The following is a 68,335-nucleotide window of genomic DNA, read 5'->3' on the forward strand; positions in this document are numbered from 1 at the left end:
CCTCACATTTGCGAACGAACTCTCTGGCATCCTTAGTGATGGTTGGCCAGTAGAACCCTGCCCGGATGATTTTTCGTATGAGATCCCTGAATCCCGTGTGTTTGCTACAACAACCTGCATGAATTTATTTTAAAGCAAAGTTAGCGTCCTCAGGAGATAAGCATTTTAGTAGAGAGTGGGTGAAAGAGCGTTTGTAGAGTTGATCATTAATCAAGCAATAATTCTCATAACGAGCCATCTGATTGGATTCTTTGTGCAACCGTTCCTCTGTCTTAAGAAAGTGTATGATTGGGGCCCGCTAGTCATCCCGAATTTCTACCGCGAAAACCTGCGAAGTCTCCATTTCTCTGGTGTCACAGAGCAGCGTAATCTCGTCGCTCCACGTCTGTTCCACTGCGCTGGCGACTCGCGCCAATAAATCTGCCTTGGTGTTTTCCTCCCGGGAAATCTGTTCGATTTTGAACTCCATGAATTTTTTCTTCATTTCATTGATCTTATTATGATATGCCCGCATCCAATCTTCTTTAATGTGATAGCCCCCTGAGGATTGTTGAGCCACCAACTGTGAATCAGTTCTGATGATGACACACTCAGCTCGCAGCTCTGACAAAATGTGCGCCGCTCTGACCACGACTTCATATTCAGCCTCGTTGTTGGATATTTTGCAAGTAAACTTGATGGCAAACTGATACACTTCTGATCTTGGAGAGACAACATACACTCCGATCCCACACCCCTCCTTCGTGACTGATCCGTCCACGAAGACTATTCAAAATTCTTGTACAGGACGGCGAGTAGTTTCCTGAATGAAGTCCGCAAGGGCCTGCGCCTTGATAGCCATCCTTGGCTCATATTCCACGTCATATTCCCCTAATTCCACAGCCCACTTCACCATCCTCCCTGACAAATCCGGCCGCCCCAACACTTGTCTGAAGGGTAATGCAGTTCGCACCACTACCCGATGTGATAAAAAATAAGGCCTCAATTTCCGAGCCGTGACCATGACTGCCAGAGTAGCCTTTTCAATTTCTGAATAATTTAGTTCGGGGCCTTGGATAACCCTACTGACGAAGTAAATTGGTCTCTGATGATTTCCCTCTTCTCTGATAAGTACTGAGCTGATCGATTCTTCCCCTACTGCTATGTATAGATATAATATTTCCCCGGGCACTGGCTTGGTCAGAGTTGGGAGCTCTGCTAAGTAAGCCTTGAGATCGTCAAAGGCTGTTCGGCATTCCGCTGTCCATTGAAACTTAGTCCCCTTCCTCAGAATCTTGAAAAATGGCAAGCTCCGTTCTGCTGATCGTGAGATGAACCTGCTCAGAGCAGTGATACGCCCGTTTAGAGTCTGTACCTCCTTGATCCCTCTGGGAGGTGTCATATCCATGATGGCTTTGACCTTATCCGTGTTAACTTCGATTCCTGCAGGAGTAACTTTATATCCCAAGAATTTGCCCGTAGTGACCCCAAAAGTGCATTTCGCCGGGTTAAGCATGAGCCGGTGATTTCTGATGACCGTAAAAACTTCCTCCAAGTCAGAGACATGATCCTCTGCTCTGACACTGCGCACTAGCATGTCGTCCACATAGACTGATATGTTCTTCGAAAGTTGTTCTTTGAATATTTTCTCCATCATCCTTTGATACGTGGCCCCCGTATTTTTCAGTCCGAATGGCATGCTCCTCCAGCCAAAAACCCCACAGCAGACGACGAAAGCTGTTTTAGCAATGTCCCCTTTGTGCATTTTAACCTGGTGATAACCCTGATATGCATCCATCATTGATAGCAGCGCACAACCGGAGGTAGAGTCCACGAGCTGATCAATCCTCGGCAAAGGATAATGGTCCTTTGGACAAGCAGCGTTCAAGTCCCTATAATCCACGCACATTCGCCAAGTATTTGTTTTCTTTGCCACCATTACGGCGTTCGAAATCCACTCCGGGTATTGTACTTCCGTGATATGGCCCGCGTCAAGGAGCCCATGTACTTGTTCTCTTATTGCGGCGTCTTTCTCGGCCCCAAAGTGTCTTGTTCTTTGTTTCACCGGTTTAACATTAGTATCCAGATTGAGGCAATGTTCTGCCAGCCCTCTGTCGATACCCTTTAAGTCGGCTGTGCTGAAGGCAAACACATCCGCATTTCTCTGAAGGCAGCAGATTAGCTCCTCTCTGATCTGTTCGTTCATAGAGGACCCGATTTTGGTCTGAAATCCCTCTCGCCCTGGAAATAATTCAATCATATTGCAAACATCACTGGTGGATATTAAGGCAGATTTCTCTGTGTTATCCCGATCATTTAGCAATTCTGTCAGCTCTCGCCGTTCCTCTGCCGGAGCAGCAACATCGCCCACCTTCCCTTTTTTCCGGGTGTCTGGTCCCTCTGCTGACCTTTCCCTTTTCTGCCCCGACGAATGTGTGAGCATCCGCACGTGACATTCTTTAGACATTTTCTGATCACCCCATACTTCTCCCACTCTTCCCCCTCCAATGGGGAATTTCATCTTCAAGTGGAACGTCGAGATAACTGCTCTGAATGCCGTCAAAGCAGGACGTCCGAGTATCACATTGTAGGATGGTTTCGGCATATCCACCACCAAGAATCGTATCCCCCTGGTTTTGCTGGCATCCGCCCAGCCAAGACTTAGCGACAACTCCACAAACCCTATTGGCATAACCATTTCTCCCCCAAATCCGAATAAAGGAGCGTTCGTTGGCTCGATGTTGGCTTCGATCCCCATGTTCTGGAGACACTCCAGATATAGAATATTCACTGCGCTGCCCGAATCTACGAAAACACGATGGACAATGCAACTGGCTATGTCGGCTGTGATTAACAGCGCATCGTCGTGGGGGTACATAAGCGTTCTTAGATCCTCTGATCCGAAGGTGATGGTTGACTCCTCTGCTACATCTGTAATCTCCATCACTTGCTTGGGATAATACCCTAATTTCACTGCGCGTACGACTTGTTTTTTGGCTCTATTGGGCGTTGGTATCCCATTTTCCCCAAAGATCATGTGTACTTCTCTTCGGAATGGGAAGGGGGTACCCGACCTCTACTGCTCCTCTGCGATTGTCACGATTTTCCTCTGGCCTACGATCCCTGTTATTCCCCTGATTCTGCCTCCGGTCATTTCCCTGCTCTGGACTTTGACCTTGGCCCTCGTTCCCTTTGGCTATAAACTGGTCTAGATTACCCTAACGCACCAAAAGCTCCAGTTGGTGTTTAAGATGCCCGCAATGCTTGGTATAATGCCCGTATGAATTGTGGTATTCACACAGTTTGTTGTTAGGCCCCTGTTGTGGCTGTCCATCTCTGTAAGTCTCGGGTGCTCTGAAGAATGGCTGATTCTTGATCAAGTGAAAAATCTCCTCCTGAGGTTTGTTTAGTGGGGTGTATTCGTCGAAACGATTTACTTCGTTTACAGTGCGTTGCTGGCGGGGTGGCGCCTCTTCCTGGGGAGGAGGTACCCTTAGAGGCAACCCTCTGAAAGGACCCTGGCTTCTGTTGTTCCGCTCCGGTGCATCTTCGGCCTTTTTAGCCTTGTTTTTATCATTTTCAGCCTTCCGCGCCATCCTAGCGTCCTCCAGTTGTAAGTACCCTGGCAACCTAGCCATGATATCATCGAAATCCCGGGCCGATCTGATTTGTAGTTTGTCGAAGAAGAGCCCCGGTTTTAACCCTCTGACGTAGGCACAGTTCTTTATCTACGACTCCGCCTCTGGCACCTCCAGAGCAGCGAGGTTGAACCGGGCAGTGTATTTCTGTAGTGTTTCATTTTGGTCTTGTTTTATGTCCATCAGGGAAAGAGCTGACTTTCCAACCCTTCGTGAACTCGCGAACTGTCTCAGAAAGCGTGTCTGCATATCTTCAAAAGAATTAATAGAATTTAGGGCGAGCATCCCAAACCACAACTGGGCAGGTCCAGTTAAGGTGGTAGAGAATATGCGGCACTTGATGCCTTCCGTATACATATGGAGTGTGACCAGTCCTTCAAACCGGTTAAGGTGCACCTCCGGATCAGTGGTTCCGTCATAATCCAATGAGATGGGCTTGTAACTCCTCGGCAGAGTATCCACCAGAATGTCAGCGGAGAAAGGGCTTCGGTTGTTAATGGTATGGACCCTTGATGTTCTGGCCCGCTTGTCGTCCTTATATCTCCCGTGCTCCATTTTCTCCTTTGGCGAATCATGGTCATGATGGCGCTTGTGGACCCTGTGTTCCTGTTTCCCAGAGGAGTACTCCTGCTCCTGTCCCTCTAACCTCCTGTTCTGATGTGATCTCTCTGACCGATGCGATATCTCTGATTGGTACGACTTCTCTGCCCTGTGAGACCTCTCTGACCTCTGCACCCTTTCAACCCTCTGAGACTTCTATCTCAGAGTATCCTCCAGATCTTTGAGCTGGTTTTTCAGTTGCGACACTTGATTCTTAAGTTTTGCGTTCTCCCTGGGTCTCTCCTCCTCGAACATGGGAGTGATGGAACGATTGTCAGACTCGTCGACCCCCTCCTTTTTGACAATGCTACTTAGCATGATGCGGCTCCCCTCTGGCCTTCTTTCCAGTTCCTTCTCAGCAGGGAACCTCTGTGTTTCCTTTGGTAGTGCGGCTTGTTTGTTAGCAAGCTGGTCATTCACCTCCAGAGCAGCGAGAGGAGGAATTTCGGTACCCTGTTGGTTGAGCATTCCCAACAAGAGAGTTGTGGCGGGGACAATTGATAGCAGCGGGGTCCCTAGTGCTTAGCGCACAGCGGCGTAGTTGAGCAGAGCCATCATCTGCTCTGCCAACACAAAGTTCAACGGGCTACCACCAGATGTGGGAACCAAGCTTTGTAGTTCAGATCGAGGGGCCACCAGAGCAGATCTCTGGGGAGTGATGTTCTGACCCGTCAGCGGGGTAGCGGAGACGTTGTGGAAACCCGGCGGTGTAGTGAAAACAGTGCTGGCTGGCAGACCATTGATCAGCGAAGTGGGGATCTCAGTAGTGCGGGCAGCAGAGCTGAGTCCGGTGTTATCGAAGTCCTTCTCAAGAGTGCGGCGAGCTTAAGAAGAATCCATAGTACCTAGTGGTGAAAAATGTGAGAAAACACTTCAAATAAAAAACAGATTGGACCGTCCGTTGTCAGAGGAATCCATAATATAAGACGTCCCGAACACTGGCGCGAAGGCCATTATGAGATCCTTTTAGAAATATCCTCGTGCACTAGGAAATAAACCCAGGACACGGATTTAAACATAAACAGAGAGAACGATGGAGATTTCCCCATAGATTCGGAGTCAAACTCGGAAGAGAGAACGTATTTCCCAATAAATCAACCATGAAAACCCAAAAACATAAAAAACAGAGCACCAATCAACAGATCGTTAGCGAAATACGTTAGATTCGTAAGAAAAACAAAAATTATGCGAGGAAACATAGTAATCGCACACAATTATCATGGCAACCCATAAAGTAATCACAGATCAACACCCAATTTTCAACCTCAACCACTTTACTAGCATGCGCATGCAAGGAACATCATAAAAACCACGGATCTCATGGGTTTGTAGACAGATCAGCACAAAAAATATGATTATCGGTCCAGATTCGCTTGGATATTCGGAATATCGGCTTAACTGGGGCCTGCGCACGCAAATTCGATCGTAATTACAGATCTGCATGCGCAGGTGGTCGAAACTCACGCCTTAACTCATATTTCCCACAGATGGCGCCAGATGGTGAATCGTGAATTAACAGGTGAAGGATTAATCGGTGAATTGTTATTAAATTATGAATTATACCTAGTGTTTGATCGAGAAAAGTGAGTGAAAGTAGTTGAATTGCTGAGAGCACGAGAATAAGTCACAGTAGTATTGAAAATAGAGAGAGCGTGTGTTACAGAGTGCGTGTGCATGACTATTTATAGATTACATGCTAGGGGCAAAATAGTAATTTCGCCTCTAAGATCATGCTCCCCGCGTGATCGAGGGCATAATGGTAAAATCATCCAAAGGCGATCGATTCCTCTGCTCTGGCGTATGGACAAATCACCCTTCTGTTCCTTGGTGACTTCTCTGGCGAGAGCCATTCCTCTGACAAGAACCATTCCTCTGACGAGGACCATTTCTCTGATGATGTTCGTTCCTCTGGCAAGGTCCGTTCCTCTGACCCTGGTGATTCCCTTGTTCGCATTCATTCCTCTGTTCCGCACATATTACTCTTCATCAAATAGTATGAACGAAAATATCCGAAAAAAATTATTTGTACTATTTTCATTATTGAATCCACCACTCATCTAAATTAATCAATTTAAAATACAATAAAAATGATATTATTATCACTAACACAATAAAATAAAATACTTGTTCCATCCACAACACACCAAACAATTTATTAATAAAATTCATGCCATTATGAAATGAGTGATGTTAAACAGTCACATAGTGGCCACCCACAATTTATCTAATAGAAAATAATTTAATTTACTTTTTTGCAATTTTTTGATATTTTTTTTTATTTTTATTAAAAAATAAATAAAAAATATAAAAGAATAAATACAATGTAGAGAATATAATAAAATAATTAAATTCTATTTTTATTTAAAAAAATAAATTAAACAAATTAAATTTTTTTTATTATACTAATTTGTGGATACCCACAATGTGACTGCATAGATTTATTATAATGAAACTGATATTTTTTTAGTGACGGGATGGAGCAATAAATTTTACCGGTGGAGTATAAAATATTTGCGAGTAAAGATTATTTATTACTGAAGTAATTATGCGGCACATGAGTCAAGAGTAATGATGTCGTAAATCGTAAAACCCCAGAGGCCAAAGGAAGCAGTGAGCTGAAGAAAAAGTTACTCCCTTCGTCCACCAATCAACTACCCATTTGGTGGTCGGCACGGAAACTAAGAAAGCTGAAAAAGGTGGTGTAAAAGACCAAAATGGTAGTGTTAATGTATTGTGATTACTTTTACTAATCTTTCTTTGATAAGTTGAAGCTATTTGACATTATTTTAATTCATTTACTTAAATTACTCCTTTTGTTTTTAACAAGCTATATTTGTTTCTTTAATGAAACATAATTTTCGGTACAATTAATGGTTTTACTTAGTGGATTTATTCATACTAAAAATTCTGCCACATGTGGAATTATTCATAACTAAAGGAAAACACTTAAATCAATTGGCACAATTTTCGGTACTCAAGAAGAATTGGATTTATTCATACTAAAAAATCTGGCAGATTACATTACTCCTAAATAATGGCGCCATTTTGTGCTAAAACCCTTCAAAATATTTGGTGGGAATATTTCAAATGTACCTACCTACTTAATGAGTCAATAAATACATGGGGAAGGTTGGTGAACTCATTAATTCAGCCAACTCCACAAAATGGCAGAACAAAGAGAGAGTGCTAAACTATCAAATGACAAAAGAAATCAAATTGCGTAGTGGTTGTTGCAACGCAGTTCGAACGGTAAATTGAAGTACGTCGCCAAGAAAGAAGCTGCCAACGTCTTCAATACAGGCTTGAAGACTATTTGGACAATCTGGAAAGAAGCAGCCGCGCAGCAAGCCCTCGGGATACCTATACAATTGAAGAATATGAAGAAAGGATCAATTCATAAAGACAAAAGAAAAATTGATGCAGAAAAGGTAAAAAACCTAAGTGTACTACAACGATCATCAGTTAGAGTGATGGCATGTTCTTTAGGAGTTAGTAAGTCACTTATTCATACGTGGGTGAAAGCCAAGGAACTTAGACCACATACCAATTCCATCAAGCCCTTCTTAACACCTCAAAAAAAAGTAAGAAGGCTGCAATGGAGCCTATCTCAGCTTAGTGCAGTAAGTGAGATGAGAATGAGGAAATTTCAAATAATGTTTAACACTATACACATAGACGAAAAGTGGTTTTACTTAACCAAAAATAAGGATAGGTGTTACCTTATGCCGGGTGAGAAAGAACCTTATAGAACTTGCAAATCTAAGAGGTTTATTTCCAAAATCATGTTTGTGAGTATTTCCAAAATCATGTTTGTGAGTGCAATTGCCCGCCCTATCATAGATGAACAGGGGAATGTGCTTTTTGATGAAAAATTGGGCATTTTTCCATTCACAAATGAAGAGGCAGCCAAAAGAAATTCCAAGAATAGAACAAAAGGCACTATGGAAACCAAACTAATACAAAACATCACACAGAACATCACGAGGGACTGCATGCTCACTAAGGTATGCATTTACTATGTTATGCTATCAGAATTTATTGATTCCATTCATCATTTAGCTTTTTAATTATTTCCACAGATGTTACTTGTTTTTAAGGCCAAGTGGCCTGCATTTGCAAGCAAAGACATATTCATACAGCAAGACAATGCTAAACCACACATCAAACCTGATGATTCGGAGTTTCTAGCAGTTGCAAGAGCAGATGGTTTTAATTTCCAACTGGTCTGCCAACCTGCAAACTCTCCGGACATCAATGTGAATGATCTTGGCTTCTTTAGAGCTATTCAAAGCTTGAAAGACCAGAAACCAGCCACGGATGTGGCTGAATTACTAAAAAATGTGCACGAAGTCGAAGCATACTTCGAGTATCCACCACATAAAATAAACCATGTATTCCTCACTCTACGGGGTTGTTACCATGAAATACTGAAAGCTAAAGGGGATACCAACTACACAATCCCTCATATGAACAAAAAGAGTTCGAAATAGCAGGGATTCTACCAGATGTTGTACAAGTTGAAGAAAGCCTAGTGCAAGAGTGTATGGAGTACCTAAAAGATCTAAAAGACGATGACATGAATGATGGAGGGTCTTATGCATGTGCAAATCATTTAAAATAAGGGCTGAAATTCTTTTTGGATGGGGTTTACAAAACCAGACATCATTCCCTTATTCATTTTGTATGTTTGGAACGTAAACTTACTCATTTTGTTATTGTTTAAATCCTAAAAAACCTCCAAAACTAAGTCATAAAGTTAGTGGTACTATAATTCTAGCAGCGGCAGTGCCCACGGTTTACTTTCCCCTTGGTCACGCTTCCCCATCATTTCCTCAACCTCAACCTTCATTATACTTGCAATAAACAGCATTAATTTAGTCGCTCTCAACTTTCACAAATTCCTCCGAAAATGTCCGACTCCGTTTTCGCCACCATCGTACAGGCTCCCGAAGATCCAATTCTAGGGGTAATCTCTTACTATTTTCAATCAATTGCCACGTAATTTTTTGGAATGATCCGAGTTAGATTGAATGAGTTTTCGTCCTTTTGTGATCCTTTGCTTCCAATATCATGCAGTTGATTTAGCGTGACAAGGTTATATGAAGCTCGATTTATTTTATACTACTATTTTTTTGTTTGTACGAGCCTGATATGTTTGGATCTCTGATCATGATTGAAACAGGTAACTGTTGCTTATAACAAAGATCAAAGCCCGGTTAAGTTGAATTTAGGCGTCGGAGCTTATCGAACCGAGGTCTGTACTTGTATTTCATCTATAGGATATCAAGCATTTTGTATATGGAAGAATTGATACAAATTTTATGCGGAGAATTACTGAAGAATATTCAGCTTTATAATTGGTAAATGGCAGGAAGGAAAACCTCTTGTTCTCAATGTAGTGAGGAAGGCGGAGCAAATGCTTGTGAATGATCAGTGAGTTTGTTGATGCTTCTATATTTTTTGATAGGCTGAGATAAGCATTTTAATGTTTCGTTTTCGCGTTATGCAGATCTCGTGTGAAAGAATATCTTCCAATTACTGGAATCGCAGATTTTAACAAATTGAGTGCCAAGCTCATTTTTGGAGCTGACAGGTATGGGGAACTGCAATTTAGTTGAGGTTGCGGGATTTTATTGAATAAAACAATTCTTCGGATTTTGTTGGGCCCTGATGAATTCTGAAAACTTTTCTTTCGAAGAGGAATTACGTATGTGTTGTCAAGATTCTATAAGATATTAGTTAAATACTTTTGATGTCGTTTTAGAATAGCATGCATAAATATACTAATTAGATTGATGATTTCTTTATTCAAATCTGTAATAACAAACGTATTGCACTTCTATTGATAGCTCGTGATAGATTTTGAACTCCTAAGTTTCAGTTTTAGGTTTTATTAAGTTCATCCCTTTCTGGAAGCATATACTCCAAAGTTCTGTGTAAATTTTCCTGTAAGAACGCATGGCTTGTCAAATTGCTTTCCTTTTTATAACTAAACATCTGCCAGGTTCAAGTAAATAGCTGAGGGAACTTATTAATGCAGAGTCCTCCTGAAGTAACCTTTCTAGCTTTAGATTGATTTGTTTTGTTGTCTTCGCAATTACGCAGTCCTGCCATTCAGGAGAATAGAGTGACTACTGTCCAGTGTTTGTCTGGAACTGGCTCATTAAGGGTTGGAGGAGAGTTTCTGGCCAAACATTATCATGAGGTAAGTGACATCCTTTTCACTTTATCTTTTCTGTCAGATGTTCCAAATATGACGCCATATTAATAAAATTGTCTAATTTGTTGTTTCCAGAAAACTATATACATTCCGTTGCCGACATGGGGAAATCATCCCAAGGTTTTCACTTTAGCAGGGTTGTCAGTGAAGACTTATCGATACTATGATCCAAGTACTCGGGGCCTGGACTTTTCAGGTTCTGACTCTTTTTATCACAGGGCCTATAATATTGTTTTAATGTAGATTATGAAATTCTAAATTTGAAAAGTCAAGATATTGATAATTTGTTTCTTGTACATTTTTTGAGATGGTAGTCATATAATTTATATACTGTATTTGTTTGACACCCACCTCTCTACACAGGACTGTTGGAAGACCTTCAGAATGCACCATCTGGAGCAATAGTTCTTCTTCATGCGTGCGCTCACAACCCAACAGGTGTTGATCCAACCTCTGATCAGTGGGAGCAAATCAGGCAGTTGATGCGATTAAAAGGATTATTACCTTTTTTCGACAGTGCTTATCAGGTGGGCATGGATGATGTAACCAGTTCTAGCTTCTGATAACCTGGAACTCCAAATAAATGATGTCTTCTGGATTATCATTTTAAATGTGCATGCCTTTGATGTACATTATTTCGTTATATAGGGCTTTGCTAGTGGGAGCCTTGATGCAGATGCAGCGTCTGTTCGGATGTTTGTTGCTGATGGGGGAGAATGCCTTGCAGCGCAGAGCTATGCTAAAAATATGGGGCTGTATGGTGAAAGAGTTGGTGCACTTAGTATTGTGAGTCCCACGCCAAAACTTGCGGGCACTAATATTATTATCATGCCTTTGGTTATAACTGCTACTAGACTACTTTGTTTACATAGATTAGCAACCTGATTAAACCTTGAAAAAATGTTATTATTTAAAGTTTGAAATTGATGCTTTACGAAATGGGGCTGCTCAATGCAGTGTCCTTGGGATGTTGATGAGTATGAGAGTTTGGAGTTTGTCAAGAAGTAGGAAAGGACAAGAGGAAGGACGAGTAATATTCTGCAAATCACTTTTGTGTTTCCTTATATCACCCAACCATTAAATTTGAATTGAAAACTAGTTTAAAGTTCTTAATAGATCTTTGAATATTATGTTCAATCCATCTCCACAGAACCAGACATTAAGGGTTATGAAGTAATTCAAATCCAACTCGTTTCACTTAGATTCTTTTCACTCATTAATCAATTGATGAAGAAGCCTCATTTTGGTCCACAGGTATGCAAAAGTGCAGATGTTGCATCTAGGGTTGAAAGCCAGTTGAAATTGGTCATCAGGCCCATGTATTCCAATCCTCCTATTCATGGTGCATCAATTGTGGCTGCTATACTTAAGGATGGGTATCTTTCTTGTTCATTCGTTCTATTAGAAGAAAATTGCTTTATTATCTTTATGAACTGACCAAATGATAACTTCAAGTCCTTTGCTTAATACTCACATCCTGATTTGAGTTCCTGATATCCTAAAGCTCATGAATATTCGTGCAGGGACATGTATACAGAATGGACAGTTGAGCTGAAAGCCATGGCTGATAGGATTATCAGCATGCGCCATCAGCTTTTTGAGGCTTTGCAAGCCAAAGGTAAGATGGCAAACATTTTTCTATCGTTGCTTGACCATGCAATACATTTATAGTTATTTGTACTTGTTATAAAGTTGGAGTCAGATAAACATGATATCTGTTGACTAATCTTGTACATATCTTATAAGGATTGATTCATTGCCTTCAAAACCAAGAAGATTAATACTCTTACTGACATGGAAAATGGAAAATTGTGAATGCACAAACTGTTTGTAAAGGTAGAAGTTGCAAGCACTTGTGGTAACCTATGAGAGCATGGACAGCCCATTTTTATTTTCCTTTTAGATGAGAGCACAAACTGTGCCCATGCTATCGTTCTTTTAAACTGATGATAGAAAAAGTTGATAGAAGTTTAAACTCAAGATACTTTTCCAGTGTCCTATGAAGGTCTTAAACCTTTCTATCTCATTCAATGAGAATATATAGAGTTGAGATCCAATGAGAATGACCCTTACAATTCCCTCATATTTACACATATTGCCACTAATGGATCCTCCACCTTTTATTTTAATTGAGCCATTAGTCATTAAAATAAAGCACCTAATCCCATTAATCCTTTAATAATCTATCATTACTTTTTTGAATTTGTGGGACCCCTTCTCCACTCACCAAATATACAACTAGCTTTTCTTAAAAACTCGTGTCCACTCCCATGAGAAAGATGTTTCGTGGACGGAGAGAGTATATGAATTTAGTTTCCATCCTTGAACCAGATGAAGATATCATATCAAACAAGCTGTTATGCTCGAGGATGCTTTGATATGTTTGTGAATCTTAGACTGTATATGATTATATGTTACACTTGCAGCCACATAATTCGGTATCCGTCCACCTTATGTCTGTGCATCTATCTCTTCTTTTCTTTTTATAGCAATTACAATCTCAAGTTTTCCATGTCCAAATGCTAGTAGGTTCTGATCGCATATATAGACATATAGTGTGATATTCAATAAGAACCTTGACTACTGTTAGCATTTTGTTGTAAATACTAAACAGTAGCGAAGTTGGCCGCTAATTTTATCATTATGTACAAGAGCCACATATATTTAAATCTAAATATTTATGCACCTTGGTTTTTTATTCTTTTTTTCTTTTCAATCCGATTGGTGGTTTCTAAGCTAATGCGAGTGGTGTTCTATTCTAATGGCAGGGACACCGGGTGACTGGAGCCATATCATCAAACAGATAGGGATGTTCACATTTACAGGATTGAACAGTGATCAAGTTGCCTTCATGAGAAAGGAGTTTCATATTTACATGACATCTGATGGGTAAGGAAGTCAAATTCTTCATCTACACCTGATAATTGGTCATTTTTAAATATTGGGGCTGGGGCTGGGTGGAGGTAATTTGTGTGAGAGAAACTAGTATGGTGCAAGCAGGAAGGTGTTATATTAAATGCAAAAGGTGATGTTAGCATCAGTAATTAGTTCAACACAAATATTATAGATTTAGCCTTTAGGTATTGATAGTAAAGAAAGAATTTTGAACGGTTTCACCACCCTAACTTGCATCAATTTACTCTGTGGAAACTGCAGTCACCATATTTGTGCATATCTAATACTTGAATTTTTTACTATTGAGTGCTGCAGCTGCATGGAAAATGAATCATGAATGGTGAAAGTTGTCTCTTTGTCTTTCTCTCACTATCTTTGTGCTTGCAGGAGAATTAGCATGGCAGGTCTCAGTTCAAGAACAGTTCCTCATCTTGCAGATGCTATACATGCTGCTGTTACCAAAGCTGCATAGAACAATCGGTTAAGGGGATCCTTTCGAGCGATTTTGAGCAGTGGATACGTGTTTTACTGTTGGTTGAATAAGCTGAAATGGGACTGGAATGACAATACCATGAAACTATTTTGAACGATTTCTCTCTACTTGAATTGAAAACCAGGGGCCCGTATGGTATGGTTTCCACCCTCAATGGTATTTCTCCCATTTCCATATTTGTTGGTATGAGTTTTAACATACTATATAAATATTAGTAGCTATGGAAGTTCGGCGAAATTTGGTTTAGTTATACTATACTATGATGATAATTTAGACCATACCTTGATGCCAAAAATATGTATTTCATCACGTAAGTGGTATCTATTTGTAGTCATGACACAGTCCTCCAGAGAAGTTCATAATCATCCTAATCAGCCTTGGTTTTCCCTCACACAGCTCTCTATTTCTATAACTTCAACTTATCTCCGTCCCAAAAAAAAGAAAAAAGAAAAAGAACATCACCCTATGTACAATATCAAACATTTATACAACAATCTTGTGTACATAAACCATTTTTCCAAGTAATCGACATCTCCTTATCCTGTTATCATCAGCTTCACCTCATGCAAATAAAGATGAACTACAAAATACACTTGTCATTCCTTCCCCAAACCTCATAACAACAAATTTTCTTATTTCACTTGTGCCTCATTAGGCTCAACTCCCCACCCCATGAAATCCAAGAGTGTCCTTGAAGTGGGTGTGTTTGCAGCACAACTCATCTTCTCAGCCGGCTCGTCTCCTGTGCCCGGGATGTTGCTCTCTGTTGGTGCCGTCCCCGTGGCAGACTCTTGAGCCATGGAATCAGCATAGAGAACATCCTCTATACGTGACATAACCGTGTTGGCCAACGTCTCCAGCACTCTTGAATAGCTCTCGAGGATCGCTAGCCCTACATCCTACCTCAACACAACCAAAAAGCCATAGTGAGTCCCAGACAAGTTTAATGAGACAAAAAAGGGAAGTTTAGTACTACTTTGTTGTACTGGATTTTGGTTATGTCAAGTGAAGATTGAGGAAGACCAGGAAACTGATGCTTCAATAGGAGCAGGATTGTCTCTAATCTCTCCTCAAACAGCTCTCTCTTCTCTGTGCTCACTGTGAAACCCCATGAAGCCTTGGCATCCTTGTGATTCATTTTCCTCTTCCATATTACAATAGATGCCTCAATTCTATTCTTGATATCAACCACTTTGAGCTCAGATGACAAGTCTAAGGTTGAGAGGAACTGTTGAGGATCAAACACCTCATCAGTTATGCTTTTGTAGATTGAATCACCTAGGCTTGATTTCCCATTCTACAAGAGCACAAAAAGTCAAGAAGACATCTGGTAATTGGAAAGGATTGAAAGGTTGGGTTGGAAAGAAGGTGAGACCTTTGGAAGGGTTTCCATGTAGGATTCAGGGACATCCATGTCTGATAAAATCTGAGCATTGATAGCCATGGATGCCTTGAGGACTTGAACGACGGATTCCTTCTGCTTCTGCAAGAAGATTCTGGAATCTTCGGAGAGGCCCTTTGGGGGAACCTTGATGGTAGGCAGCCACCATTTATCTCCTCTCTGAAACCCTTTCTCAGACTCCTCAGCATCTTTTGAGACATACCAGTATTCTTGCTCGTTCTTGAAGTTATCCAGAGTGTCCTAACAAAATTACAAATTAATTAATCATATGCATGTTTCAACACATTAGTTAATCAATTAAATTAGATTCCTTACAAGGAGCATGGTGTCAAGCTTGCGCAAGGCTGGGATGTTCATTAAGAGGTCTTTCCTTTGCTGCGTCACCATTATCTTGCAATTGCAAACAAGGAGAAGATATTTTGGATATGTAATGCAAACAAGGAAAAGCAAGAAACAATTATATTGTTTTTTTTTTAAAGGAAATTACCTCCATGTTAGTTCCATCTTTTCCTTTCTGCTCAGAAGCAACGAATTCGACAATGTAATCAGTGACAGAGACGAGCCATCCTACTTCTCTCACCCACCTTGCCTTCCTGTCTTCAGACATGGGTTCTAGCTTACATTGTTCTCCAAAAACAGATGCTGCATGCGTGCAATGAAACACAAGGTTAGGTTATGATGTGATGAAATCTGGAATGAAAATAATTAATATATGAATGAATGGTAGTACCGGCGAGATTGGTGAGGGCGTTGGACAAGGCGAGCGCGGAGGAGACGCCCTTGCCGCCGCCGGACATGTCCTCGCCGAGGAGCAGCTTGGCAAACCTCTCCTTCATCATGTCCATTTCTAGACCAAAAAATGGAAGCAACGTCAAATTCAGACAAGGATCCTCAAGATCTTTATCTTTGTCGCCTCTTTTACTAATAAATCGATGTATGCAATCACAACAGAATGTGAGGAACACCTGAAACTTGCTTCTTCTTTGCAGGAGCTGCTGCTGCTGCCTCTGTTGCTGCCCCATTACTAACAACGCAGGCGCTCTCCTTCTCACTAACACTTTCTGCTTGCTCACCTTCCATAGATTCAACAGTCTCTCCATCTTCTTGTTCTTCACTGCTGTATGCTTGCATCTTAATTTCTCTCTCTCTCTCTACTTAATATATATTCTCAACAGTTTCCCTTCCAATCATTTGCAGACAAACTATGGCAGACTACTGCCAGGAAAACATCGATTTGATTTTGTTTTTTCCAACTTGTTTCTTTTTTGGAGGGGTGCAATTGGATGACCTGATTAGCAGCAGGTTTCTAAAATGGAGAGAGAAACACATACAATAATGAATGGCTCAGCTTTTCGAGCATGCCCAAGAAGCCCGGGAAAGCATCCATAGCTAACCAACCGACACTTCTTCCAATTCCATGCATTGCTCTCTCTCTCTCTCTCTTTTCTGTTATTTATACAAATCAACAATGGTCCTAAACCAAAGTGTTTATAGAGAGTTGACATTTGAGAGCTCTTCACAAGTTTGAGTTTGCGATTTGGAGATGGATTTTCAAAAACAATGAAGATAATCATCATTTATATTAAGTTTAATTAAGTATAATGTTTGGTTATATTTTGAACTACTTTTAGATTACGAGTTATCAATTACATATTCAATTTTTTCCCCATGTAAACCAAACTATGAGACGTAAATCAATACCTAGTATAAAATAGCCCTATTACAAATTTTGATTTGTCTATTATATACCTAGTACATATATACAAGGTCAATTCTATTAATTTTGATATATTATATATATATAATAAATCTAAAAATATCTTATGGCTTATGTTTTATATTTTAATAAGAAACAATAGGGCCGAATGGCCCTATTCAACATACAACATCAAATTTTGTCCACCATTTGAAAAAATATAAATTTTGGCCATTTTTTGTATGTCATGACTATTCTACCCTTCTCTCTCTCTCCTCTATCTTTCTCATCTCCCTCTCTCTCTCTCCAGCGGCTCCTCTCTCTTTCTCATCTCCCTCTCTCTGCTCCAGCGGCTCCTCTCTCTTTCTCATCTCCCTCTCTCTGCTCCAGCGGCTCCTCTCTCTTTCTCATCTCCCTCTCTCTCTCTCCAGCGGCTGCGCGGCAGCGGCGCCGAGTTTGGAGAATTCGTCGGAGCTCTCGCGGCGGTGGTGGAGGAGATCCTCCCTCTCTCTCTCTCTCTCCAGTGCGCCGCCTGGGCAGAATTCGTCGGAGTAGAGGATGAGACGGCGGCGGCAGATCTGGTCTGATGAGGCGGCGGCGGTGGATCTGATCTGATCGTTGTGCCGCCTCCTCCATCGGCAGATCTGATCTCCGCCTCCTTCGATTTCAGCCATGGCAGATCTGATCCGATCTGTGTGCTGCACGTATGGCACTTATGGCACTATTAGTGCCATAAGTGCACACTTCCCCTTAGGGTTTAGATATTCCATTTAGGGTTTAGATTATCCATTTGAGGTTTAAATGTTCCATTTAGGGTTTAGATTATCCATTTAGGGTTTAGATGTTCCATTTAGGGTTTAAATGATGTTGTTGTTTCTGTATTTGTGCCATAAGTGCCAACGGAAATCCAAAATAAAACCAAAGTAAAATCTTGGCACTTATGGCACTAATCGACCCGGCACGCGACCCGCGTGCCTGATCCTACCCGGTCCGCCTCATTAAGCGTAAAAACGTCCAAATCAATAAAAATGGCCAAAATTTGTGTTTTTTCAATGTGTGGCCATAAATTGTGTTTTATGCTTCATTTTGGCTACTTCAAAATTTTACTCTTTTAATAATTATCTAAGTATTAGTGTCTATTGGAACTCCATATACGTTGCTATTTTTTTATTCTGTAAATATAATAATTTAGAATTACTCTTTAGAATTTTTCATTCGATGAAAAGGAAGACCAGAGGCAAGTTTGGTTCTTTTGCCTTCAAGATTGATATTAGCAAAGCCTACGATCGAGTCGACTGGAGTTATCTTGATGCTGTGTTACGGCGCCTAGGCTTTTGTGACAAGTGGCGTGATTAGATGCAGATGTGTGTTCGGTCGGTCTCCTACGACATTCTTATTAATGGAAAAGCAGTGGGCCCGATTACTCCTAGACGTGGGCTACGTCAAGGTGACCCACTCTCTCCTTATTTGTTCATTTTATGCGCCGAGGGCCTCTCAGCTATGATTGGACACGAGATTGCTAGGGGAAATCTTCATGGATTTCAAATAGGGCGCCGGGGGCCGGTTATTTCACACCTCATGTTCGCTGACGATTGTATCTTCTTTTGCCGTGCTATTGCAAATGAATGTAACGCTCTAAAGGATGTCTTGGCTTGCTATGAAGAAGCTTCGGGACAAGCTATCAATTTTCAGAAGTCTGGGATTTTGTATAGCTCCAATGTGACTGCAGCAACTAAGGAGGAAATTTCAGAGATCCTTGGAGTTTATCAGCCTCTTAACACTGGAAGATACCTTGGATTACCTTCTCTCGTGGGACGGAAAAAAAAAGAGATCTTCCAGTACCTTAAAGATCGAATGTGGAACAGAATCCAGGGTTGGAACAACAAAAAATTGTCTAAAGCTGGGAAAGAAATTCTTGTCAAGGGTGTTGGCCAAGCTATTTATTCCTTTTGCATGGGAGTCTTCTTACTTCCCATTAGTCTCATTGCTGAGATGGAGAAGATGCTCAATAGCTTCTGGTGGGGAAACAAAAGTGGTGAAGGCAAGGGTATCAATTGGATGAAGTGGGAGCGGATGTGCGTTGATAAAAAACTGGGAGGTATTGGCTTTCGGAGCTTGAACCTCATGAATATTGCTATGCTCAGCAAGACCGGTTGGCGCCTTCTAACTGACACGGATTCGTTGGTGTGTCGTGTGCTTAAAGCGAAGTATTTTCCGAATACCGATTTCCTTGCTGCTAAAGTTGGGCATAGCCCTAGTTTTTCTTGGCGCAGCATCTGTTCGACTCAAGATTTGCTCCGCCGCGGTATCAGATGGCGGATCGGAGATGGTGCGCAGGTCCGTGTATTCAAGGATCCCTGGCTCAGAAATGGGGATTCGTTCCGAGTAACTGCAGCTGGCCCTATTTTCCTTGATGATCTCCGTGTGCATGAGGTGATGAACCAAACGATGAATGGATGGAACGTGGACCTGCTCAAGAGCATTGTTGGCGAGGCTGATTTTAAGAATATCATGAGCATCCCGCTTCTTCCGAACGCTGGCCCAGATAGAATGATTTGGCACTATTCTAATAACGGTATCTACTCTGTTAAATCCGCCTACAAACTAGCAAGTTCGCTCACTTTGGATACCACCTACAAAGTAGAGGGACAATGGGATTGCCTCTGGAAAATTGATGTACCTCCTAAAGTAAAGCATTTCCTTTGGAGAGCTGCTAGAAATAATCTTCCATCCAAGCAACGTCTTCTCTCCCGGGGTGTTGCAGTAGGGGGGGAATGCCCTATCTGTAAGAGTGGGTTTGAGATTGTTGGAGACAGGGAGGCCTTCAGAGTTATATTTATGGAATTATTGACAGCTGCGAATCCTTTGAGCAGGCCTTCTCTTTGCTGTTGAGAGATTCTGACAATGAACGGAAAGCTAAGGTGTGCATGCTCTTCTGGCAAATATGGAGAGATAGGAATGCGATGGTTTGGCAGGATGTACTTCCGGTGTCTTCTCGATCCATCTTACGAGCTGCTGTGGCGCGAAGTGATTGGAAGTCCATGCGTCAACATACGACGCAGAGGCAGCAGGTCGTGACCTCTTGCGCGGGGTGGCACCCTATTCCGGAGGGGTCGTTCAAATGTAACGTTGATGCTGCATTTTTTGAGGAAGATCAGTCCATGGGTATTGGTGTTGCCATTCGAAACCATGAGGGGCATTTCGTGATTGGCAAATCCAAAAAATTGCCTGGGCGTAGGAGTATTGTGGAAGGAGAGCTTCTTGGCATTAAGGAGACGCTTTCTTGGATTAAGGAGCAAGGATTTGTCAAAGGCTGGATCGAAAATGATAGTATACAAGCGTGCAACCTCATCACCTCAGGAGACCGGAATATGCTTGAGCTTGGTTCTATTGCTGATGCTTGTTGACTTGAGCTGCGGATGTTGCCGAACTTCAGGATTCGTCATGTTAGGAGAGAACAAAATGTCATCGCTCACTGCTTAGCGAAGGCTGCGCGAGATATCATTACACATCATGTCTGGAATGAACCCCCGTCCTTTGTGGTGGGTCATCTCCTTGTCCCATGTTCATGTGTTGAATAATATATCTCCGTTTTTCCCTAAAAAAAAAAGAATTACAATACAGATGATTTATTTATCAGTTTTATTAGATATGATGTTTAACTTTGTTCGAATGAACCTATAAAATTATTTATGTAAAGATGGAATCTATAAAATGAACATGAATTTCATATCAATCATCTCTTCTTTTTGTTCGTGTTCTTTAATGACGATAAATTATGTGATACTTAATTAATTAAAATTATTTTTATATTAAATTTATATATATATATATATATTTAATTTTATGAATGTTCAATAATTAATTCAAAAAATATATTAAAATAATAAATATTGATATAAATAAAATGAAATAAAAATTTACATTCACAAGAGAATATACAGTAAAATAATTTATTTTACATGTGATTGTACGTCATTTCTATTAATTATAATTTCGTCTTGTTCAGCTCATCACACTTAATTTTTTAAACGAGTCACAAATTAAGTGTAATGATTTGAATTTTTTTTTTCACATGTCATAAATGTTTCAAGTGGAGAATTTCGGCTGTCACCGTGTCATTTCCGGCGCCGGCGTAAAACAAAACCGATCACGGGACAAAAATGAGACAAAAATGAAAGGTTATGTATTTAGAGACAGATTTTTTAAAATAAGAGCAAAAACCAATTCCGTGTAAACGTTATGAATTTACAGGCATTTACCCTTAAAATTAATGTACAATGGTACAAACGATTGGAAATGCCTTCAATACAAAATCTTAAAATATGAGAAGAGAAATCGATATATACTTATAAATTAAATGGTTAAGGTGCAGATAGGCCCCTATAGTATAAGCCTTTATAGCGTATTGTTCCTCACACTCATTGTGTGTGCAAATAGGCCCTCAAAGTCCGAAAAATCGATCAATTAAACCCGTTTGACTAACCGCTGTTAGTCAAACGTTAGTAAATTTTTTTTAATCCCCAATTTCTTTCTTCTTTCAATTTTTACCCCCAATTCCAATTCAGCCACTGTCAATATCTCCCTCGGCCTCTCTTCTCTTCCGGCGGCGACGAGGCCGCCGGTCACCTCTCCCATGAAATTCGGCGCTACCGTCACATCCGAGTTTACATCGCGATGGAAGAGGTCGCCGAAGGCGCACTAGCAGACGGTATTCATGATCTTTGCGACACCTCGAAGCACAGTGATGCGGTTGTCGTGGAGGAAGCGGAGGCTGACGCCGGCAGGGAAGTTGAGGAGCTCAGACAAGAGCTTGACCCCGCCTCCAGCGAGAAAGTCGTCGCTCTCGACGCACCTGATGCAGGTGACGGCCTCATCGGTTACGGCGTTGATGAGGAGTGGCAGGAGGGAGGAGACGCGCTTGATGGGTGGAGTCGGCGCACTCCTTCTCGAGCCACATGAGGAAGGAGAGGACCGACTCGGTTGGGTCGCGGCGGAGAGAGCGGGTGAGGGAGGCATAGAGCTCCTTATCGATGGTGTGGAACTGCCGGAAGGGGCAGGTTTCCAGCGGGAAGAGGGAGTGACTTCTGCAATTTCCGTCGGAAGGTGGCTCGCAGCGGAGAGGCAACGGTTGGGGTGCGATGTGGTGTGCCGGATTCTGCAATTACCGCCGGAAGAGAAGAGAGGCCAAGGAAGATGTAGGAGTGACTAAATTGGAATTGGGGGTAGAAATTGAAAGAATAAATAAATTGGGGTTAAAAAAAACCATTGACTAACGTTTGACTAATAGCGGTTAGTCAAACGGGTTTAATTGATCGATTTTTCGGACTTTGGGGGCCTATTTGCACACACAGTGAGTATGAGGAGCAATACGCTATAAGGGCCTATCTTCACCTTAACCCTAAATTAAATAAAAGAATTATTATTTTCTATCAATCCCATTTCTCAAAATTAGAAATACACCATACCCCAACTTGCAGAGATACGAAATTTATAAAGATTCTCCAGGTATTGGTGTCACATTAAGAGATCTCCAATGCATTGGGTCTTAGATGGTGGTCCCCATCTAAGACCCACTCATTTTCAATGCATTGGGTCTTACTTCTTAGAATGAGTCTTAAATCTCATTTTCACAAAATTTATATTTCCACACTTTTATTTTTAAATTTCAAATTTCATTAAAATTAAAATTCAAAATTACAATAATTAAAATAAAATTAAAGACATAATTAAAATACAATAAAAAAATAAAAATTATGATAAAAAAATTAGAATTTTAAAATTTTTAAAAATAAAAAATCAAATCAAACTCAAAAAACAAAAATAATAAATAAAACAAAACATATTAAAAATATTTTTAAAAAAAGTCGAACACCTACCCACCTACCCTTTTCTTCCCCCATCGTCTTCCCTGAAATTTTCCCTTTCTCTGCAACTGATTTCCTGCCTAAATTTTTTTCTCTCTCTAAAGTTTCGTTTCTTCCCCAGGTTTGTTTCATTTTTTTTATTTAAACCGTGTGCGTGTAGCGCACGGATCTCTCAACCAAAGCCTTCGGCCCGCGTTGTAGCTTCGCCCCGGCTTCGACCCAGCCGAGGTCTCCAACGCAGTGCTTCTTCCATCGCCCTGGATCGATGCGGGTCTTCAACACCGCGTTGGAGATGCTAGTACTTCACCCCTCCTCCGCTGCCTGCCGCAGGAAAAAAAACAGCGGCGGAGTCCACTTGCCACCACATCCGTCGCCCAAGACGGTGGTGGAAATGCCGGCTTCCGATCGTTTTAGCAGAGGATGATCCGTTGAGCTTCCTCTGCCGCCGCAAGTATGAAATAAATTAGTAGTTGTTGCTTCTTCTTCTTCTTCTTCTTCTTCTTCTTCGAGGTTTCTGTTTTTTGGCCTACCTTTTTAACTAGATCTTTGCTGATTGTAAGCTCCAGATATTTATGTAAAAGCGCAGAGTTACTAGCTCTTCAGTTCGTGATTCTCAGGTCCGGCAGGCGGCAGCGCCGCCGCATCGGGGCTATCCAGCAACTACAATAAGAGGAGAAGAGGGAGGGAGAGAGAGATGTAGTCAGAGTTGTCGGAGGAGGCGGCAGCTACTTTCTCAGAGACATGGAGCGAGAGATTGAGAGTAGATTTTTTTCATTTTAATACAAATGGGTCAGGGTCAACAATGTGGGCAGGATACAATCCTGATGTATGATACACTTGAATGTCTAAGATATTTTGTATTATTTTTAATATTGAACATCATGTTCTTTTTTTCATTTTATTTTCATTTGTTTGTGGCCAAAAAATAAGTAGATGTTACTTTTTTTCCAAAAAAATTTACATAATTGTTTCATTATAATTATTTTAAATTTAAATAATTTGAAATTATAATAATTTTTAATGCAATTAAGGATAAGGAACTTTATCATAAATTATGTTAACTAACTAAATATGTGTATTTTATCACAAATCAATTGTACAATCTATATTTGAGTTCCATTAGGTTGGACATAAAACATCCTATCTAATGTTCTATAAGATAACTCGTTAACTCGTGCATTCCTTTTGTTGTTATACTCTTTCTCGAGGGTTGTGCAAGGTAACTTTTTTTTTTTCTCGCAACCAATTTCTTCTCATGCACTACCTTTTTGGCTTTGATAGCTGATACCCAAGGGCGGTTTTGGGCCCTGCGCGGGGTGGTCGACTGCACAGGGCCCTGAAAAAATAGGGGCTTCAAAATATATAAATTCATACATGTATTAAATATAATATTTGCAACACTTATAATATAAATATCTATGTTATAGCTTAGTGGCAAAGAGTATATCTAATTTTTACTTTGTCCTGGGTTCGATTCCTTGTTGTTGCACTTTTTGTAGGCCTAATGCGTTTTTTTTTTTTCTTCTCTCTCTCTCTCTCTTTAGGTTCAATGATTTTTTTTAGTCTCTCTTAAAATTTCTAAGGTAGCCCCAGTATTATGTTTTCTAAAATTGAACAAGCTTCTCTTGTTAACAAAATTGAACAAGCTTCTAATTTTTAGTGTGTTTTTTAAAATTTCTTACTTTCATAAATTTTTTCCAATAATTTCTAAAATTTAGAGTAAGGTAGTTTCTTTCAAAATTTTAATTATATTTTTTATTTTCATTAATAAGAGCATGACTAAGTTTTTATATATTTATTAAATAATTTGACAAAAAAATGTACTATTATTTAATCAAAAATTTAGTTTATAATTTTTTTTTCAACTACAAATAAAGGGCCCAAATTTAAGAATTCGCATAGGGCCTACGTTCTCTTAGCTCCGCCCCTGCCGATACCTTCTCGTACAACAGATCGACATCAGAAATGTGAAGAATGAGACACTTCCCTGGACGTCGAGCACCTTCCCTGAGGCATTGTAGAATATTCTTAGCCAGTTCGGAGCGGTCAACCTCCAAAACTATTCTATTGTATCCGGCAGCGACCGCCAACCGTACACCCCATTCAGCCCCTAGGTGTTCCGTTAGTTTTGCATCGAGTAATTTTGAGTCATGTGCCATGTAAGTATTAATGCAAAACGCTTTGATCAACCTATGCGTTGTTTTATCTCGGAGCCAACCACCGGCTCGAGGGTAGTGATCAATTCTTCCATCTTGATATTTTATCTATTTCAAGGTCCCGTCAGTACACACTCTGACCGTTGGAGCTCGATGCCCTCCCTTCTCAGACCTAGCACCATATAAAATTTAAGTAGTTATTGAAGTATAGCACAGAACAAGTGAAGAACAAAAGCTAAACACCTATAGCTCAACAGTTGGAGCTCGATAGCTGCAACCACTGTTCATTAGTTGGTTAGTTTCAAGTTAGTGATAGATTAGTTATAACTGTTTTTTTATTTTGTAAATTTAATGCTCTAGAATTACAATTTAAAGGATTCATTTGATAATTTTATCAGAAGTTTAATTTTGCTAGAATCCTTGGAATTAAAATTAATTAATATTTTTATTCTATAAATTTAATAATTTAGAATTACAATATAAAGGATTTGTCTAATACTAGAATCCTTGGAATCAAAATTAATTATACATGAATTTAGGTTATGCTTAATTAATTAAAATTCCTTTTCAATATTAAATTTAGATTTATATGAGTTTAATAATATCATCATTTTTTACATCCATTGAAAAATTATTTATTAAAATATGCATCAAAACAAGAAATTGACCTTGCAAATGGAAATTGAGAGGCGTATGACCCCGGGATGAGTGCAATTGTGGTGAGCAGCTGAGTGAACTTCATTGTGTGCGGTCGTTTGAGTGCAATTGTGGATTGAGTGAGCAGGTGAGTGAACTTCATTGTGTGCGGCGCAATTGTGAGTTGAGTGATTGTGAATTGTGCGGTAGCTGAGTGATTGTGAATTGTAATAAAAATGATGCCATGTTAAGGGATATAATATTTTATTTTTATTTTAAAAAAAGGATAAGGAACTTTATATTAATTTTAATATGAATATGTAAATAAAAAACTAGTTACATATCTTAAAATTAAAATTTAAAATATTATATAGATTTATTTAAAGTATTATATTTTTCTTTTTATATCATTCATATTTAAACAGCCCAAAAATAATTAAAAAAAATAGAAAAAATATGAATAATATAAAAAGAAAAATATAATAATACTTTAAATAAATCTATATAATATTTTAAATTTTAATTTTAAGATACATAACTAATTTTTTATTTATAAATTCATATTAAAATTAATACAAATTTTCTTATCCTTAATTGCATTAAAAAGTACTACTCCCTCTGTTCCGCTATTCAAGTCCCGTTTTCCTTTTTGGGTTGTCCTACCGATAATGTCCCGTTTCCTAAAAAGAAAATAATAAGGGGATGACATTAAATGAGATCACTAATTATCACACTAATTAAACTCTCACCTACCGGACTTCAACCCCCCCTCATTTAATTTTCTCCTATTTTCTCTCCATTTGAGTCCGCCGCATACAGAAACCTTAAAACTACTCTCTCTCTCGAATCGCGATCGGCGCTCTGCCTCTCCGATTCTCCGACGCTCCGCCGTCGACTTTCTTGGGTTTCAGCCGCCGCTCCTCTGCATTCGTCTCTCACCTTCAATTGCTCTCACCCATCTGAATCCCTGTGATTTAACTCCGTCAAAATCTTAAGCTCTCTCTCTCCCGTTTTCTATTTCGTTGCCTTTGGTCGAATAATACTCTTTCATCTATTTTTCTGAGGGATTCCACCGATTCAATGTCGAAATCATACGCAGAGAAGTACGATTTCGAATGGATGGTTGAGTTGGAGACTTGGATCCAATTGTTGGTGATTGAAGATGGATGCAAAGATTGGCGTCGCCGGGCTGAGATCCATGAAGGTAAACTGATTTCGTCTACCCCTAGTTCGTCTACACCTAGTTCTTCCTCCGGTGATGTATCAGTTTCAACTGGAAACCCTATTTCTTACCCTGATTCTTTTTTTCTGTGTAAGGAAAACTGGCAACACAGGGATATGAGTGATGACGTGTTGTTGATGTTGAAAACCATGCTCCCTGGTTTTTTTTCTGGTGAGATCTACCATAATCTTCATTTACAATTACTGGTTGTTGGCGATCTCGTGTGGGATTTGGTTTGGTTTAGGAAGTTGCATGTGGGTTTTTGCAGTGTTAGTCATATGTGGTATGTGTGGTCCATTTAATAAATAAAATTACAGATTATATAAAAATAAATTAAAAAATTAAGTCTTTTAATAATGATAAATTAGAAATAATATTATTCCTTAAACACAAACTAAATCATGTGGACCACACTCTTAAATCATCTAATTTGCTTCTCCTTAATCTACGTGCTGAAAAGAAATGAGACTTGAATAGCGGGATGGAGGGAGTATTATTTGAAAATATTTAAATTTAAAATAATTATAATCAAATACTTGTATATAAATTTTTTAAAGAAAAAAAATGGTAACTACTTATTTTTTTTTTCACCAACAAATGAAAACAAAATGAAATAAGAGTATGATGTTCAATATTAGAGATAAATGAGAGCGAACAAAAATTAATTTTGACACTTTAAACGAACATGACTTATTAATTTTAGATTCACTTTTTTATAATTTCTAGATCGAATTAAATATTTTCTTGTAATCTTTAATCTAACATTCATATTGAATTATAAATCGAAGTTAACGATTTTTTGAAAAGAATTAAAACAGGAAAAAGAAAAAAGAGAAAGAAAAGTTGGAGGAAAAAAAATGAGAGAAGAGAGAAAATTTAGAGATAAAAGATTTTTTATTTTGAAAGTGATATAAAATATAAATTAATAAAATAAAATAATATAATTTTATTATATTCCTAAATTTTATTTTTAACTATCAATCATAAAAATAAAATTAAATAAAAAATTATAATTTCATTCATTTAATATTCATTATGGATATCAAGCATATAAATCAACTAAAGTTTATTAATCTTTTTTCGTTTTCATTTTCATTTTCTTCCGACCTCCCAAAAGTGTAGAATATTGAATAAACAAAACGGGAAAGGAGAAACACGTAAGCGTTAAATCCATGCGCCGCCAGCACGCTGCTAACCCTAGCAGCTGCATTTCTCTATAAGTAGCCAACGCAACACACCCATTATCGATTCTTTCTTCTCTGAATTCGTTTACTATTCTGCTATGGCGACCAACTGTGATAATTCTCGGTCGCCGTAATGGCGTATTTATGTGCTTCGCCGATCATCCTGTTAGACAGCCACCCGTAAACTGATTCCTCCTTTTATCTATAAGGTAATTTCTTTTTGTTTTTTATTTTTTATTTTTCATTCATATTTTTATGTTGAATTCATTGTTAGTCGATTTTGTCTAAATCACCGCATTAGATGGATCTTTCTAATCCCATCTCTTTAGAATTTCATTTTGACCGTATGTGTGGATCTTTCTAATTCCATCTCTTTAGAAATTCATTTTGGTTGTTCGGGATCGTAGATTTGTCTGCCTCTGAGATGTTTAACTTTGCATTTTATACAATCTGTCACTTCAGCAGTAGATAATTGAGCCAGTCGAATATAATTTGATTTCTTTTGGGTTGGGATTTTGTTTCCATTGTTTGAAATTGACCCAAATATGCATCTGCAATGGACACCCTTTTGTTTCTTGTATGCAGTTCATGAGCTGAACATATTACAATAGGATCAATTATTAGTGTGTCAAAGATAATATTTTCGTTTGATGTGTAGCAATGATGATCGTTGCTAATTATTCTGACACCTCTTGTATGAGAAGAGCCTCGGCTCTTCTATGAGCAGATAAAGCAACTCTCTGAGCCCCATCATTTTACATATCTAAGTTTTTTCAATTGTCTATCATTTGTATTTTTCTTGCAAGTTTTCCATTGGGTTCTTTTCTTCATTATATAAATTATAATGGCTAAGTTCTGAGTGCTCCTTTTCTATTCATGTTTGTTTAGTGATCTGATAAGGTATGGCGTACATTTCAGAGCACATGTTTCTCTGATGAAACGAGATTAGATTTTAGTGTTTTGGGTAATATTGTATGTTGCGTTTAGGGTTTAGGGATCTGGAGATGTTTGTTGGCGTCTTCTTTATGTGTAGATTGAACAGTGAGTCTCCTCAAATGAAGAGTAGAATTTGTTGCTACCTGGTTTTTGTAATTTGTTGCAACTCTCTTTGTCTTAGAATTATCTTTGTTTGTCCAAGTTGGGTCTGTTCCTTGTTTTTCAAGCATTACAAGGTAGAACTAGTTTTTGTAATTTGTGGCAGACTCGTTTAAAGGACTTGATGTGCAATTGCTGTAATTCATCTTGTTCAATGATTCGACATATGTAATTGGCATCTTAGCTGCTTTCTCTTACATGTAAAGAAAAGTATGAAAAATACATGTCTCAATGCTTGCGACATGTTTAAGTGGCTGAAAGCGTATCATTTGTTATGTAGTAGTTGTACTTTGGGCAAATAGTTAAGAGATAAGTGTTAGTTGTAGTAAAAGCATGATTTGTTTCACTGTGATTAAAACATAGTATCTCAATTGGATCTCAAAGTGAACTTATATTGCATTACTATTGCTTTTTGCATATCAAGTGCTATCATCAGCTGGTATGCATGTTTTTGGAGTACTTAATTCTGCAATTTGTCTCTAACTAGATTCAATTTTTTTTGTAGCTGCTCACAAGTAAAGATTATTGTTGCTGACCTGCTGTCATTATTTAACATGCCTAAAGATCGACGAGAACGTTCTTTGTCCATGGATAGGTCAACGCTATCCCCTTTCCCTTGCAGCTCTGGTTGTCCTAAACATTTCTTGCCAATAAACCCCCTAGAAGATGAGAAGAATATGAAAGAATGGGAAGAAGCTCGATGTCCAGTTTGTATGGAACATCCACACAATGCTATTTTACTTATCTGTTCGTCACATGACAAAGGATGCCGACCTTTTATGTGTGACACAAGCTACCGCCACTCAAATTGCTTTGACCAGTTTCGGAAGTCATTCAATGATTCTTCAGCAGGGGTACTGAGAGATCGCGATGTACAGGACTTGACATCTCCATTGCTGTCTGCCCCACCTTTATCAGAAGGTGCTATGCCCGAGTTGGAAGGGGAGAGATATTTAGATGGATCATTGTCCATGCTCGCAGAGCCTTCCGATAAGCCAGTAAAGCCAGAACTGCTCTGCCCTCTTTGCCGAGGCCAAATAAATGGTTGGACAGTTGTTGATTCGGCTCGTTATTTCATGAATGCGAAAGCAAGAAGTTGTGCTTGTGAGACGTGCGATTTCAGTGGTACATACAAAGATCTCCGAAAGCATGCAAGAGCTGTACATCCCCTTGTAAGGCCAACGGATGCTGATCCCGAGAGGCAAGATAACTGGAGGAGATTAGAACGGCAGAGGGATTTGGGAGATTTACTTAGTACTCTTCAATCTTCAATAGGAGAAGAGAGGAGCAGTGAAAGCACACTAACTGTTGACGAGGGTGGTTGGCTGACTGTGTTTTTCCTTGTTCGATTTATTCGTCCAGGAAACTCCTCTACAAGATCAAGCACCTCAAGAGCTCGTGCTCAAGTGGCCGTGCGAAGATCACTGAGACATTGGGGTGAGACATATGATGGGGAAGAAGCTGATTCAGCCGAGGAGGGTAATGAATCTCCTGATAGTGGTCGAACTACCACTCGTAGGAGGCGCTATGTCAGAAGACGCTTAAATGAGCCCGAGAACAACGAGTGATACGGCAAGCGGAGGGAGATTCAAGGACTGGCATCCTTGTTGTATTTCATAATATTTGGTTTAGTTATGCTTTACCACCTTTTTCCTTCAATTGCTGTATTGTTCCTTCTTAAAGCCGAATTACAAATACTTGTTTTTCTTCTTTCTCGATACACTGTAATATAGGGTGGAGTATGGGATGATGATTTGTAAATGAAAAGTGTAAGTTGATTATTCATGAGTAATTGTTGCTGCGATTTTGGGAAATGGTATAAAGTGTGATTTATTATTACCTCATTTTGAAAAAGGTTGGTAAAAGAATTCTCCCTTTTGAGGATTTGGGATTTTCTTGGAAAACTCGGCTTTAACAGTAATAGGAAACGGCGACGATCTCATTAATCTGACTTAGACGGTGTTGTTTGAAATGGTTGGTGAATAGTGAAAAGCATCTGATATCCAAATCAAGGCAGCTATGAAAATCTCGTTTCCATCTTAAAGAATCTGTGAGAGACAATACAAGTTGCTGAAAGAAGTCGGTAAAGGCCTCCAATTCAAATGCAAACATCGAGTCCATACTAAACTATAGTTAAGAATTATAGGAAACAACATCATCTTGGTCAGTTCCAACATAAGCATCAAAAGAATAATCAGCCCACCTGAATTTCAGCAAATACATATGTCGTGGAGCCCATGTACTAAGCCCATTAGTACCCAAAAGCCCAATAAAAAATAAATAGCTGCTGCTGCTAGGGTTTTTGCTATCTTCAACAACAAGACCAGACCTTTCTCTCTCTCAGATCGAAAAAAGACCCTTCTCTCTCTACCTCTGCTCTTCCACCATGGCCGTCGGGTATCTCTCTCTCTTTTCACTGCTATTACGACGCATTGCACTCTTTCCTTATAACCTATGCTGATGCTTGAAAAGTTCGAAATTTTTATCATTGATGATTTCGTATTTGTTTTGATGCAGCAAGAACAAGAGGATTTCAAAGGGAAAGAAGGGAGGCAAGAAGAAGGCGTGAGTCACTGTTCTTTTTTATTCCAATTTCGTTTACGCTAAATATTGATTTATTCTTGAAGTTTTTGCTAATAAAATATTTGTGATTCTTCTAGTGTCGATCCATTTGCAAAGAAGGAGTGGTATGATATTAAAGCCCCTTCAGTGTTCAGCAACAAGAACGTTGGAAAAACCCTAATTACTCGTACTCAGGGTACCAAGGTACAGTTTTTATTCCTATCATTTTCGCATGATATACCGATTAATGGTTACCTTGTTTTTTTAATTTGAATGTGTGTTTATTATTCTTTAATTTACTCCAGATCCTTATAAATGCATTTCATATTTGATCGAATAATTAGTCACTCCTGCTATGTCTGCTTTGCTTGTTAGTCTTGTTTGCTAGCGATGATGGTTGTTGTACTTGTTTGGATAATTGGGTTGTTGGAAAATATACGCTGTGTTGGCTCTTGTAGAAATCAATGGACCTCAATATATACCTAAGTTCAGTATATTGTCATTATTAATATAAACTGAACTTCGTTGATAAAAAAAAAAAAACCTTTGTTATATGTCTAAACTGTGTTACAAAAACAGGTATTTATTTGTTGAAATTTTATCTTGAACTACTCTCAGATGTTGGGATTGTTACGAAGCAATTAGCTGTTGTGGATGATGGTCTGATTTCCAGCAAGTCTATGCATTTGTTTGCTTCCAATAATTGTTGTAGCAAAGCTGTGACCAGTCTCTGCAGAAAATGTGTTTCTTTTCCTTATCCAATGGCCCTATGTTATTGTTTGTCTGTTAATAGCATTATCACTTCTTGTCAGATTGCGTCAGAAGGTCTCAAGCATCGTGTGGTTGAGGCGTCCCTGGCTGATCTTCAAGGTGATGAGGATCATGCTTACAGAAAGATCCGCTTGAGAGTTGAAGATGTTCAGGGAAAGAATGTTCTGACTAACTTTTGGGTATGCATGAATTGAAGATTATAATCTGAACTTGATTTTTGTTTTGAGTACATTGTTGATGTTAACTGTCTGCTGCTTTTAACTTGTGTAAATTGTAGGGTATGGACTTCACCACTGACAAGCTGAGATCACTTGTCAGAAAAAGGCAATCTCTTATTGAGAGCCACGTCGACGTCAAAACAACCGATGCCTACACTCTGCGGATGTTCTGCATCGCCTTCACAAAGAAGCGTGTGAACCAACAGAAGGTTACATGTTATGCAAAGACCAGCCAAGTTCGCCAGGTGAATACCTCCAAAATCAGATCTTGTTATTACAGTTTTATTGGACTATATGATGTCCATAATTTTCATATCATGAACCATCAATAGATTATCAATCTTTTGTATTTATATTATTGTATATTTTGTAGATTCGGAGGAAGATGCGGGAGATCATGGTTAACCAGGCCCAGTCCTGCAGCCTGAAGGAGTTGGTGCAGAAATTTATTCCCGAGTCAATTGGGAAGGAAATTGAGAAGGCAACATCAAGCATCTACCCCTTGCAGAATGTTTATATTAGAAAAGTGAAAATCTTGAAAGCACCCAAATTTGACCTCGGCAAGTTAATGGAGGTAAGTTATGTTTTGTTCTATCAAGAATGTTCTTAATTGTAATATATTATCCTAATCCCTAACAATTCGACCTAAGCAATATTCTCTTTAATATGATTCAACTGGATACTGCCTCCCTGTTTCACATCTTTGAATTGCTGACTTTGACTTTGCCCCTTGAATATCTGATCTTCTAGTTTAACTTCAATATGACATTGCAGCTTGAATAAATAATGGATTTTTGTTGTATAGGTGCACGGTGACTATACCGAAGATATTGGTGCGAAGTTGGATAGGCCTGCTGAAGAGCCGGTTGCTGAGCCAACTGAAGTTGTTGGTGCCTGATAGATTGCGTTGTTTTGAACTTATGTCATGTTTACTGCTTTAGTTTTATCTTGAAATAGATACTATATTTGTTTTTGGAGTTTCTTGTAAGAGATTTTGTTTTTCCGGGAGTAGGTAAATTTAAATTCGGTCTATATCGAGTGTCTGCTCTGAAGTAGGCCAAGTTTTTGTTGATTTCGTGAAGGCTCTGAAGCTCCGTCATCTGTGTTTGGGAGAGACGGGCCATGTTCTTCTCTAGATGTACCTGCTGTGACCTATGAATGTCAATTTTCAGTCAAACATCGAGTTAAGCTTCTCGGTAGCTTGAAGCTGCATTACTGTGTCAAAGAGCTTAGTTTTTGTTTGAATTAAGCTCTGTACTAGTTGCATTTGAACGTTACATTCTCTGGTTTCTTGGATTTTACATTCCAAGCTGCACACGACAACTTTAGTAGGTCGAGCTTCGTTCATTTCTCTTCTGTGGCAACTTTTCACCTCGAGTTGATTGTTCAGATCTTGGAGTCCATAAACAAGACAGATTGATTTGCCGTTGCCAAGAGGATATCTTAAGTTTTTGAGCGACCATGCATTTTCCTGCTTTTGTCGAGAGTGTCAGTAATTCTTGTTTTCGAGTTCTTCTTTGGATTCTTTAGTTTCGATAGATCTCGGTTTCAAGTTTGTTATTCGTTGCTGCTCCACTTGAAAATGCATGGCCTACCACATAAATTGTTGGACAGAAGAGACAGGAAGATGGAAACAAATATTCGCATTTGATTTGATTTGTTGATGAAGTAGGCCAAGTTTTTGGCATGTTCTTCTTGTGTCAAAGAGCTTCGTTACATTCTCTGGTTTCCAATGCCTCCTTCTCTTTCTCTCCCAACAGTGTAAACTTGTTCTCTCACATATCTTCTATCGTAGGAGGATCTTTTACCAGATGATGCTGGACAAGCTGTAGTTGGTGCAACACAAAGTCCACACACACTATCGATGATAAAATTGTCACTTTAGCGTGGGTTTAAATTCTTGTTCAATCATTTTGTTGATGTTGTGGATCAGTGGCTGTTAGTAGCAAAATGTTGCCCTCGTTCATATACTTTAGTGTGGCTTCCAAGAACTCCTATTCGCCCTCGTTTATATACTTGGCTTCCAGGAAGTCATAATTTAATTTTGGAGTTTTTATAATTAAACGAGCTGATTTTATCTGTGAAAAAAGTTAGGGCTCGTTTGATTTTCAGTATTGGATTAATCAGGATATAAATTATCCTGATAATTTAGTGTGGATTAGTCATGATTTCTAATCTCAGATGGGTGTTTGATATCATTGGTAATTAATCCTAAAAAGTGTTTGGTATCCATTGAAATAGGTTGGATTAACATATCAAATACCTAAATTAGTAGCCTATGGAGGGGGTGGAATAATTAGTGTGGGTTAATCCCATGGGGGAGGTGGGATAATTAGTGTGGGTTAATCCCACAAAATAAGCTAGGGTCTTGGGATAAACCTGGAGTTGACCATATTAGTAACACATAATATCAAACACTACATAAATCCGTATTAATTTAACTTATCCTGCTTTTAAACCCATATCAAACAGGCCCTTAATGTTAAATACAAAGCCACTGCTGATGATCGTTGTTGTGAGGTGCATGATGAAGCCTTCGTTGAGTCTCTGATCAAATGACTCGCTTATTTCTTGCCTATTTGCCTTACTTCCAATCTATAATGCACGGATTCGCCGAAAATCAACCCCGCGCAGTATCCGATTCGCGCGGGGGGCGGGTGCGGGCGCGATTCGCGTGGGATTCGCACGGGATTCGCCACCTGGCGAATCCCCCCCCAAAAAAAAAAAATCGGATTCGCGAATCGGGTGCGCCAATCTCACGAATCCGGCTGTGGCGAGGGAGATATAGAGGAAGGAGGGGATGTTTCCGGCGAGAGACGGTGGTGCGGTGGCTTCGGCCGCTATTTTGCTGTTCCGGTCGGACAAAGGGAGGAGACGGATGGGCGGTGCTAGATCTGGAAAGGAGGGGAGGCGGCTGGGCGCGCCTCTGTCGAAGCAGGGGCGGCGGCGGTGGCTCCAGGAAAGGACCGCTGCTGTCGACCACAGAGAGGTGAGAGTGACGCCGGGCAGGAGAGAGAGGTGGCTGGCGGCGATTGTCGCCGGAAGAGAGAAGGAGAGTGAGCAGCAGAGGGAGTCAGGAGGGGGGCGTGAGTTGTGTGTGTGTGTTGTGGTGTGAGTGAGTTTTAAATTAGGGTAAAAAGGAAAACGGGCTTTGGGCTTGAGCTTGGGCTTGGGCTTCTAATTAATTAATTGCTTTGGGCCTTTAACAAATTTTAATTCTTTAAATGGTCATATATAATAACAATATATATATATATATAGGGGAAGGCTAAAATAAAAACGCTTCTTAAAATATAAATTAGGAACCATTTTCAGCCCTTAGATCATCAAGATCTACGGTTGATTCATCACCTTGTTGGATAAATTCATGGTCCTGAGTTCGAATCCCAAAGGTAGCAAAAAATTATTTTTCGCAATTCATGCCTTTATACAGTTTATTCATGCGTGTTATACATAAAATTCATGCATTTTTGTTGGTTCGTAATTCTTAAAATAAGGGTGGTTTATTGAATAACCGCCCCCTATATATATATATAACACGGACGTATCCTTCACGAATCGCACCCTACCATTTTTGAAAAATCCGTATCCCCGCACTGGAATCGTATCGCTCCCGCACCCGCCCCCCGCACCTATGCAATCTAGCTTCCAATCTTTGTTGGGTTCGGTTGTTCTCTTTTAAGCTCCATGTCCCAACAGGTTTTCTTTTGGATCTCACGTGGTACTTGTTTCAGACGCGCGTTCAACTACTGTGTCTAAAGCGAGTCTTTGAATTCTGGTCCTTTTTGTGAAATATAATCAATTTTGCCCAAATTCTTGGCTTATTGTCCCTTATTTCTCTAAATGTCTCTTCCCTGGCATTAAGAGACGACAAATAAATATAAACGTACTTGATCTAGTTTTAAACTATAAACAAAAAAGCACAAAAAAGGACTTATCAGTGCACTATGAGTATTTTATGTCTTTTACAAGTGATAATTCTTTATTGGAGGTGAATACGCATCCGATTCGAGGATAAATCGTTTTGATGCAGATGAGAATGATTGAGAATACTATGTGTGTCCACCAAAATAGCCTTATGATCTCTGATATTGCTATTGGAATTATAACATTATGGAGAATGTAACAAAACCATAAATAAATATTAAGTTACTAAATATTAAATTTAGAGTAATATTACTTTAAATTTGAATTATTTTTTTAACTTACATGATTGAAAATAACATTATTTTGTACCTTATTAATTGAAGTATTCGAAATTATTCCTAAGAATTTTTCAATAAATAAGACACGAAACAACATCATTTTGTGCAATTTAAGTTTCAAAATTAATTCTCAACCCGACGACTCACCTAATTCAGAGAGAAAAATGAATAAAACTGATAATTGATACAAATTCTTTAAAATGATATTTTTACCTATAAATTATAGCAAAAAGTAAAAATGAAATAAAGTAAATTAGAGCCGTTAGAGCCATACGCCGCCGCACGCTGTGAAACCCTAGCAGCTTCACTCTTCTGCAGCGTTTCTCTATAAATAGCACAACGCAACACACACTAAATCATTCGCACAGAAGAACAAAAACTTGCTTAACAAATTCATTTCGTTCACAATTTGGGCTATGACGACCATCTGTGATAGGTCTCGTTCGTCGTAATGGCATATTCAAGTGCCTTGCCGACCATCCTGTTATATCACCACCCATAAACTGAGCCCTCTTTTTTAATTTTGAAAAGGTATATTTTTCCTGTTTTTGATTTCTGATTTTGAAGATTTTATTGAATTGATATTATATTTTTTTAAATATCAATTCGTTGTAATGGCCAATGATTAGTTTAAAATTTGACAAGCATATGTCTGAAAACTTGTGTTGATATTCTAATCTTCTCTATGAGGCCGTATTCCATTCATTTTTTTGAAATTTTGTTTAACTTCCCCAGTTTACATAGCTACCATCTTTACAGTGAAATAATTAAGTCGTTCAAATATGATTTGATTTTAATTATTGATTCCTTTCGATTTTGGGGTTGTATTTTTTTCCAATCAAATTTTATTTTTCCCCAGCAGTTTGGTGATTGCTTGTTGTGAATTTTGGAGCCTACTGTATTTTGTTTTTAATTTTAAATTTCAGTCCGTATTTTCCAAAATAATTTTTGTAGTAGGAATTTGCAAACGAGGAAGGAGTCGTATGATGATTGTAATGCATAGTTCAAATGATTGATTTGTGATTATAAAACTACTCAGTCTTTCGCTCCTATCTGATGACTCGTTAGGCAATTAATTTGAATTCGAAATGATTATTGAGCATCGATGATGATCGTTGCTAATTATTCTGACACCTCTTGTATGAGAAGAGTCGCAAGGCTCTTCTGTGAGCAGATAAAGCAACTCTCTGAGGTCCAATCGTTTTTGGTTGAATTTTGTGTTTGAGTGTTTATGGCTTCGCTATCTGGTTGGCAGGATTGATTGTAGTTTCCTGTTGACTCGTTCCCTTGAAGCAACACCAATCGTGCTGCTTTTTTCATTTATTTCTCTTATTGCATTCTTTGCATTTTGACAACACTGAGGCAGCTACATACTCATAATATTTTTATTCGTAACAAGATTTTTAAACAAAATTCACTACATTTTTGTCTCAATTTGCCATAAAAATACACGACAACGAGAAACTTGGTTGGTTGTGGAAACCATTTCGACCCACATCCCAATTAACAGCGCCAGCCACGGTCGGCGGAGGAAGCGGGAGAACATTTGATTTGCAATGTTCACTTGGGTTATAGAAATTGGACAACAGAGATAAATACTGTATTTATAATATTTGTAAGTTCTTGATCAAAATCACTATGAGGTCAAAAGTTTAAGCTTATTTATTTAGAGGATAACCCAATATTGCGTCGTACCTTGTGTATTGCTATATTTTATATTCACGTTATCTTATTATGAATAGAAATTGTATGTTATTATGAAATCCTAAATAATGTTTATAAAATACATATAATAATTATTAATTACCTGTGTGGGCACGAGTTTTTCAATTATTAATTTTTTTTAAATTACAATAGGTATTTATTTGTATTGGATATAAATAAATCACCCACATATAATATCATCATTATTTCTCGTAAGTGTTCAAAATTTTAATCGAATTTAAAAAATTTGATGTAATTTTTTTTGTTACTATATTTTATCTTCACGTATCTTCCGATGATGATGAGCCATGAAACCCTTATTGATTGAAATTTTGTAAATTCAGGCTAAAAATCATCGTTAGATCAAATTTTGAGCTATTTTTTTTAATAAAAATTGTGCACAAACAACAGGAATAATAATAAAAAATTATAAGATTGAATAAAGTATTCTGCATCTATTTTGATCAATAATATTATTAAAAATAATGTAGAAATGTGCAATAAATCTATGTTCTCACACATACGGTGTTGTTGCTTCATTCTTCGGTGGTAGTAGTCGCTGCAAGTTGCGATGGCCAATGTCACAATAACCAGACCCTTCGATGACAATGCACCACACCATATTATCTCTTAAGAGTTTTTTACAGGGGGAAGTTTACAAAACCTAGGCGAAATGAGAAGATAGATTATGTAGATCTTTTAGAAATGTTAGAAATCTGTATTTGTGAAGTGCATTGTTCTTTTTCTTTTTGTGAAGTTTGAGTTTCATTTTTTTTTTGATAAATTAACAATATTAAATAAAGAAATTTAAAGGTCGCATCACAAGGGACTTGAACCCAAAACCTTTGCCTTTAGGGCATTAACCCCTTACCCAGGGCCGATCCTGACATTTCGGGGGCCCTAGGCGAAAAGGAAAAAAAGGGGGCCCTAAAAGAAGAAGTAAATTTGAGATAGCTGTAAACCTGTAAAGCTAACTATAAAGTGCAATAAATTAGAAAATAATGATAAAATAATAAAAATAACTTAGATCTTCTAGCATTTTGAGAAACAAAATCATCAATAACAGAACTCCCCTCCCGGCGCCGGCAAAGCTATGATGCTACTAAATGCTTGTTTATGGGCTCGCTTGATAGAAGCCCTGTAACAGGAACAACAACAGAGTCACTGTGCCTTGTGTGCGAGAGCCGAGAGAGTTTAGAGACAGAGAGAGTTAAGAGAGCGTCGAGAGAGAGAGCGAGAGTTCAGAGAGATTCTGTCAGAAGCGAGAGCGTCGTTAATTTAGAAGATTTTTTTTTAATTGCTGCACAGACACAGCCGTAATAATACTATTGGGGCTATATTTTGGGGCCCCAAAAATTAGGGGCTCTGGGCCATTGCCCCACCAATATATCTAAAGGGCCGGCCCTACTCGGCAACACACACTCCATATTTTATTTTTGATTACACAAAAAATAAACCATTGCACAAAAAAAATTCGAAGCTTACACAAACAATCACCTTTTACACGATTTTTCTAAATTTTTTAGTGCAAGAAAATTTGTGTAGCAATGCAAATTACATTGTTACGCAATTTTTGTTAAACAAGCCTTAGGTAATATATGAAGTACTCAATCTCATCCATCCATTTCATTGATTTTATGGATCAAACTTTTCACATTTTTAAGCATATTTTATTAGTAAAGGTATAATTGTAATATTCAATTTGTTATGGATACGAAAAAAAATGCATACATATTGTTAAACATAAATCTGCGTATGTTTAAGAGCAAAGTATATATGCATATAAAATCTATTGCTCCAAATTTATTGCATATGTTTAAGCACAAAGTATGCATATAAAATCTATTGTTCCAAATTTATTTGTTTTCTTCAATATGGTGATTGATTGCTTACTTTTATAGCTCCATAATTCAAAAGAAAACAATGGACAAAAGGGTTGTTTTTTGAATTTTTAAGAATTAAATCGTGTCAAATTTGGACAACAACGAAAGTTGGTGTATTAAAATGTAAAATCCTAACTTCACGTCAAATATGGATTTTTGGCAAAGTTTGTGTATTTTCACGCAATTATTCCTATTTTAAAGTATGTAAATTTCTACGTAAACATGTTCATGTTTTAAAATATACAGGTTTCTATTGCATTACCTTCTTTTCTGATTTCCGACGAACTCCGTCGCAGCCACTCTTATCTCTCTCGCATCTCATCAAATGTATAAATATATTTGGAGGTAATATACATACAATTCTACCATTTATTGAATTTAAAAAATACTAAAAAATGAGTAGTCACGTGTTGTGATTTAAATGTCCACATACACACAATATATAATCGAAATTTAATACTATAATATGACCTAAATAGATACTCATAATAATATTGAAACTCGACTAGCTCTATGGAGTATTATTTATAAGGAGGCCGGTTATATGTACGTATATATATATTTGAGGCCTCAAATTTCCTAAACATTGGGTCATGTCTTAACAAACTCATAGATGTTATAATTGCTCGAAATGCACCCACCAATATAGCATCCACCATTACTTACACGGGACCGATTCATGCAATTTTATCGCAAACTAAATTAATTATAAACCACAAAATATGCATGCAACCAAGTAACCATTTCTCCTGCGGCGGAAGAAAAAGAAAGATGATGCACGCGACGTCGGAATCGGACATGACGAGCATCCGGCCGTCGTCGGCGTCTCCGAGGGGCTACTTCGTGCAGAGCCCCTCGCGAGACTCCCACGACGACATCGACAAGTGCTCCTCTTCCAACGACCGGAGCACCTTGGACTCGCCCACCGCTCCCAGGCACTCCCTCACCTCCTCCTCCTCCACCACCGCCGCCAGCCGCCGCAGGTGGAACAAGCACTACTGCAACGTCGTGCCGGAGGAGGGCGCCGCCGCCTACTATGATGATTACTATGGGGAGAAGGCCTATGCCCGGCAGTGCAACTGCTTGATTCTTGGCATCACATTTCTCCTCTCTTTTTCCCTCATTTGGTTGATTGTTTTTGGGGTTAGCAGGACTTTCAAAGCTCAAGTCACCATCAAGGTATCATATATAACCTTCATATATAATTAAAACATTAATTATGAAATTAATTACTATATTCCTTTTCTAATGGTGGCGACAGAGCTTAAAGATTGCAAAATTGGATGTTGGAGAAGGCTCAGACCACACAGGTGTCCCAACAAAGTTGATCACACTCAACTGTTCAGCCAATTTGGTGATTTACAATCCTGCTACATTTTTTGGGATTGATGTCACCTCCCACATTGCTCATCTCAAATTCTTAGATCTCACTGTTGCAACTGGCCAGGTATATGTATATTAATCTTACAATGAGCTGAGCTTCCTTTTTTTAATTTCTTGATTAATATGAATGGGTGCAGCTGAAGAAATATTACCAGCCGAGAAAGAGCAGGAGGATGATGTGGGTGGAGCTGGTGGGGCGAGAGGTTCCTCTATACGGGGCGGGGGCGGCGCTGGCCGCCTCCGACGAGGAAAAAGGAATTCCCTTCAAACTCGAGTTCAGAATTGAGTCGAGAGGGTGCCATCTTGGCAAGTTGGTGAAGACTCTGCACACAGTTCATTTTACATGTTTCCCACTTATCAGTTCTAAGCTCCTCACCAAACAGATCTTATTTCCCCACAACTCTTGCAAATACTTGTAACCACTTTCACTATCTTTACTATTATTATTATTATTAGAACAAAACATTTTGTCGAAGCTATTTGTTTCAACACATAATTTGTGCGTCCTTGCCCTTATTATTACTATTATTATTATTAGAACAAAACATTTTGTCGAAGCTGCGATCATGTTTCTCGTCGATTATTTACATGACGAGTGTTCTTTTTATCATTTATGATTTATTTAGAAGAAGTCATAAAAGCCCATGTAGACTGTAGAGGAGATTAATACTATTGCGGAATACTTTTTGATTGTGAAGTTTAATAAACTTTCAAACAACCCAAATGCAATGAATCTAAGAAAAATCGATTATGAACATATAACATATAATTATTTTTTGTACATATGATAATCAAATTTCTGGTTGCATCATTATTCATCAATATTATCAGGGATTGCAAGTTTTACTTGATAAACCTCAGCGTTCAGCATGTACTTCTCTTCAACAATTAACATGTTAATAAACAATTGTATTCTAGAAGGAAAAAAGATCATTCACTAATTTCTACCTCTTCCTTTTAATTCGATATTTAAGTTCCATATCTAACAAAAAAAATTCGAATAAAATTATTCAAAAGTTACATTTCGTGAAAGTATATGATAGAAATAATAAAAGAATGATAAATTACGAAACATTCTATATTTTCTTATAGATATCTCAAACAATTCGAGAAATACATTGCTTTAAACCTCAATACGGTTTTTTACTAGGCCAACAAAAAATTATTTATATAGCAGATTTGTATATATAATTTTATTTTAATTTTATTTGAGCGATCATAATATGAATACTAAGGGCTCATTTGCTACGTGATATGAGATAACGAGTGATAGCTTTGACCGGAATAAAGCAATATTTAGGGGAAAACTGAAAATTAAAAATGACGTTGGAAAGAAACAAAAGCAAATAAAGAATAAAATTTTTCAAAACTACAGTTGAAAAGCATGTGCTAAATAAGTTATACTTTTTTTTTTTGAGAAAACTAAATAAGTTATACTTATAGATGCTCTTACGAGAAAAAAGTGAAACAAAAGCATGGAACTTTTTTTTTTTCTCTATTTGTTCATTGATACTTCTGTTTTTTACAAACAAAAATCACAATCATAAAATATTGCCTTCAAAATATTAACTTCGTGCATGAAGAAAAACAGAGTGCATGAGATTCATCATCGTAGCTAAAAAGCATTTGATAGCAGCTGGGGCTACAATGTTTAAAAAGCCTTACAACAAAAGTAGATAACAAGCACTACATTCCCTATTCAATCTTCAGACAATCATAAAAAGGTAGAAACATGGTTGCTCTCTAACCTCAGAACAAACTAGCATTCACAACCCGAAGATCTTTGTTGCTGCCCACTCGCCATATCTATTGTGTCGGGAAGATATCTTCAAAAGTTCGATCAATAAAAATACGAGAGTTAGGACAATATGCTAGTAGATAATAATGCACAGGTACTTATAGGATCCTTAGCATACAAATAATGAAGTGCAAATTTCCACAAACATGACAATTCCTTGATAAAGGTTACGGCTAGAAAATGTACGTGGTACAGAAATCACAAATTTTCTGCATCATTATCCCTAAAGCCCACCTAGGATACTGGATGAACTTAGAATTATTTAATTCATGCCACCAAACAAGTTTACAAGTGAATCTGAAGGGGTGAGAAACCTAAATGGAGACTATGTCACATTTATTGAAAAATTCATGAAAAGGAAAAACTGAAGTAGGTGCATTACTTCAATTCTTATAGATAGATTAAACTCAATGAGGAGAGTTACTTACAATTCTTCCTCGGGTTCATTTTTGAGAGCATTTTTGGCTATGCATTCAAAAGCGGCATCCACGTTGAATCCTTCTTTTGCAGAAGTCTCAAAGTAAGGAATACTCCCTTTAGAGGCACACCACGTTTTTGCTTTCTTCTCAGATACCTAAAAATTGGAAGCCATAAGCATGCAAGATTTAACAAAATTTAGCAAGGCAACAACAGAAACCCATAGAAAAATCACAAATGGGACGACTACAAGTAATACCCTACACAACTGAATCCTATATAAACCCCAAGATACTAATATTATCTGCATATCCTAAGATCATATGTTTATTCATCTCAACATTTTTACATCACTAGAAAAAAGAGGTTATCATGCATACGCCAAAGTACTCAAGGTTTACACCTTCAGTAACATAAGCATATAAAGAGAGGCTACAAAAAGGTACCACTCTGCTGTTGCCGCCATCCACATCAATTTTGTTCCCTAAGACAACGAATGGAAAGTTTTCAGGGTCGGGAGGGCTAGCCTGCATATTAAAATGGAACCAGTCAACATTAGAGGATGGGGAGGAAAAACTGATAGCAAGAATTAGCTGACTGGATCTATAACCTGAATAAGAAACTCCTCCCTCCAGTTGCTGAGGTTATCAAATGACTTCATGACATTAACATCATAGACAAGCACACAACAATCTGCACCTCGGTAGAAAGCCACACCAAGGCTTTGAAACCTCTCTTGACCAGCAGTATCCCATATCTGGAACAGGTATTGATTCATAAATTCATAGAAGATTCTGGGCCTTTAGAAATGGCATTCAAGTAACTATATAATATATATACACCTTATTATTTTGACTATAAGTTTTTACAAAGACAAATTATTGTAGGATCCAAACAAGAAATTTGTAATTCATTGATATTCATATTAATATACATAAATGTCGTGATACATATTTAAACTCTAATTTTCCATCTATTGATTTTAACATTTCATGCAACTATGTAGATATATATCCTATTGTTTTCCTAGTAAATTTAGATGTATAACCTATTGTTTTCCTATTGTATTTTGTATAGCCTATTCCCAGAGTCAAAAGTTTTATCACTAATCTTTAATTGGAAAATATCATTCATTTAAACATTGAATTGTGCTTAATTCTATATTCAGTCAGGACCAAGTTTCAACTTTCAAAGAGTGAGCTTGTCCATCGACTATCTGAGACATAAACCCGAAGCAGCTTATAATGGCAAAAAATATTACTAAGAGGAAAAACCATTTTTGACAGTAAATTGAGCTCAGCAGTAGGTTAACCAAAAAAATTAATAACATAAACGCTTCATCAACTAATAAGCAATCATGTAGAGAAAAACATTTTAGTTATTGAAGGATCTTATTTGCCTAAAAAATGCAACTACTAGACCACCCTTTTAGAACATCGATGAAGGCTTGATCTAACTCTCCTGGCCCTTTTACACTTGAACTCAAGGTTCATACTAGAAGAGCAGTTTAGCAACTACTAGTTGAGTAACTACTAAATTGAAGAGCTTATACTTGGGTGATGGTTCAATAGTCCAGTTAATTAGGCTCAAACTCAACCAAGAATCAATATGCTCAATCACATATTATCGTTTGACCAATGACCGGTAGCTTGCATCTACCGAACTCAAAGTTTGTGCAGCATGACTGAAAAGAAGTATTTTTGACACAATAATCTTATCAAACTCAAACTGAAAACCATGCAAGTTAGCTTGATCCATTTATAGGGATATAATCATAAACATTGTAAATCTGAACAACATCAACCAAAAGTACGTAAAAACAAAAATATCAGACTAACAAGTTACTACAGAACTTATGATACAGCTCAACAGTGATCCAAAGAAGAAAATTGCCTTAATTAATCTGGGCACATTCAACATCAATTGTACGAATGTGTCCACTCTAATCATGTTTAAGTAGGCACAGATCTTTTCATCAATTAAGAACTATGACATGTTAGTCCTACAATCAACAATGTCGTATTCAAAAGCTGTCACTGACAGAATAGCCAACGATATATTGCAGACACCCAAATGAATTATCTAATCTCCTAGTTGCTTACCGAGAAGCCTTCCATAAGTACTAGAGACAATATAATGAATTTTCATGTCCAATACAAACAAACTATAGCGGTATAGCCTACTATTTCTATTATGAGAAACTAGGAGATGGGAGGGCAATTAAAATGTGTGTGTGGGTGGGGGGGGGGGGGAGTTGCATCGCGATGTAAGATGATGAATTCATAACACTAGTTGCAATGAACTTATAAAACTCTGATTTTTATTCTGCCCTCTTGATATATACAATATGTGAATCACCTAATGTCTAACTAGCTAAACAATAATAAACCTTCTTTGAAGGCTTGGCTACATCAACAATTATGCTAACAGCATTTAATCAACAAATATAAGATTTGCTATAAAAAGAAAATAGATAGTTGCCATTCCCTTCACCGTGTAAGCATAAGTGTTTATAACTAATCAATAGAAGAAAATAAAAGTCGAAACATCAATGGCAAGATTACATGCTTAGTGGAAAATGAATTGCACATCTCGGATTTGAGATGGAATAACAACACCAAAAAGGTATATGGACTGTTTGTTTCTACTAAACTCAGCAAATGAACAACAAATTTTATAAACCAGCATACAAATTAGACAAGGGAAAAAAACATGAACAATAGGAAATTTGTGTAGCTTGACTGACCTGCAAGGTGAAAATCCTATCCTCAAACTGGACCTCTTTGGTCAGGAAATCAGCCCCAATTGTAGCTTTATACTGATTACTGAATTTCCTATTCACATATCTGTTTTAGCTTAATCAAGGCCAAACAATAGTCACAGCACCTAACTTCAATGCTACCTTATCATTATTTCACATAGCTAATATTCGCAGGATTTTACATTCATTATAAGATCGGCAAACAAAAGGATACTGATTCATCAAAGACGTCTTACCAACCCTGGAAATGCACCAATCAATCAATCAAACGTGAAAATTTTCCATCAGTATTTTGAAAAAATAAATACATATTGCGCGAAATTTATTCTTGTTGGTGTGTATATGTAGAGAGAGAGAGAGAGAGAGAGAGAGAGAGAGAGAGAGAGACCCGCTGTCGCCGAGAATGATGACCTTGAGAAGGACACGGCGACGAGACGCCATTCAGATTTCGATTCTGCAACGTCAAATTGAGACGCGAATGAGAGAATTTGTGGAGCTCGGCTCGCTTTTACAGGAGACCAAAAATACACAATTCTGAAAATATATTTGTGCCCAGAAATAGAATATACAAACACCAAGATTCTTTAGTTTATTTTCCCCCTCTTTCTAGTTAAATTTGTGCTTCTGATTAATCGTATAATTAAAGCTGATTATTAGTGGGAATAGCGATGTTTTACTAACTGGCTGTGAATAATTGGTGGGCCCCTTATACACAACTTTTGAATTTGGACTTGTCCATTAGTTTTGAACCCAGATTCCATATTCCATATGTGAAATATGAGTTGGTCAATTTGAAATCAGAACTAAAATTATTTAGTTTGGTTCAATTTGATTTTAGATGTTACCAAATTTGAAATGCACCTATCTAGTGTAATCGAACCGAATAGTGGTGTGTTCAAATTTAATTTGTTTAATATCAAATCGAATTCGAATACTTTGAGGCTCACGAGTTTAATCGAGTCTATACGAACTTTTTAAATTTATACTTATATTCAAAATATTGATTATTTTCTTTTAAAATTAAATTATTGCATTCAAAATACTAATAAATACATTATTTCTTATAACAAACAAAGTTAATTAGAGATTTAATATAATTATTATTAATTTTAATAGATAAATATAAGTTATATCTACTAATAATTTATATTTTTCAAACTGAAACACTTAACGAGCTGTATACTACTAAGTTTAAATTTAGTTCGTTTATTTATCAAACTTCTCTAAACGAACTTAAATGAGCTTTTTTTAAGTCGAGCTTCGACTAATTCGCAAACAGCTTGGTTTGTTTTTTTGCCATACGCTTAACATCACAAATGGATTGAAATGATATTAATAGTGCGTGTGTTAATAAATTATTGTTAATAAAAGTTGTCTAATATAAAGGGCGTGGTTTTAAGTAAACGGGACACACATTTGTGCGCTTTAGCGCATTGTGCGTGCGGGTCGGGCTTGACCCAAACTTTTGTCCCGAAGCTTGGCTCGGACCCGAAATGCTATCTAGGTTCGATTTACTTATTTTTGTATTGAAGAAATATTACTTCTTTTTTTTTATCAAAACTATCATTTTAGTAAAAATAATTATCGTTTGTACAATTATTACTTCTAATCATATAAGTTGTGAACGATATTGCTTTTATATAGAATAATTGTCATTTTTATTAATGTTATTTTTAATCATAAGAACTGTTTTTATTCAAAATAATTGTTACTTTTATCCATAATAATTGTTACGAGTTACTTGTTTGCAAAAAAAATTGTTACGTGTTACTTTTATATAACGATTCATGAGTTTGAGTTCTGGATTGGATTCACGGCCGAGTTTGGCCAACCAAACCTTATGTACGCGCATTAGAGTGTTTGTGTAAATAAAAACATTATTTTGAGAACTATAAGAATTAGATATAGCGCAATAATTTATGTGTAGTGCAAATTGCCGATAAATGTTGCGAAAATCACGTTGTATATTGTGAATTCTCGATATTCTTTTTTGATTGGATAATTACAAATTTTAAAGGTTGCGTCACGATGGACTCAAACTCGGGATACTTGATCTTACATATTAATAATTTTATCACTAAACCAACCCAAATTAAAATTTGCGATATTTCTTGAGTGTGAAATTCAATGTGGTAACTTATAAGTTCAATACCATGCCATTAAATTTTTATTTAAACCATGCAACTAAATGTTTTTAAAGCAGGTCGAATCAATGAGTTAGTAATCCAATTTTATTTTATTTTCATAATTAATTTTTACATATATATTTTATAACCCAAAATATATATATACACACACACATATGTGGAGAAGTTCAAATTAAAACACTTATTTAAAATGAGAATCGAGAATTATTTATAGCTCTTCGGTCATGATGATTTACAGTAGAAACTAATTATTACTATCTCTATGAATATACAACAATTACTTTATTTGACTTCCACAAAGAACATAATACTTTTTTGTTTCGTACATAATATCACTTTTTATTTTTATATTTCATCCTTACAATTACAAAAACTCTTTACAGTATTTACTAAAAAATTCACATCTGATACACGTTTAATCCAACCACAATCGTTCACTTCTATATAATATATTGGATTGTTTATTCATTAAATTATATTATATATAAATTAATTATTTTATTAACATTCGTGTCGAATTAAATATTAGTACATACTCTTTAATCTTTATTGAACAAAATATGCGGTGAACAAAATCCATCAGTCCACTACGAGAAACGTATGCTCTGGTCCAATTATAAAAAAATAAGCCCATTTATTTATATATATTGATGGGCCACTCAAACATAAATCCATATCTAGGTCGGGTGTACAGTACTAGTGGTTGAATGTATGTTGATCTTTACTGGTTTTTATTAATTTTATCACAACCTTTATAATTTATTAAGTATATATTATTTTTTATGATTATTTTAAGTCTATTCCTACCTTTAACACTTATTAATTTTATCATAATGTTTTCAAATTTTATCAATTTTATCAATTGAATTTGAAATAATTATTTCTACAAAAATAATGTATTAATATCTTTGTATGCAACTTATTTTTCAAACCAAAATAATAGTTCTTCCTCCGACACGACATGTCATGTCTAAACTCAATTGTTGGAGTGAAATTTGGATGATAAAATTGATACAATTTAAACAAATTGGGATAGTAAGTTTCAAATGTCGCCATAAAATTGATAAATTTTAAAGATTACAATCACTAGAGTAAGAGCATCTGCATTGGTGCCTTCTTGATAGCCTACTTGATAAGAGGGGACCACATTAAGTAAGGAGACCGTATTGGAGTTATTTGATAGTCTACTTGATTTTTTTAATTTGCATAAATTTAAATCACACAATTTACTTCAAATTTAAATTGCATTAATTTTGAAATTCTAAAAATTACATAAAACTTAATAAAATAAAAACAAATCTTAAAAATAACTATTCCTGCTCTAGAGGTCCGAAACGTGCCCAACATGCTCGATCAAATCACGTTGGAGCGCGGCGTGCATCTGCTTATCTCGGAGAATAGTATCTCTTTGCACATATTCCTCGAAGGAAACTGAGGTTGCTCGAGCACTCTCCGTCGAATCACTGCTAGACGTCCTGTGTCCTGCGTCGTCATCTCTCCAATTGGTTGTTCCTTCACCTTCGTGCTCCACAATCATGTTGTGAAGAATGATGCAACACAACATGATGTCCTTGAGGTGCTCCACGTACCAATTTGCACGCCAGACTTCGAATGATTCTCCACCAAGCTTGAAGGACTCCAAAGGCACGTTCGACATCCTTCCGTGCCGATTCTTGCATCTTCTTGAACCTCGACTCCTTCGGATTGGTTGCCATCGGTGGACTCTTGACGAAGCAACGCCACTCCGGATATATGTCGTCGCACAAGTAGTAGCCCATCTGGTAGTAGTGATGGTTCACCTGAAAGAGCACGGGCGGCGCCGTTTCATCCAACACGTCGGCGAAGAGAGGCAACTGGTTGAGAACGTTGATGTCGTTGTTCGAACCAGCGACACCAAAGAAAGCATGCCAAATCCACAGATCGTGGGATGCAACGGCCTCCAAGATCAAGGTTGGCTCCCCTTGATCACCGCGTGTATATGCACCGTGCCACGCCTTTGGGCAATTCTTCTACCCCCTAATGCATACAATCAAGACTCCCGAGCATCCCGGGAAATCCGTGTCGCGCCTCGTGCATCTGAGTAAGGCGTGTGATGTCCTCCTGCGTTGGACGGCGCAAATAATAGCCTCCGAAAGCCCGGATGACAGCCTGCAGAACTTCTTGAGGCATACACAGATACACTCCTGGTCGAGTGGGCGACTTTGAGATACTCGTCGAAAGTATCCGCACTGACGCCGGTGGCTAATTGGCAGATAGCCGCCGTGCATTTCTGCAAAAGGGATAAAGAGTCCCGACCTATTGCATCAGTGGTCATCTGGAAGTAAGTATTTTCACCTTGAACAGCCTCGACGATGCGCAAGAACAGCTCCTTCTGCATTCGAAAATGACGTCAGAAAAATGTATGTTCGTACGTCGGATTGTCATTGAAGTAGTCTTGCATAAGACATAGATGGACATCCTCACGATCACGGTGGACGTAAGACCGGGGATGCTTAACACGTCTCGGCTCGGGCGCCGGTTGGGTGTAGATTTGAGCAAGCAATTGTTTCTGCAACTCTATCTCCTCCATGATCGCGTGAGCTACACCGTCAGATGAATCAGACGAAGAATCGTACTGGGGTTCCGCCATTTTTTGAAGAAAAAAGAAGGAAATATTGGAAGAGTGAAAGAGAAGAATTGTTGTTGTGTGAATGAAGAAGGAGTTTAGGGGTGTTTATAGATAGGAAATTTAAAAAAAAAAAATTGGTCAAAATAGCCGTTGAAGGCAAAAAAAAAAAAAAATCGGACATAGCCGTTAGAGTTTAAAATTCAAATTTATTTTTTTTAATTTTTATTTATTAAAGACGCCTGATATTCAAGGCCATTGTGCTTATCCGTTCTACAGGATAGCACTCGAGTAGGGGGGGGGGGGGGCGGGCTCTAAGAACTTAACAAAAACTTTTGTACATAAATCTATATATAACTATGATAACAAAGGACGCGTATTAATTTGGATTGATATTATTTGATTGTTAGAACTTATCAGATCCAATCTAATGTTTTTCGATTTGTTTCCGATTTGTTTTACATGACTGATTTTTAACATATTGATGATCACGAAAGGTTAATATAGGATATGTTCATAAATTAATCCATATCCACATAGTTACCGCATTTTACATGGTTATCATAAAAGTAATAAATTAATCCATATCCACATAGTTACCGCATTTTACATGGTTATCATAAAAGTAATAAGCCCGACAATTGTACTATATATATTGGAGAAATTAAATAGCATTACTTTTACAAATTAATTAGTAGAATTGGCAATATTGAAGACATTAACCTGAACAATTATACGTGGGTTCGACATCTACTTCCAGCGTTTTTTGACGATGAAGTGCAGTCTGTTGGTAAGACGCTTCTCCTTTAATCAATAGGTTCGAGTCATCCTAGGAGTTAGAGTGTGAGTGAATTTTTTTTCTTTCTTTGATTGCAACAATTTTTATTTTTATTTAAAAAAAAAACTTGAACAATTATACATCAAATCCATAATTGCAACGATTCAAATTATTCAATTGCAAGATTGGAATTTTACCAACTAGTATCACCCGACCTAGTTGACGATATAGTTTGTGGTATACACCTTTGTAATAATTTTAAATAATGTCGAAAACAATAATTGAAACAAACTAAAAAGGAGGTCATAATCACAGTAAGAGTAGGTAAGTTCGATTTTGTGACAAAATCAAAGATATAGACCTCAAAGATCTATGAAAGTCTTGATTTTAAAAGTAATCATTTCCTACTAATACAATTTAGGATAAATGTTACTTTATGTTTCATCGTTTGACCGAATTATCGATTATGTTTTAACTTTTCGATAATATTTAATTGGTACCCAACCTATCAATATTTTTTTAATTGTGTCACGTAAAAATTTTCCAACATTCGGGAATTGATGTGGAACGTCGGAGTTTGATTACGTGGACTTATTAATCCACTTGAAATTGTCAGATTTATTATATTTTAATAAATAAGCTTAACATAATCCACATCACCTAATCCCCTTCCCCTGCGCCAGAAGGGTCACCTCATCTCCTTCTTCACCTCGCTGCCGACCTCCACTCCTGCGGCGCCGCCGCCACCATCATCACTGCCAAGCCTATCGTCAGCGCCGCAGAAACACCACTGGCCGTCTACCATCTCCAGCCTATTGTCGACTTTTCTCTTCTCTTCATCTTATTTCCTCACTCTCCATGGAACACCACAGGTCGTCTACCATCTCCAACGGAATCCCGCATTCCGCTGCCATTGCCGTTTTTCCGATGACTAAAAAAGTCGGCCATCTCGTCCTCAATACTCAACAACACAAAGAATTTTTTTTATAAATCCTTATATTTCGATTTCTCTTAATTCTTCGATTTCTGTTTCAAAAAATATCTATTGTGTGATAGTTGAAGTAAATCATGAATATAGAAGGGAGCAAGAGAAAACCTTGATAGAATTTTGGTGAGTATATGATTTTGCTAAAATTCTTGTAAGGGAAAATTGTTATGGTCCTCGACATCCCCAACTCCCTCCTCCGCCCCCAAACTCCATGACATCCTCCGCTACCATGTAGCCCTCTTCCCCTGAGGCAAAATGGGTCACCTCACCCCCTTCTTTCGCCTCGCCGCCGACCTCCACTCCCGCGGCGCTGCCTCTCACCGCTTTCTCTGCCCTGTGCTTTCTTCTCTCTCGTTGCCTCTCTCTGCCGCCGTCTTCGATCTCCCTATCCTCAGTCGTGTCCTCCACCTTGCCTTCCTCCCCATTTACACACTTATCACCACCTCCGCCAGATTCTTCTCCCTCATGGCCTCTCTCTCTCATCTATCACCCCACAACAACGATCGCCTCGAAATTCCTAATTTAGGCTCCATCCCCATCTCAAGCATTCCTTCATCGATGCTCGACATGTGGTGTTTCTGAGGCTGCAAGAGGAAATAAAACAAGGGGTAGGGGAAGCGGCGAGTGGCAGCGCCGCAGAAGTGGAGGTCGGCGGCGAGGCGGAGGAAGGGGATGGGGTGGCCCATTCTGGCGCATGGGAAGGGGATGAGGTGATGTGGATTATGTTAAGTTTTTTTATTAAAATATAATAAATCTGGCAATTCCAATGTTGGGTCCCAGAAGGTCTCGAATAGGTGTATGGGGGGATTACACTTATAGGCTATTTTAATCGAAATTGAAGGAAAACAAACCAACACAACCTTTTTCAATTAAAAGAGTTTTAGCAAAACTTAAGTTGGCGACTGATACTGAATATCTCTTCAGTAAAGAGTTATCAGTTAAGTCCGAGACTTTAACTGATATGCGTTATGCTTCAGTTAGGTTTGTAAAACAGATGAGTGTTATGAATCTTACTGACTATCCGCAAATTTATCAGTTAGACTAATAACACTGGCAGCGGAAAATTTTTCCTTTCGAAATAGCTTTTGTGATTTAAACAAGTTGTCAACGGGGGAGTGTTATGAATGCCTTGTTTGGTAAGAACGGCTATTTGGTACAGGAGATACGACGTCTCTGAAAAAGGTAATCACCAAAAAAGAAGTCTCTGCAGAGAAATGACGATCCTTGAAATCTCTGCATTTAATGCGGTTGTACTCTGGGAACACGTGGCTTCCTTTAAGCTTTGGAGGTTCAGTTTGAGGAAGAATGTTAACTGATACTTGACTTTAGTTTCAGTCCGCTGAATCCACGTGGCCTGCATTAAGTGATCAGTTATAACTGATTCTTGGACTGATCAGTCAAATATCAGTATTTGACTCTGCCTTAATTCGTTACATCAGTCGGCATCTTCAGTATTCAGTCTTCAATCCTTCGGTCTTCAATCTTCAGAACAGTATCTAAACTAGAAAAAGAACTCTAACACTTAAGTTCGAACAGTTCTAGTCTATTACAAGGAAAACCTAAGGATTTTGGTATCATCAAAACTAGGATTATGATATTTCATTAAGTTCCCAACATCCAAGTGGATTAATAAATCCACGTAATCAAACTTCGGCGTTCCACGTTAATTTCCGAATGCCGAAATTTTTTTACGGGACACAATTAAAAAAATATTGATAGATTGGGTACCAATTAGATATTATCGAAAAGTTGGGACATAATCAATAATTCGGTCAAACGATGGGACAGAAAATAATATTTACCCTACAATTTATATATATAGTTTACGTTTAATATAATGAGATTTATCCAAACCAATTTCCCATTTCCCATGTCATCCAGAAAGAAAATTGAGTCATTCCTACAAATTTTAAATGAGAAAAAAATTGACTTTTAGGCAAAATGTTTAGGTATTTAATTGGAAATGAAATATAAGCAGAGGAATATAAACTAAAAGAGAATTATAAGCAAATGTATATGAATTAAAAGTATGTGTAATGAGAATTTAAGATAAATAAAAATGAGAATAGATGCAATGCTATATAACACATGGATGAAGGTGATGCATTTAATATGTTTTGCTATTGTATATTTATAGATCTTTTAAAATTTTATTTGTATTGAATTCAATAATGTATTCAAAGCACCACCTTAATTCATGTGTGTGCTTGGCATCATCTCATTATTCATTTTTATCTATCTTAAATTCGCATTATATATGCTACTTCATTCGTCCACAAAGAGTGTGTAGTGGAGTGGAGGGCACAAATTTTAATAAATGGTTGGAAGATATGATTTTATTGATCTAATGAAAGATTAATTTCCTTAATAGTATTCATTTCCTATTTTATCTAAAGTTTTGTATTGAATCGGATAATTATTTTTCATGGCTGGACGTAATATTGATCACATTGATCGGAAAATAATTAAGAAAGATGTTTGACGATAATCATCTTACGTCATTGTTCAATTTATTTTCACTGTTAAATTTGAGCTTGGGACATGTGCATGTAAATAATCTAAATAAACATAGAATGTCTTATTTTAATTTTACTGGAATAGCTGCAGATGCCCGTGAAGAACCTTCGATCACTAAAGTAGATTTACCTAAGATTAAGGCCTAGAATAATATAGTTTGCACAAAAGGCATATTAGTGAACAGATCAAGAAAAATGATCAGACTAACTGCAAACAACTAGAATCATAAATGAAAACTAAATCTTGGAAACAAAAGATACTTAAAATATGATTGTCTTTTTATGGATACGGAATATATTACTTAATAAAAAATTACTAGCTAACTAATAGTAAGAGTGAAGCCATGAAGCTCACAATGAAATAATTGAGCACAAATCAGAATAGTTGAATCTTATACATACCAAATGCTGAAATATTTTATTCTTAGCAACAGTAGTTGAATCCTATACATACCAAATGCTGAAATATTTCATTCTTAGCAACAAAGTCTATTTTACAGTTGAGTTCAACAAGTACCGCCTTCTTTTCATTCAGAGCCAATGCAAGAAAACAATGCAATCCAATTTTTATTTAACTCCTTCCGTGCAGCCTCTCTAGCAACCCATCATGAATCACGCATGGATAGATAACGCATGGATAGATACAATAAGTATTTTAAAACAAAAGGGAGAAGGAAATTCGTAGACTCACCAAAGTCTCAGTTACAAGCATTAAGAGTGATACGAATTTCATTTGCTGGAGCACTTGTTCCCTTGCGCAGTCTTTTTTTACTAGTGATGATGGTATTATTTGCTTTCAAGATTTAGATTTCATTTATGATTCTAGTTGTTTGGAGTTAGTCTGTTCCTTTTTCTTGATTTGTTCACTAATATGCCTTTTGTGTAAACTATGATTATTCTAGGCCTTATGCTTGGGTAAACTGCTTTAGTGCTCGAAGGTTCTCCATTGGCATCTGCAGCTATTCCAATCAGACTCCTGAGTCTTTGGAGGTGAGTAACTTTCTTAGAAATGTATGAAAAAGAGCACACATTTTTTTACGTGATGATCGTGCTATTTGTTTTTCCATTGCGCTTTGTTCTAACTCCAAATTCTATATATTTATTTTGTGAAAATCTCACCATTTTTTTGTGGCGCATGACTTGCATTGATTTTATTCCTCAGGTTTAATTAAAGTTCATGATTCCTTTATATTGCTTTTACAAGGATAAGTTGTGACCATTTTAAGTTAATTGGAGAGAAAACAGTTCAAAAATGCAGTTACTGAAGCGGTTGCAATGATGGGGGAAGATGTCATACTTGGAGGAGGTTTTGTAATATCTGGTGTCCTACCTTTCTATTTTGTTACAAGGTATGGCCGAGTTTCTTGCAGGACCCTCAATATATTAGCGCATTAATATATTGAAAAATAAAATTTTTCAAATTTTTCATTACTTATAAAAAATGACTTCATCTAGTATTACTCCCGTGCATCAAAAAAAATTTATATTTTTTAGAATATTATATTTAGAAAATAAAATTCTATAAGTTACTCATATTATTATACTCTAATAAAGATAATAGCATTAAAATGAAGATAAAATCATCTTATAATTGGAGGATGTAAAAATGAATGACCGAGATCCTGACAAAACCTTTTTAACTAACGATTATTATTATCTATTTAAAAAATTTCCACCAAAATATTTAGATATTTTTCTTTCAAATTTTCTATTAGTTGTGAAAGGATTTTTGGAACTTTTAATTATACTTTTTACTGATTTGCATTTCATAATATATTTTTTTTGAGGCGTTAATTGACTGTAAATCCACAAACTATTAGTGAATTTTGCTATTTTTTCAACTATATAAAGTTGCAATATAAATACATTAACTTTAGCTCATTCCAGAATTTGCCTGGAATTTTAATTTCGTTCATACATAACAAAATTAAAGATGATATAATATATACACATTATATTAAAATAAGGGTTAATAGCCGCTAAATCCTATAACTATTTTTGTTTTCGCGTTTTGCATCGTTTTCAGAAATTCTGCCTCAGTATATCACAACTAATTAAGGAGTCGCGGTTTGCATCCGGCGAAGTTTTCCGGCAACATAAATTAATCTACGTAGCATTTTATTTGCTGACAAGGGTGATTATCATCTACATGGCAATTAGTTGTTAATTTTTTTTTTTTTTTAAATGACGTGTCTCAACCTCTCTATCTTCTCTCTCACTCTCGATCTCTCTCTCTCACAGAAACCCTATCTCCCTCTCTTCCCCTTGCTTCGCCGCCTCCATCTCCAGCAAGGGCCGCCATTGGCAGCTACTCCGCGGCACCTCCTGCCCCCTATTTCTCCATCTCGCTCTGCCCCCTCTCTCTCTGTTTCCATTATCCGCCGCGCTACACAGCCACGACCCCGCTGCACAGCCAGCGCCGGCGGCCGTCACCGTTACTTCCTCAGCCCGGCGCCGCCCTTTTCTCCGTTTCTATTTCTTCTCAGACCCTCCACCTTAATTTCTCCAAATTTTAGAAACCCTTCCCCCCTTAATCTCAGCCCAAAATCTCTCTGAAATCCCCTCCCTTTCCTATCATACGACAACGGCCAACGGCTGCCACCGCTTCACCCTTGATTCACGGCGAGAATCGCCGCTCACTCACATCCGGAGACAACAGCATCAGCCCCCAGGCTCACTGTCACTGCCGCTAGCCGCTCTCCACCGCCTCTATCTCCGTCGCTCTCTCATCGGAACGGGCAGCAGCCACCTCTGTTGTCCCGAATCCAAAGGAATTCGCCATTTCAGCTGGATTGCGAGAAAGACGATGAATTCGTCATTTCACCCATTCTTATGAACCCTAATTTCAACTCGAAAATTATGAGATTTAATCCAAAATAAACCCTAGTTATACGATTAGGGTTGTTAATTCTAAGAAGAACAAAACGGCGACGTTCAGATATTAATAAAATTAAATAAACGTAAGGCAAAATAACGTCGTTTTGCCTATCAGAATTCTATGCCACATAGATTAGTCCGACTGCCAAGTCATCTTCAATTTTGTCGGAAAACTTCACATGATGCAAATCGCGACTCCTTAATTAGTTGTGATATACTGAGGCAGAATTTTTGAAAATGATGCAAAACGCGAAAACGAAAATAGTTATAGGATTTAGCGGCTATTATCCCTTAAAATAACTTACAAAAAATTTCTACTGAAATATACATAGTACTAATATATAGTATATGTATATATGTATGTGTGTGTGAGTGTGTTAATATATTAATATATTACTTCCTCCGTCCCATTAGTAGTGTCTCATTCCCTTTATTGCAATATTCTCTCTCTCTCTATACCTAATATTTAAATAATTTCAATCAACTCACTTTATCTACTTTCGACACACTCCTTAATTTTCGTGCTCAAAAGAAATGAGACACTACTGATGGGACGAATCAGTACGAAGGGAGTATATAGCTTAATTTTAAACTTTGTATTTTGATAAAATTAACAAATACAACCTAGCAAAGATGAAATTTAAAATTTGTCATGATCAAGGATCATAACATTTTAAAATTTGTTTATTTTATTTTATTTCTTATATTTTTACTATATAGTATTATTTTTATATTTATATTTTTTATTATAACAATTTAATGCAGTTACAAAGATTAAACTTATATTTTTTTCATTTTAGAACTCTTTAGCTTAAAATATAAATTTGTAGATAAATAATTTTATATATATATATATATATATATATATCTTAAAAATAGAATTTCTAATATGATTTACATTTATTAAATTTTTAGTGCATTTTTGTATGAATTTTATATTATTATTATTATTATTATTATTATTATTATTATTATTATTATTATTATTATTATTATTATTATTATTGTTATTATTATTATTATTATTATTATCTAGAGTAGACGAAATTGATAAAAAAAAATTAGAAAGAACAAAATTATTTTCAAAAATAGTAAGGTGATTTTTGGCAGGAAACATAACTTACTGTTTTTGAAAGTGATTGAGCTTTTATATATGTATATAGATATTGTCAAATCATTCAATCTCTCTAGGGACATTGACGATCTCAAATACGTTTTCAACAATTTTAAATTTGAGAAGCTCTTTTTAGAACAGTAAGTCAGTGACTGACATTGTCAGCATAATTTTATATTTTGATTTGAACTTTGAATTTTTAATATAATATAAATTTGACAATAAGTTATATTGCCTAATATTTTTTAGTATATATAAAGTCTATAATTAATGAGATATATTTAAAATTTTGGACCCTCAAAATTATGTTACAAAATGATCATCAAATTGATTTTAAATTGAACTTTGAATTTTTGACAATAAATTATATTATCTAATATTTTTTAGTATACATAAAGCTTATAATTAATGGGATATATTAAAAAATTTGGCCCTCAATTTTTTGGGGCCCTGGGCCGTCGCCCATGCCCGCCCGCCCTCAGGGGCGCCGGCCCTGGTTTCTTGTATGAGTCTTCTCCTACTCATATGAGGAACTTATACATGTGTCTTTTAAATAGTGGAATGAATTAATATGCAATGCTATGTCACTTCTAATATTAGATCGAAAGTTCACGTATTGGACGCATTGTTGGTCTTTTATCTCTTAAGGTGGAGGATAAAAATGCTCATATGGATGTTGTTCACCGTACGTGTTGGATCACAAATAGAAAGGCATTTGGTTGATGCAACACCATTGTTTCTAACAAAACCATTTATTTTGCTATTAAGTTTACAAAGTTAACTGTAATATGAGACATAAACTAGATAGTATTCACACATGATAAGGACAAGATAAATATCATAAAAGCAAAACCCATGTGTTTTTGTTGTCTTATGTGTTTTTCCTCTAACCACCAATTCTGGCAGAAGCTAAGCACAATTGAGTTGGGAGAAACTGAATTGTTTTATTATTTTAATAGATGTTTTGCCCAGACAACATTAAGAGAGGTAGACTGAATTGGCTATAAGTAGGCCCAAAGTGCATACACCACTCGCTCACACCAGTCGTACTATTCGGAGTGAGAGACATTCAACACTTTGATCCGATTATTACTTGTAACCTAGTTTTGCCCAAAATGCTACTGGCCGGTTAACACCTTCAGGTTTGCTCAGATTGTATTTAGATTCTGACCTAGTGCTTTGGAAACACACGCACACAGTGACCTATGCCCATATTAGACCTCACATGCAAGTTTTCATGCTCATGCTTAACTCAATCTTCGCCCAAACCAGGTATAAAAGTTTACCTAGACATAATTAAATAAATAAAGACAAAGACAGTGAAAGAAAATAACATACTTGATAAAGTAATTAAAGGTTTAAATAAAAAGCAACCTCTGCCCAACGCCAACTTTGGGCAGAGCAAATAAAAACATACCAAAATCAAAAGGGTCCGTAAGGCTTGTTTCTTCTTCCCAAAATACTCATAAAATAAACTACAACTAATACATAAAGCTAAGCTAATGAAGATAGACGACAAAATTCAGATATAGGACTGTAGAGTGTTGAGAATTTCAAAAGTCCTTTTTGCTGATTGAGGGTAGAGCATATATATAGCAGTCACCAAGGGTTCATGGGCTTGGCCCATGTAGTTGGGCTCAACTAGAGCTTCTGGGAGCAGCTAGGGTTTCTGGAATTTGTTTCTATGCCTAGCTGGTGCAGCCCTAATTCATTTGGTAAGCAATCACACCAGAATTTTGTAAATAAGGCAAGATGATCTCTGCCTTCGTCTTTCCTTATACTGATAGGATCCGCTGCTTTGCCCTTGAACGCCCAAATTTCTGCCCAAAGTCTGGCTCACCGCTTTGCTTGTTTTTCGCCCATGGTCTAGATCGCTGCTTTGCCCTTGAACGCGACTGGATTCCGTAGAGTACTTGGTCAGGGCAAATGTTGCGCGAACGCTGTGCCCATGAATGGTTTTCAAGTTTTTGCCTCTTGTGCGGAATACATTTTGCTTTGCCCAAGATCATGTCCACCTATATTGTTGCCCAAAATGTGTCATTCCAGACACAAAGACACAAGAAACAAACAAAAATGAACTCGATCTAGACCTAAACGGCAACCAAAAAGAGCACAAAAAACGGGCTCGTCACTAGCCTTATTATTTCGAAGATTAATCATTTTAAAAATGGATCCGAACATAAATCGATATGCACACACAAATTTTTCTTTAATTTTAATCTTTTATTAATTATTCTACTCCATTAATTATTATTTATGTTTACTTTGTAATGTTCATGTTGTTATTATGACGGATATCAAAATATTGTAATAAATTATATTTGTAAATTAAAATGAGTTTGAATAATTAGCAAGTATTGATATACGTGTATGCGACTAAAATAAGTAATAGAATTATTTTTAATTATGTTTGAGTAGCCTCATCATTTTAGTTCATCGTCATTCTCCAATACGATCAATAATTTCAAATAGTTGAACTCTATCCAAATATAATTTATTTTAAAAGAAAAATCTATTTCTAAATACAACATAAATTGATTTTCTATCATAATTTGACGAATTTTATGCTAAGTTTGATGAAAATTAGTATGTATGTTAGTTTAGTGGTATGTGGCTAATGTCCAAGATTAGAGATTTTTGGTTCATACCGTGATATGGTCTTTAATTTTATTTTTATTTACTTGTTAACTTATAAAAAAAATGTTAAAATACAAAATAATGTTGAAATACGAATATTGCAAGTCACCGCCTACTCATTCAACAATTTACAATGATTCTACCAATACGCGCATTCCTCTTCATACACGCACCGCTGACTCCACGCGCCACCGTAGGATTTACATAGTCAAAATCTTGCTAACTTAATTATTATCTTTATGAATTAAATATTTTATAAGTGATAGCTTCTCGATCTTAAGATTTGACTTGGATAGTGGGATTCTTGCAAATACTTTGAAAAGTGACTTTATACTTTCGATTTGAATTAGTGAATAACGGTATTATAGATCATGCTTTTGATTTTAGATCGCTAAGGACATCTTCAATAGTTATCTTCATTTTACAGCAGATTTATCTTTATTTTACATTGGAATTATGCGCCATCTCCAGCCATATATATACTCTACTTTACAGCAGAGAATATTTAACCTTAATAATTTGTAAAACTACATTAATTTTTCTTACATGCACTATCACATACTAATTGATAGATACACAATGCTAATCACATTCGAAATTCATCAAACCCCATCTCCGAAAACCAAATATTATGAAGATGAATATCATAACAACTCACGTGTATATTCACATATGTAAACAAATGTTTACAAATCATACAAATAATAATCATCCCTAAATTGGTATATATTCTTAGTATTCTTGTTTTGATAAGAACATATCAAATAGTTTTAGAAATGATGCAACTTGTTAAGATATAAAAGTAGGATGAAGAAAACAAATGGAATATAATAGTAAAAGAAATGGGGAAGGCATGTGCAAGAATGATTTAATTTGGTGGCACATGCTTTTTCATCAACCAAAAGTGTGGTGGTCCATGTGAGGAAACCTCCAAGTTTATTCCATGTGACCACGACCTTAGGTGGACAGTAACATTAGACTAGGACACCCTATTTCTAATTCTAAATAATATCTACTCCCTCCGTCCACAATTTAAAGCCCCACTTTGATGTGGGCACGGAGACTAAGAAAGCTAAAAATGGTGATGTGGATGAAATAAAAAGGTAGTTGACTAAAGTGATAAAGTAGTTGACTAAAGTGTTAAAGGTGTTGTGTGGTGAGTCCACTAGTGATAAAGTGTAATAAATATAGTATATAAAAATAATAAAGGTGTTGTAAGGTGGGTCCATTAGTGGCAAATGGTAGTAATTTTAAATAAAGAGGGAGGGTAAAAAGGTACAAAAAGCAGAATAGGGCTTTAATTTGTGGACAAAAATTTAAGGGAAAGTAGGGCTTTAAATTGTGGACGGAGTGAGTATTTCTTTATCCAATTTCACCAAATCTCAATCCAGCCACCTAAACTTCTGCCTCACTTTTTACTTTCTTCTCAATAAAATAATTTCAAGGACAAATATCCCTCCAAACTCAACAAGACTTATATGCTATTCTTTAATATAAGAATTCCAGCTGGATCACAGCGAATCTGTCAATAAAACAAATTCAAAGAGAACTAATATACATAAAATTATAGACAGGTTGTATAACCTTTGTCATTTATCCAACAGCAGCAGATTTTCTAACCCAACTGTCAACCACATTCATTCAAATATACACAAGCAACAACTTCCAATTTGTACACTCAAACTACAGAAAAAAAATTCAAACAACCAACAATATAGAAATTCAAATACAAAAGAATCGAGTTGTATGTATGAACTATTTATAACCCATTATAAATACAATTTAATACCCAGAAAAAGAAGGGGGAAAAAAAAAGAATTTCAAAAAATAAGAATTGGAAAAATGGAAAAGAAAAACATGCCATCCTTGATATTTTGCATGAACATACAGAATTGATGTTAAGGAATTAGATGGTCAGGGATAGGAGTGAGTGTCAAGCACCACTGCTGAAACCTTGACTGTCTTTTTTCACCTTTCCCATTTCCATTTCTCTTGTTTGTGCTTCACTGCTCGAGCCCGACGGGTTCAACCCGTATTCACTTGTCGGGTTGCTATATAGGCCACTGCTTCCATATTCTTGGCTGCCCAGTGCCATTTTCCTGAACTTTATCATGTCCTCGTTGTATTGTGTGGTATCATAGTCTGAGCTTCCATGAGAGCTGTATACAGTGCTGTGTCCAGGTCTGATCCCTTCGTTCAGATCGGATAGTGATACGTCCCCTTCTAAGGCCCTCACCACCTGCACCCCGATTTACAAACTAGGTAAGAATATCATCCAATTGCAAGAAAGCTAAATTAAACGCGTAGAGTTAAGCTGGTAAGAATACACTTTCTGCTTAGTGTAACACATTGATGCAAGCATGATGCTCTAGTTAGCTAAATTTAAGACCTTGAAGAACGAAATTGAACATACATTTCCGATAATAAAACAAAAGCACTATACCTGGCTCATTCTTGGCCGACGCCTTGCAGAATGACGGACACAGGCAGCAGCACATGCCACCAAGCGAGCCATCTCATTCTGATTATAATCAGTTCCCAGTCTTCTATCAACAAGAGAATCGAAGTTCCCATCATCAAGGGCGCGAGTCAGTAAGGGCCTAGCCTGTATCAGGATCGCTTCATGTTAGCAAACTCCTACGGGATACATAATTTACTGATGCTCATGCAATGATATTAAGCAACTGAAGTTGAAAAAAATGGGGGTTACTAAAAAAAGTGATTGTTGTTCATTCATACTCACCCAGTCAACTAAACTATCATCCATGTAAGTTTGATTTGAGTCAACAGGCCGGCGTCCAGTAATCAACTCCAGAAGCATAACACCATAGGAGAACACATCAGACTTATCACTAAGCTTTCCTGAGGCAGCGTACTCTGGAGCCAGATACCTGTTGCACAGAAATTTAGCATGCGAGGAACTGATTTTCCATATATTTTACAAAGCTACAAACTGATTGCGTCTCCAAATGTACTGAAATACATTTAAAAGGACATTCAAAATGTGCTCCCCCTCACTCATGGTGCCTTGCAAATCAGTTTGGTGGAGAGGGTAAAATTTTATCTATCCATACATATAATATAATAATCCAACCATACAGTTAAACAGTAAAACAAAAGAGAAGTATTTCATACCCAAAGGTTCCCATCACTCTTGTAGAGACATGAGTATTGGCATCAGACGTAAACTTTGCAAGACCAAAATCTGCAACCTGAGATGTAAAGTTACATACCATCAGCACACATTTTGACAGCAAAAACTTACCCAAACTAGGAAAGATCCCATGTTAGCAACTAGAACTCAAAACATCAAATTATTCTTCGAATTCCAATCCCTCGTTATAAGGTGGAAATCAAATGGGTAGAGTAAACTTTCAAGAAAATCCCACACGGGCTTGAAGATATTACCTTTGCTTCAAAGTTAAAATCCAGAAGAATATTAGAAGCCTTGATATCCCTATGGATAATCTTTGGATGACCTGATGAAAAAAAGAAACATTTTTTAAAAAATAGAAGATAATTAGTGTAACTATATTGCACTTTTTTTATTTGAACAGTGACCACTATTTATGCATCACATTATACTTACAATCCTCATGCAGATATGCAAGTCCTTTTGCTGAACCTAGAGCAATCTTCAACCTCGTTGCCCAATCCATCACTGGTCTTCCCTTACCTGAAATATGTCTAAGTTATAAGATTTCCAATGAATAGACTACTTCCAGTTTATTCTTCAACAAAGTTTAAACATCAAAGCAACTAACCATGAAGGTGGAATTCCAAGGTATTGTTTGAAACAAACTCGTAGACAAGCATTCTCTGAATTCCAGCAATGCAGTATCCAACCAACGACACAAGATGCTTGTGATGCACTCTGCTAATGATCTCAACCTCTGCCTGGAATTCACGCTCCCCTTGTCCACTTCCAGCTTTTAGCTGCTTAACTGCAACCTCTTTACCGTTCGGAAGGACTCCCCTATGCACATAACCGAAACCACCTTGCCCAAGCAGGTTGGCGTCTGAGAATCCATCTGTTGCCATTGCTAGTTCTTCATATGTGAATGTGCTTTTAGAAAACCCTAAAGACATGCCAGGTGAAGGCGGCGGGAGAGGAGTTTCAGGGCCCGAATAGTTGGAACCAGAACCTCCACTGCTGCTCATGTAAGGAGGAGGGGGTGGAGGTTGAGGTGAAGGAGCACGCACTGGTGAATGTGGAGGTCTTGAAGCACCACCGGGCGGGGGAGTAGGCTTAGGAGGCATTGCAACAACATGATGAGGAGGTGGTGGAACATTTTGTTGCCAATTCTGTACTGGGCCACCATAGGGATCGGCTGTAAAAGGATGTAAAGATATAAAATGTCAGCAGCTAAACCATTTATCAGTCACATAACGATTTTCTATGTTCAAGACTCGAGAAAGCCATATCAAATTCACCCGGAATTGCAAATGGGTGAAAATATCAACTTCTACAAGTGTATATTCCACCATGAATTGCATATTTAATTCTTTGTCAACATCAGCTACGTCACATTTAGCCATCACCAATCAAAAAATTCCCGAAAGAACCGCTCTTGCCTCCCCAAGAATTTCCTCCGAGTACTATCGCCATTCACGACACCAACCCCATGGAAAAAATAAGATAACTAAATTACACGGTAGGAAACTCTCCCTCTCTTTCACGGATATATTGATTTAATCAGCATTCAGGAATAGGAATTTCAAATACGCCACGCAAATCATAGCGTGTTTGTCATGATTCCGTGAGACCTTTCTCTCTCTATCTCTCATAACAAATTCTGAATTAAAAAAAAAAAAAACAATTTGCAATTCTAAGGATGAGTCAAAACTGGGGAGAGTTGATGCATGTATTTATCACCTTTATAGCCAGGAGGCGGTGGAGGTATGTAATAATCAGGTTGCTGTCTTCTCTTCTTCTTCTTGCAGCATATAAACATCAAACTCAGAATCACTAGCAAAGCAACGCCTCCCACAGCAATCCCAACCACCATCCCCGTCGATATCCCCGAGTCATTAGAAGCCGGCGCCGACGGAGGCGACCCCGACGAGCCAGGAGGAGACCCAGTCCTCGTCGGCGGCGCCGGCGGGGTTCCTCTAGTAGGTGGAGAGGGAGCGCCTCCGCCGGCGGGGGCCGGCGGCGACGGAGGGGATCCAGATGGAACGGTTGGGGCAGGCGGCGATGGGCTGGTGGTTGGGGGTGGGGTTCCCGGAGTAGAAGGCGTCGACGGACGAGGAGCTACCGGAACCGGCGGCGGGGAGGCGGTGGTTGGAGGCGGCGCGGTAGTTGGTGGATTTGGATTCGGAGTCGAAGGCGGTGGAGCCGTCGTCGGAGTAGGTGGTGGAGTGGTCGTTGGAGTGGGCGGCGGAGGTAAGGTGGCGGCGGGAGGTGGGGCGGTTGTGTTAGTAGGAGGAGGCGAAGAGGGAGGGGGGGCGGACCCCGGCGCCGGCGACGACATTTTTTGAAAAACTTAACCAAATTAACGTCCGAAAACGAATCGAATCAAGTCTGAATTCTGCTGAAAAATTGAAAAATCTTTATGTTTTTGAATGTGCTAAGTTTGGCAACATGTATAGGTTCCTCTCTAAGACCAGAACTCTAGAGAGAGAGAGAGAGAGAGTTGAGTGTAATGTAGTCGTTGGATTATGAAGGGATGAAGAAAGTGGTATTGATTTTGCTTTTTTCGGTAGTAGTATTGTTTGGGGTAAATTTGAAAGCTTCAAGTCAAGAGGAACGCTGAAGCAGTGTGAGAATATTATGATTATTTTATTTAATTTGTTTTAAATAAAAATATAATGTTGTTTTCCTTTTCGGGTGTGTAAATAAGATACAGCTAATGATTATATTTAACGCGTCTTACATTTTTTTTTTT

General features: G+C 37.5%; 9 protein-coding genes, 1 long non-coding RNA gene and 5 other non-coding genes across 18 annotated transcripts in view; 11 read left to right on the plus strand and 4 right to left on the minus strand.

Moving 5' to 3' along the window:
- LOC130990428 (uncharacterized) overlaps nt 1-2,923 on the minus strand; it is a 2,977-nt gene extending 54 nt beyond the window's left edge. The window contains exons 1-3 of the mRNA XM_057914662.1: nt 785-2,923; nt 329-685; nt 1-114 (exon numbers count right to left, since the gene is read on the minus strand). The exon at nt 1-114 is cut by the window's left edge and continues 54 nt beyond it. Of these exons, the coding sequence (XP_057770645.1) occupies nt 1-114; nt 329-685; nt 785-2,923 (2,610 nt within the window). The remainder of the gene's footprint in view (nt 115-328; nt 686-784) is intronic.
- A 5,016-nt stretch (nt 2,924-7,939) lies between these two features.
- LOC130990429 (uncharacterized) lies at nt 7,940-8,707 on the plus strand. The gene is made up of 2 exons (XM_057914663.1): nt 7,940-8,221; nt 8,297-8,707. The coding sequence occupies exons 1-2, from the start codon at nt 7,940-7,942 to the stop codon at nt 8,705-8,707; spliced, it is 693 nt and encodes a 230-aa protein (XP_057770646.1).
- A 156-nt stretch (nt 8,708-8,863) lies between these two features.
- On the plus strand, nt 8,864-13,979 carry LOC130988336 (aspartate aminotransferase, cytoplasmic). Its single transcript, XM_057912153.1, has 12 exons — nt 8,864-9,183; nt 9,400-9,471; nt 9,589-9,650; nt 9,727-9,810; nt 10,323-10,422; nt 10,513-10,633; nt 10,801-10,964; nt 11,086-11,223; nt 11,692-11,813; nt 11,961-12,055; nt 13,206-13,326; nt 13,720-13,979. The coding sequence occupies exons 1-12, from the start codon at nt 9,127-9,129 to the stop codon at nt 13,802-13,804; spliced, it is 1,221 nt and encodes a 406-aa protein (XP_057768136.1). The 5' UTR covers nt 8,864-9,126; the 3' UTR covers nt 13,805-13,979.
- Nucleotides 13,980-14,107: 128 nt separating this feature from the next.
- LOC130988335 (rho guanine nucleotide exchange factor 8-like) lies at nt 14,108-16,617 on the minus strand. Of its 3 annotated transcripts, none has more exons than XM_057912152.1 (7): nt 16,193-16,616; nt 15,958-16,074; nt 15,715-15,869; nt 15,543-15,617; nt 15,201-15,467; nt 14,802-15,053; nt 14,108-14,724 (listed from the first exon to the last, which is right to left on the minus strand). In XM_057912152.1, exons 1-7 carry the CDS (start codon nt 16,356-16,358, stop codon nt 14,458-14,460), a joined length of 1,299 nt encoding a protein of 432 aa, XP_057768135.1. In that variant the 5' UTR covers nt 16,359-16,616; the 3' UTR covers nt 14,108-14,457. The 3 variants fall into 3 exon arrangements, with proteins under 3 accessions (XP_057768135.1, XP_057768133.1, XP_057768132.1); XM_057912150.1 differs by having other exon boundaries at nt 14,802-15,122; nt 16,193-16,615; XM_057912149.1 differs by having other exon boundaries at nt 14,802-15,122; nt 15,958-16,617.
- Nucleotides 16,618-22,526: 5,909 nt separating this feature from the next.
- Nucleotides 22,527-23,689, plus strand: LOC130988337 (uncharacterized). 2 transcript variants are annotated; one of them, XR_009090054.1, is made up of 2 exons: nt 22,527-23,241; nt 23,351-23,689. It is a non-coding gene; the product is annotated as an uncharacterized LOC130988337 (long non-coding RNA). The 2 variants fall into 2 exon arrangements; XR_009090053.1 differs by having other exon boundaries at nt 23,357-23,689.
- Nucleotides 23,690-27,887: 4,198 nt separating this feature from the next.
- Nucleotides 27,888-30,897, plus strand: LOC130988338 (uncharacterized). Its single transcript, XM_057912154.1, has 2 exons — nt 27,888-28,197; nt 29,589-30,897. Exon 2 carries the CDS (start codon nt 29,638-29,640, stop codon nt 30,649-30,651), a length of 1,014 nt encoding a protein of 337 aa, XP_057768137.1. The 5' UTR covers nt 27,888-28,197; nt 29,589-29,637; the 3' UTR covers nt 30,652-30,897.
- LOC130991068 (small nucleolar RNA Z43) lies at nt 28,089-28,181 on the plus strand. The gene has a single exon (XR_009091032.1). It is a non-coding gene; the product is annotated as a small nucleolar RNA Z43 (small nucleolar RNA).
- Nucleotides 28,645-28,735, plus strand: LOC130991071 (small nucleolar RNA snoR1). Its single transcript, XR_009091035.1, has one exon. It is a non-coding gene; the product is annotated as a small nucleolar RNA snoR1 (small nucleolar RNA).
- Nucleotides 30,898-31,157: 260 nt separating the features above from the next.
- Nucleotides 31,158-33,706, plus strand: LOC130988339 (40S ribosomal protein S3a-like). The gene is made up of 7 exons (XM_057912155.1): nt 31,158-31,480; nt 31,601-31,648; nt 31,744-31,849; nt 32,458-32,595; nt 32,694-32,879; nt 33,008-33,208; nt 33,440-33,706. Exons 1-7 carry the CDS (start codon nt 31,470-31,472, stop codon nt 33,530-33,532), a joined length of 783 nt encoding a protein of 260 aa, XP_057768138.1. The 5' UTR covers nt 31,158-31,469; the 3' UTR covers nt 33,533-33,706.
- Nucleotides 33,707-37,250: 3,544 nt separating this feature from the next.
- On the plus strand, nt 37,251-37,350 carry LOC130991067 (small nucleolar RNA Z43). Its single transcript, XR_009091031.1, has one exon. It is a non-coding gene; the product is annotated as a small nucleolar RNA Z43 (small nucleolar RNA).
- A 463-nt stretch (nt 37,351-37,813) lies between these two features.
- Nucleotides 37,814-37,904, plus strand: LOC130991065 (small nucleolar RNA snR60/Z15/Z230/Z193/J17). Its single transcript, XR_009091029.1, has one exon. It is a non-coding gene; the product is annotated as a small nucleolar RNA snR60/Z15/Z230/Z193/J17 (small nucleolar RNA).
- A 36-nt stretch (nt 37,905-37,940) lies between these two features.
- On the plus strand, nt 37,941-38,033 carry LOC130991072 (small nucleolar RNA snoR1). Its single transcript, XR_009091036.1, has one exon. It is a non-coding gene; the product is annotated as a small nucleolar RNA snoR1 (small nucleolar RNA).
- A 2,978-nt stretch (nt 38,034-41,011) lies between these two features.
- LOC130988340 (uncharacterized) lies at nt 41,012-42,284 on the plus strand. Its single transcript, XM_057912156.1, has 3 exons — nt 41,012-41,605; nt 41,688-41,873; nt 41,947-42,284. The coding sequence occupies exons 1-3, from the start codon at nt 41,153-41,155 to the stop codon at nt 42,226-42,228; spliced, it is 921 nt and encodes a 306-aa protein (XP_057768139.1). The 5' UTR covers nt 41,012-41,152; the 3' UTR covers nt 42,229-42,284.
- A 1,103-nt stretch (nt 42,285-43,387) lies between these two features.
- Nucleotides 43,388-47,433, minus strand: LOC130988341 (ras-related protein Rab7). Its single transcript, XM_057912157.1, has 7 exons — nt 47,174-47,433; nt 47,000-47,026; nt 46,771-46,870; nt 44,635-44,781; nt 44,471-44,551; nt 44,036-44,181; nt 43,388-43,635 (listed from the first exon to the last, which is right to left on the minus strand). The coding sequence occupies exons 1-7, from the start codon at nt 47,224-47,226 to the stop codon at nt 43,569-43,571; spliced, it is 621 nt and encodes a 206-aa protein (XP_057768140.1). The 5' UTR covers nt 47,227-47,433; the 3' UTR covers nt 43,388-43,568.
- Nucleotides 47,434-64,144: 16,711 nt separating this feature from the next.
- On the minus strand, nt 64,145-68,212 carry LOC130988343 (proline-rich receptor-like protein kinase PERK1). Its single transcript, XM_057912158.1, has 8 exons — nt 67,324-68,212; nt 66,212-66,778; nt 66,037-66,123; nt 65,856-65,926; nt 65,583-65,659; nt 65,191-65,338; nt 64,891-65,052; nt 64,145-64,686 (listed from the first exon to the last, which is right to left on the minus strand). Exons 1-8 carry the CDS (start codon nt 67,919-67,921, stop codon nt 64,381-64,383), a joined length of 2,016 nt encoding a protein of 671 aa, XP_057768141.1. The 5' UTR covers nt 67,922-68,212; the 3' UTR covers nt 64,145-64,380.
- Between the last annotated feature and the right edge of the window lie 123 nt (nt 68,213-68,335).

This window comes from Salvia miltiorrhiza, chromosome 6 (genome assembly GCF_028751815.1).
Source record: "Salvia miltiorrhiza cultivar Shanhuang (shh) chromosome 6, IMPLAD_Smil_shh, whole genome shotgun sequence".
Taxonomy (NCBI): Eukaryota; Viridiplantae; Streptophyta; class Magnoliopsida; order Lamiales; family Lamiaceae; genus Salvia; species Salvia miltiorrhiza.

What these genes read in the sequence shown, in the direction of transcription:
- LOC130990429 (XM_057914663.1), top strand. Translation starts at nt 7,940, where the DNA reads ATGCCGGGTGAGAAAGAACCTTATAGAACTTGCAAATCTAAGAGGTTT. An exon ending in GGGACTGCATGCTCACTAAG is followed by an intron (nt 8,222 to 8,296) that starts GTATGCATTTAC and finishes TTATTTCCACAG; the next exon opens with ATGTTACTTGTTTTTAAGGC.
- LOC130988336 (XM_057912153.1), top strand. Translation starts at nt 9,127, where the DNA reads ATGTCCGACTCCGTTTTCGCCACCATCGTACAGGCTCCCGAAGATCCA. An exon ending in GAGTTGGTGCACTTAGTATT is followed by an intron (nt 11,224 to 11,691) that starts GTGAGTCCCACG and finishes TTTGGTCCACAG; the next exon opens with GTATGCAAAAGTGCAGATGT. An exon ending in TGAGGCTTTGCAAGCCAAAG is followed by an intron (nt 12,056 to 13,205) that starts GTAAGATGGCAA and finishes TTCTAATGGCAG; the next exon opens with GGACACCGGGTGACTGGAGC.
- LOC130988335 (XM_057912149.1), bottom strand. Translation starts at nt 16,327, where the DNA reads ATGGAGAGACTGTTGAATCTATGGAAGGTGAGCAAGCAGAAAGTGTTA. An exon ending in CGCCCTCACCAATCTCGCCG is followed by an intron (nt 15,870 to 15,957) that starts GTACTACCATTC and finishes GCACGCATGCAG; the next exon opens with CATCTGTTTTTGGAGAACAA. An exon ending in CCAAAATCCAGTACAACAAA is followed by an intron (nt 14,725 to 14,801) that starts GTAGTACTAAAC and finishes GTGTTGAGGTAG; the next exon opens with GATGTAGGGCTAGCGATCCT.
- LOC130988338 (XM_057912154.1), top strand. Translation starts at nt 29,638, where the DNA reads ATGCCTAAAGATCGACGAGAACGTTCTTTGTCCATGGATAGGTCAACG.
- LOC130988339 (XM_057912155.1), top strand. An exon ending in AGACCAGCCAAGTTCGCCAG is followed by an intron (nt 32,880 to 33,007) that starts GTGAATACCTCC and finishes TATATTTTGTAG; the next exon opens with ATTCGGAGGAAGATGCGGGA. An exon ending in ACCTCGGCAAGTTAATGGAG is followed by an intron (nt 33,209 to 33,439) that starts GTAAGTTATGTT and finishes TTTGTTGTATAG; the next exon opens with GTGCACGGTGACTATACCGA.
- LOC130988340 (XM_057912156.1), top strand. Translation starts at nt 41,153, where the DNA reads ATGCAACCAAGTAACCATTTCTCCTGCGGCGGAAGAAAAAGAAAGATG. An exon ending in AAGCTCAAGTCACCATCAAG is followed by an intron (nt 41,606 to 41,687) that starts GTATCATATATA and finishes TGGTGGCGACAG; the next exon opens with AGCTTAAAGATTGCAAAATT. An exon ending in TCACTGTTGCAACTGGCCAG is followed by an intron (nt 41,874 to 41,946) that starts GTATATGTATAT and finishes GAATGGGTGCAG; the next exon opens with CTGAAGAAATATTACCAGCC.
- LOC130988341 (XM_057912157.1), bottom strand. Translation starts at nt 47,226, where the DNA reads ATGGCGTCTCGTCGCCGTGTCCTTCTCAAGGTCATCATTCTCGGCGAC. An exon ending in ATAGGATTTTCACCTTGCAG is followed by an intron (nt 44,782 to 46,770) that starts GTCAGTCAAGCT and finishes TACCTGTTCCAG; the next exon opens with ATATGGGATACTGCTGGTCA. An exon ending in GGGAGGAGTTTCTTATTCAG is followed by an intron (nt 44,552 to 44,634) that starts GTTATAGATCCA and finishes TTTAATATGCAG; the next exon opens with GCTAGCCCTCCCGACCCTGA.
- LOC130988343 (XM_057912158.1), bottom strand. Translation starts at nt 67,921, where the DNA reads ATGTCGTCGCCGGCGCCGGGGTCCGCCCCCCCTCCCTCTTCGCCTCCT. An exon ending in AGAGTGATGGGAACCTTTGG is followed by an intron (nt 65,339 to 65,582) that starts GTATGAAATACT and finishes TCTGTGCAACAG; the next exon opens with GTATCTGGCTCCAGAGTACG. An exon ending in GTCGGCCAAGAATGAGCCAG is followed by an intron (nt 64,687 to 64,890) that starts GTATAGTGCTTT and finishes ATCGGGGTGCAG; the next exon opens with GTGGTGAGGGCCTTAGAAGG.